General features: G+C 39.2%; 2 protein-coding genes and 1 non-coding gene across 3 annotated transcripts; 1 reads left to right on the top strand and 2 right to left on the bottom strand.

The window, feature by feature from the left end:
- Window positions 1-7,562: 7,562 nt before the first annotated feature.
- Window positions 7,563-22,044, bottom strand: LOC145570499 (E3 ubiquitin-protein ligase UPL4-like). Its single transcript, XM_081629613.1, has 19 exons — window positions 21,863-22,044; window positions 20,564-21,252; window positions 20,335-20,445; window positions 20,123-20,239; window positions 19,822-19,980; window positions 19,519-19,680; window positions 18,054-18,206; window positions 17,774-17,895; window positions 16,545-17,682; window positions 12,166-12,264; window positions 11,944-11,995; window positions 10,622-11,832; window positions 10,200-10,427; window positions 10,001-10,105; window positions 9,012-9,092; window positions 8,854-8,922; window positions 8,628-8,756; window positions 8,115-8,198; window positions 7,563-8,021 (listed from the first exon to the last, which is right to left on the bottom strand). Exons 2-19 carry the CDS (start codon window positions 21,245-21,247, stop codon window positions 7,956-7,958), a joined length of 4,770 nt encoding a protein of 1,589 aa, XP_081485739.1. The 5' UTR covers window positions 21,248-21,252; window positions 21,863-22,044; the 3' UTR covers window positions 7,563-7,955.
- An 8,497-nt stretch (window positions 22,045-30,541) lies between these two features.
- On the bottom strand, window positions 30,542-30,934 carry LOC145571128 (uncharacterized). The gene has a single exon (XM_081630209.1). The coding sequence runs from the start codon at window positions 30,932-30,934 to the stop codon at window positions 30,542-30,544; it is 393 nt and encodes a 130-aa protein (XP_081486335.1).
- A 4,591-nt stretch (window positions 30,935-35,525) lies between these two features.
- Window positions 35,526-35,631, top strand: LOC145573394 (small nucleolar RNA R71). The gene has a single exon (XR_014097436.1). It is a non-coding gene; the product is annotated as a small nucleolar RNA R71 (small nucleolar RNA).
- The last annotated feature ends 31,366 nt before the right edge of the window (window positions 35,632-66,997 follow it).

The following is a 66,997-nucleotide window of genomic DNA, read 5'->3' as shown; positions in this document are numbered from 1 at the left end:
CATGACATATTCATTATACATGTGCCATGTCAAACACTCTAACGATTTTTTTTTTCTTTTTGGTTCTAGTCTTTGATCATGGACAAGGTGGAATTCAATGAAGGTTCTCGATCCTATCTTTCTCTCGTCAACCAAAAGAGTGACAACCCCAAGACTGGCACGCGTCTACAAATTCGACAATCACTGCGACGGCCTAATGGCATGCAAAAAAGTATTTGCAAGCAAAATTTCCGCAGTGACATGTCTGTTGAGATCGCTAATGTCTCCGACACCACAAAGGTTTACAAGATCCAAGACACCCTTCAGAGTAGACCTGCAACAGATAACTTACTTCCCTTATTGGGTCGTTCCATTATTGAAGGATCCGTGAGATGGGGATCTGCTATTCTAAAGATGTATGGTGAATCATGCTTCATCCCAGGCTATCGAGAGTGGACTGAGGATGTTCTGTGTCGCTCGAGGGAATATCTAGAATCCGCATCAATCTACAACGCTGTCTATGCCTCACCTTACTCCTATGACAAAAATTCGCATATTTTACGAGCATTCTGTGAGAGTTGGTACCCTACCACAAACACACTCCATACAATGGCAGGAGAGTGGTACATTTCACTATGGGATTTGCATAGACTTGGTGGCTTACCCATTTATGGGGAAATTTATGATGAGACTGTCCCTCATTCTGCGACCCTAACAGCAACAAATGAGGACAACAAACGGTACATTTCGAAGGCTTGTGAGCATTTGTTTGTTGCTTATCATTGCCTTTACAAAGAATCGGGTTCAAGGAGGGGGGTTCCAGCCAAATAATGGATTAGATTTTGGTACCAGAAGAAAATTCGCTATGCTGCACCGCCAAAGAGGACAAGATATCTCTTGACTCCTCCACAATCTACACATGACCCTGACGGAACGTTAACAGACGTACCTACGGCGTGAACAAATGATGAGTTATCCATGTTTGAGCGTTTAGGCCTTCCCGGCAACAATAGAAGGGGAATAGCCTATACTGCTGCTTTCTTATCTTGTTGGTTATGCACATTTGTACTTCCACAGTGTGATAGTAGATTGATAAGACCCGCGACGTTTGATATCGCAACCTTGATGGCTTGTGGTAAACCGTTCAGCTTGGCAGTTCCTGTCCTGGGAAGCATTTATCATGGTCTGAACAACATTTCGAGGTCTCCTAAACCTTCTTATTCTGGTTCATTCTTCCCGGCCCATTACTTGTATAGTTGGCTCGCATACTATTTCTGAACTCATCACAATCTGGATCTAGCTCTACCAGGCCCTTTAATGATTGTATTCTTGGGTTCTCAAAGTTCAAAACATTTTAAGGATAAAGAAGCACGAGATTTGATACATGAAGGGACCACGGTGAGGGTTGGGTGTACCGTGCCGAACAAGAACAAGAACATCGCTTTATTTGATGATGGGAAGCATGAGATTCCACAGTTTGGCTATCTCATCTCCCTTCGCTCTAGCTACATTCCTGTACGCTCCGGTGATAAATTTTTCATAGAGCCTTACAATCCTCATCGATTTGGTAGACAATTTGGGTTTTGTCAAGATGTCCCCGGTATGCTTACGCGTGCCATAGATGATCGTCAATCTGTAGGTTATTATGAAGCTCTTCGGCATTGGGACTTGATTTTGTTTTGTGGCAGTCAATCCCGGGTGTTGACTCCTTGTCTTTCCCTGAATTAGCGTGACCTTGTAACTCGGGCTTTTCGGTCTTGGTGGTCTAAAGTGACAGTTAATGACCTTAGAGACAAGGTTGACGTCCTTTGCGCAAGTATTGAAGCTGATCCCAACAAGTCTAGGAAAAGCCAGGAACATGCTGGTGACACAAGTGCTCCTCGACCGAAGACCAATACTGGTGGTAAAAGGAGTCATGAGCCTCTGTCCAAGCAAGGCAACTCTAAATCAATGACAGCTAGAGATCAGCCAAGGAGGAAGCTCTAGTGACGGAGAATCTAACGTCAACTATAAGCATAAACGTAAGAGTAAGAGGCGATCAGACGTTGTTGATGAAGAGGACATCACTTTAAACGATGCAGACTCTTTTGGCGATCTTCAAGATTTTCCTATCGTTCCTACTGACATACCACTTGTAAGTATTCGACAGTTTTTTTTTTTTTTGGATGATCAAGACTTCGAGAGTGTCGCCGCTGACTTCTTAGAGGTTGAGGCTATTTTACCTGTATCGAGACCAACTGCTAGCAAGGGGAAGGGAATAAGGATCGCCACGAATAAAGTTCGTGACAATTCTCCCAGTTTACCAAGGAAGGAAATACAGTCTCCTACTCAAAGCCTAAAGTCAGTAGATGGTCCTCATTCTCTTGAGCTTGCCTCCAATGCTTTAGAGGTTCGACGGCAGTTGTTGATGACCATACAGCTTCATCTCAGCGTGTTTGCGCTCCCACTATGTTTGCAAACACGTTTCGACTAGGCCCCTTCTCTTGTACTATTTTCGCAGATGCAATAAAACAGATAGGCGCTCAATACTTGGCAATGTTGCAAGCGTCACCTTATTCGGAGGTACCCAAAAGGTTTGAAGAAGCTTCCATGGTGTATCGAGGTATAAAAAACCTCAAGGGTGACCCGGCTTCGCTGAAGCATAAAGTTGAGTCTTATGTTTGTTCAGTCAAATCCTACCTTGCTTTGGAGGAGGCTGCAGCGAAACGACAAAGATCTGAACAAGTAACAAGAGACATACTTGCTCAATCCGAGGTTCTCAAGCAAGCGGAGTCCAACCTTGCTAATGAGCAGAAAAGGCAAGAGCAATTGAAGGAACGAGATGCCTTAGTCACAAAAAGAGTAGAAGACCTTGAAGCTGAATTGACGAAAGCTTGTGAAGAGAAGAATCGTCTAACAGATGACTTAGTGGCTAGCAAAGGATCGATCACATCAATTGAAGAACAAATGAACGCTGCGAAGCAGATTTTGGATGACTTACATGCAACTCCTGTTCTGAGTGCTGATGAGATAGTCCAATTGGAGCAACAGAAAGTTCAACTTCAAGAGCTTCAGTTAATGCTCAAACCTTTTGTGTGGATGGATTGAGAATAGACAGCCCTTTTTTTCATGGTTTAATTTAGCAGTCGAACACTTCTTTTTTTTTGACATTCTTTTCATTTTGATCTTGACATTTTATTTTATTCATCTCTATTATATGAATTTATTTCATTATTATTTCGCCGTACACAGTTTATACTCTTGCGGGCCAGGAGTATGGTTTTTTTGTTTTGTTTAGCCGTACACAGTTTATACTCTTGTGGGCCAAGAGTAGTATAATGATGATGATTTTTTTTTTTTTTTTTTTTTTTGATGTGGCTGCACTTGATTTTTTTTTTTTTTTGTTTTTTTTTTTCAAGCTGCCTACGTACTAGCTAAATAAACAGGTTATCTTGCAAGATCAAGCCAACGTAGTTCAAACAATGCATTTTTTTGGTAAGCATTTTATCTTCTTACTTAGGAGTTTACAAGGCTTTCACTTCATGAATAGTAGCGCTTTAAAAACTTGCCATTAATTGGACCTACGCGCAATCCCTCAACATCAACAATTTTGTATGCTCCATTAGTGTAGACTTCTTGTACCACATAAGGACCATCCCATTTTGATGTGAACTTATTTCCTGTTTTGCGCGAAGTAATGGTAGGCCTTCTCACTGCCAGGACCATGTCTCCCACATGAAAAGAACGAGGTCGAATCTTTTTGTTGAATGCGCGTGTCATGCGAGCTTGATAGCATTGCAATATTTGTTGAGCTTGTAGTCTTTTTTCATCAAGAGCTTCAAGCTCAGCCAATCGAAGCTTGTCATTTTCATCACTAGTTAAACCCTCTTGAATGACAATTCTTAGTGATGGAATTTGAACTTCTAAGGGTAGGACAACCTCAACACCATACACCAACGAGTATGGGGTAGATTTTGTTGCATTCTTGTATGTCGTCCTATATGCCTAAAGTGCTTCCCCTATCTTTTCATGCTAGTCACGCTTAGACTTTGCAACGACCTTGCTTAGCAAACTACAAAGCGTTTTGTTAAATGCTTCAGCTAGACCATTTGCAGGAGCATTGTACATGGATGACTTATGTTGCGTGAACTTGAACTTTTGGCAAAGGCTATCCATCAAGTTGTTGACGAATGACTTTCCATTATCAGTGACGATTCTTTGAGGTATTCCATACCTGTAAATGATATGGGTGCGAATGAAATTGACAACATTTTCTTTTTTCACCTCACGAAGGGGAATAGCTTCAGCCCACTTGGAAAAGTAATCTGTGGCAGCTAGGATGTAAGCGTGACCACCAGATGTCTTTGGTGTTATTGGACCAACCACGTCAAGACCCCATCCTTCGAATGGCCATGATGTCACAGTTGGATGTAGTGGTTCTGGAGGTTGGTGAATGAAGTTTGCATGAAATTGACATGCATCACACTTTTTAACGAACTCCATGCAATCTTGAACCATTGAGGGCCAGTAATACCCCACCCTTTTGATACGATCATGAAGCTTAGGACCAGATTAATGAGCTCCACAAAATCCTGAATGAAATTCCTCTATTGTTTTGGCAGCCTCTTCATCTTCTAGACATCTCGACCATAGCTTGTCAAAAGATCGTCTATAAAGAGTCCCTTTGAAGAGAATAAAACGAGAGGCTCGCCGGCGGATTTCTGTTCGATGTCGTGGATCATTAGGCAGCTTTTGGTGGTCCAAATAGTCGATGATTGGTTGACGCCAGTCTTCTTTGTCAATTTGACAGACAGTGATCATGTCAACCTCCTCGACCTCGTCATCTTCAACTTCATATTCTTTAGGTGCAACTACCCAACGATTGCAAACAGGCACAGACATGGTTTCCTCTGTCCCAGTGCCAAAGTGGCTGCAAGACTGGCAAGCGCGTCAACCATCTTGTTGGCACTCCTTGGAACATGGCTTAGCTTGACAATGTCAAACTTGTCAAGCAATCTTGATGCATGTTTGTGATAAGGAATTAAATCCTCTTTCTTGACTTCATATTAGCCTAAAAGTTGACTTATAACGAGTTGCGAATCTCCATAAACATCAAGATCTTGAATTCCCATTTCAACCGCCATTTGAAGACCCATAATGAGAGCTTGATACTCAGCCATGTTGTTTGAGCACAACTGAGTTAACACAAATGAGTTTGATGTGCTTGTTGACTTACTTCAGAGAGAATTCCGTTAGAGTTTTATGAGCTCTTAGAATAATGATTTTTGGATCTCTTCAACTGATGGAGGAATGGTGTATTTATAGGAGATGAAAACCCCTTGAGTGGACTTAGTAGGTTTGGGCCTGGCCCATTTTATGACTTAGAAGTCTTTTAACCTGGTCCGTTTAATTTATTTTATAACCCGAATTGTATTTGATTAATTCAGATTATTTATTTGGGTGGGCCAAAAAAAAATTAAAATGGATCATTCATATCATTTTAACCCAAATTAATTTATTTAATTTAATGTATAACACTCATAAAATTTCCGTGTCTACAGCGACCTTCTCCTTTGGGTATGGAGTAGGCTGCTTATCCCTGACTGGTTTTCTCCTCTCAGCATGAGGAGACTTCTTGGCCGACTGACCCTTGCTAGAACCTGTCGTCCTCTTGTTGATGAGGTCTTTGATCTCCCCCTTGAAACTAGTCATGAATTTCATGAGTTCGTCTCTAGTGACGGGAGTTGCCCCTTTTGCCGCCTGAGTTTCCCCAGCCGCTTGTCCCGAGACTATGCTCGGACCTACCTGGCCATTGCCCCGTTCCAGGTTGTCCTTGGGACGGATGCTCCTAGTTTTGAGTGACCCATCAGAGGCCACATATGTTTCGACTTCAACGTCGTTAACAGTATCATGGTCGGAATAGACCTCTACCTCAACTCGAGGCTGATTCTCATGAGGAGGCAGTACAGACTCTTGAACCATCTTAGAGTTACTCTCCCCACAGACAGCACCAAATATTTCGGGGTTTTTTCGTGTCTTGCGGGAGAGTTACAACTCCAAGACTAGGACTAGCTGCCTGTACCTGCAAAATAACGGAGATTTCGGGTGATAGGAGCTCCGCCTCCGATGATCAAGTTAGAGCGTGTTCGGAGAAAATTAAAGAGTGCAGAAAAGGTAAAAGTGAGATCTTCTCGGATTCCAAGATCAGGTGATTTCTTAAAAATGGGGGAAATCCCCCTATTTATAGGGTCATTGGGATTGTGCCCCTGCCTAGGTTACACAAACCTAAGGCTGACGGACTGCGCTGTTTTACGGCTTTCTCGGGAGTTGGGCCATGAAGGCCGCCTTTTTTCCAAATAACTGGGAAGGACACGTGTCAAAGGGAGATTGGTCCAATTGAGGCCTCTCTTGGGGTGACACGCGTTGCACTCTGACAGGGCCACGTGGCATGGTTATTTTTACCCAAAACATTGGGTCTAGTGGTTTTGGAGGGTGGTGGATGATGTACGTGGTGGGTTTAGAATGATTTGGGTCGTTGGTGATGGCGGTTAGGTTGGTGGGTAGTGGCGTCGGCGGTTGGGTTGGCTAGGCGATGGCTTTGGTGTCGACGGCTAGGTTGGGTAGATTGTGCTTCGGTGGTTTTGAGGAGAGAGAAAGTAATTGGAGGAAAAAGGGGGGAAAAGAAAGGAAAGGTTTCGGCACGTGACCTTCATGTGTGGGTTAACATCGAAAAAACGAGTCAATCCCCCTAAAACCAGCCTAAGGTGTGTTCTCGCAAAAAAAAATCAAATTTAGGTGTGTTCTAACAAGAAAAAAAAATTATCAGTTGGTTTTTCACAACAAAAGGGTTTTTAAAGGTATTTTTTTGACAAATTTTCCTTAAAATTTTTTTTAAAAGTCAATTTTAAAAAGACGTTGAATTAAACATAAGGTACTCATTTCCTAACCAAGATGCATTCTTCATGAGGCCGATTGTATAATCTAACACATTTGAGTTATGTATTTTCATAAAACAAATTCACTCCAAAACTTTACCAACAATTGAATTATTTCATTATCATGTTCAATTCATTGTCATTTGAATCATGTCTAATTCGACTTAATAATTACATGACTTCATAATATATCAAAAATATTTTTCAATCTCCCTTCAATGATAAAAATTATTTTAACAAAACATTAAACGACTTCAACTTTAGTCATGTTTAATTTGACTCAAAAACAAAAATATATATAAAAAGAAATTGCTTCAATTTGAATTAATTTGAGTTTGGATCGAAAACTAAATTAAAAATATGATTTTATGCCTGTTTTAAATATAGGACTGCATATTCACAATAAATATGTTTTCAAAACCAATGCTCCTTGATAGTTAGAAATGCACAAGGGCGTCAATTAGTACAACTAATATTTGATTTAAATTAATATTTTCTTTTAGCTTCTTATTTACAGTCAACCTGTATTATATCATATTCCTATATATAGTATGAGACTGCATAATATTTAGGTATCGGAGTGCAGAAAATCAACAAATGTCATTATTTTTCCCCTGCACAAAAGTATGTGAAACCAAAAATGTAAATAGCTAGATATTTCCAAGTTCAAAAGCCAAAAACTATAAACACGGGGAAACCACTGAAACAGAGTTTACTAAATAAATATATACATACTTATATTCATATCCATGATTAGAAATTACTAGAATTGATGTTCAATTCACAACGATCGAAAAAAGGACGTAGAAAGAGATACCTATAACGCTTAAACTCCCACCTGTACAACTCCTAAAAGGCTAAAACAACTGACTGAATATATATGCACCTGCTATATACAAAGTTCAGTGTAAGTCAGAAATGGAGGTCATCTCTTTCTCTTGCCGGGCATTATCAGCTATTCTTCCACCATCATGTCATTTTGGTTCCTTGTATGTACAGCACTACCTCTAATCTAGCCTAGTAATTACAAATCCACGATGCAGGTACCTATCTTAGTTCAGGCTATGACAGATGGAATGAACCTTGCCCTTCTGTTATGGCATATAAAAGCTTCTCTTTCAAATTCTCCTGCACAAAGGTTTCAGGATGTAACATCTATTGGAAACGGTAAAGTAATAACCAAAAAAAAAAGAGAAATAATATATGGTCATGGCATATCACCTTGGAAGAATATGGTGGTAGCTTCAGATAATTAGCACATGTCATGACGCTAGGCAAGTCTGCATCAGGGAAGTTGCTTGAATGCTGCATAAGCAAAGAACAAGTCAGAAAAGCAGATGGAATAGAAATGCCAAACAATTTTGAAGCACATTGAGAATTAAGGATTGAAAAGCTCAGGTTTACTTCTAAGGGCAAGTCATGCTTTGGGTCTCAATATAACTATCAGTTTCGTAATATGGTATGTTTTTTACTTTCTCATAACAATATTAAAAATTTTGAAGTGCGAACATAATCAAAGAAAGGAGAAAATATTAATCCCTCCGTTAGAATTAGTAGTCATATTAGGATTTAATATTGATTTTAACAATATAACCTTCGTTTTAGTTGTCTCACATAATCTCATCATTTTCTAATGAAAGTACCGTGGGAATTCAATCCGCCAATTTTAGTATATGCAACAATTTTTCCAAACATAATAATTATTTAATAAGCTAATAATTCAAATTATAAGACCTTGCGCACGATTGTCAGCTTTGGATTAAGGGAAGCCAAACCACCAGGGGGTAGCCGGGGTGCACCAGTCACAAACTGAAGAAAAGCACGCCTTTGCTCATAGGTGAACTCACTGATAACCTCCAATAACTGAAATCCACCAAAAGTAGACAGTAAGTTGATTGTATACACAAAGAATTGCATAAAGTTCTAAAGTACATAATTAGATGGGAACTTGAAAGTTTACATTGATGATTGGAGTGCTGCCAGCCGTATATCCATGATCAAACTTGATATGATCAAACAGGTCAACCGACTGCAAACCACCATAAAATTTAGAGTAAGTAACAAAAATATTCACCAGCTTCAACAAAACAAATTAACATGTTATCCATGGACACATACAAGCCAAGAATCGTGTTCTCCACAAAGCAAACGCTCAAGCTCCTCCTCAGTAAAAAGTTGAAGATGCTTATCAGATATTGCCTGAAAAGAGTTCATATTATTAGAGACAAACCATATTCTGTTTCTACAGTAAAGTAAGCATAACATGATAAAAAAAATTAGTTCATCTTCATTATAAAAAAATAATAATAATATAATAAATAACAATTATAAAAAAAAAGAAACAAACAAAATAAATTATAAAAAAACAAAATTATCTATTGTATCACTTTGATCTAAATAAAAATTAATGATGATATAGATGAAGCATTAAATTACTTATATTTTTCCTTAGAAATTGTGGTACAATGACATAATTACCAGAACTCAAAAACTTCTCAATGTAAAAATTGGTGTTAATGTTTGGAAATCAAGTTAATTGAGTCCATAAACAAAAAGAAGTCAAACACTGCTTATAAGTGAGGGGGATAGGTACTCTCTTAGGTCCCTGCTTCAGTACGAAAGCGGAGCTTCAACCACTTAGGTCCCAATATATTTTAAAATAAAAAATCTGACAGCTTTCAATAAATATATACTTCCTCCATTTTTATTTACTTGAAACACAACCTTATGGCACGCACTTTGAGGTTGAGATTATATAATGTAAACAGACTAATTATTCAAAGTAATTTTTACACATGATACCGAACCCTAGTCTAATCCTCAGGTTAAAATTATTTTGATAAAATCGCTCGTTTATCTTCACTAATCATCTCCTAAAATTGCGTGCCTAAAAGGGTGTTGCAAGTTAAAAGAAACAGAGGAAGTAAATCACATTTTAAGACGTCCCAAGATTCATTCATGATTGAAACTACAGCAATGATCCAATCCATACTGAAGGTTGTAAGGTGCAACCAAATAGCAAACAACACTTCTTAATTTAAGACTTTACACCTAAAATAAACAAATAAGCCAGACTCAAAAATCTTACAAGCATTACAAATCCAAACCTGATTCAATCCTGATTTAAAAGCTTCCACTTGTCTAGATATTCCGGTATGTAATGTAGCATCCAAAACAAAAGAAATATACTCCTCCAGATTGTTGATGTTAACCTACACAAAATGGAAGCAGTTTGTAAGCCTGATATGCTGAAAACCTATTACGCTTAAAGAGTTGAAGCAGTATTGAAGAATAATTGATCCAAACCATCACGTCATCCATCCCAGATGAAAGGACATATTCAGGGTAACCAGGGAGAGTATAATCAAGACATAGATCTTCAATCTTTGTACACCGGAACCTCAAACCATCAACATGAGCAGTATTATCCCCACATGCAGATTCACATTTTTGTCTGTTAACAAGAGCCTTAAACTCCAGCAAAATTCTTCCAAGATCAGGATCAAACGATTGAATATCACAGAGAGAGAGTTCCTAACATAACATAAACAACATTACTGATGAAAAAAGCACCTAAGTCATTAAAGCCAAAAGCAAATCCAACCTCCTTAGTCCAGCTTTTTTTATTATTATTATTATATTTTTTTGTTTGGGGGGGGGGGGGGGTGGGGTGGAGGGGTGGGGGGAGGGGAGATTGGTTGAGTGGTGATAAAACTCAGTAGTATTACCTTCCCTAAAACAAGTTTATAAAATGCTACGGAGAAAGGAATATCCAATACTCTTCCATCTTGAAGAGCTTTTCCAACAATTTGTCCCAAGAGCTTAAACTTTTTAATAACATCAGAAAACTCTATCCCATTTATGTTGTTTGACGTCTGTGACCAAGGGCGAGGAAATAGTCCAGAAGTAGATACCATCAATCTGGAACTAGAATCCTGCTTCCTGCAACTGTTAGTAGATGATATATAATCACCTCTCCACATACCCAAGCCAGCCTTTTGAAACTCATGACTTACTAATGTGTAAAATTCCAGTGTTGGACCGAGACCTGTACCAACTTCTTCACTGTATTCCACCTCAATAACTACCTTCTTTTGTGCAGAAAGATCCATCATTTGAGCAGCTGACTCCAAAACACGTTCCCGACATACCAGGAACTTCTTACGAGGTGGACTACCAACAGAAGCTCTCCTGTCTCTAGACGAATTTGAATCACTAGGAGATGACGTATTAGGTGGGATTTGCACTTTACCAAATGCTGCCAACTGAAAAAACTTGCATCTTGCCTCAAAGCTGAATAAGAATGGGCATCTAGCAATCAACTGACTACACCACAATGGCATGGCTCCAACATGGATTGATGAGGGATCCCGCATCTGTTGTTCTAATTTGTCTGTCAATCTGCTGCTCACAAATTCATACTGTGACAGTCTAGGAAGTGCTACTTTTAACTCATCCAAATCGTCTATTTTATCTTCAGCAAAAGCATTCATTCTTTCATAAGACACCAAATGATATGAAAAGCGGTTCATCATTTCCAAACATCTGAGGAGCAACAATATATCACTTGAAGTACTTGATGAACCCAGCTTAGAACCAAGTCCATGAGAAAATATGTTGGAGAAAAGTGGCATAACTTGCCGGCATAACAAAACTTCATCTATTGTAGCATCGCCATACATGTTACTAGACTTCTTAAGACTGCTTGTCTCATTACCTGCTACTCTCCTATACGTTATTGTGTGTGTACTAGTCCACAATTTTGAACCATTCACTCGTCTTTCAAGAATTTCTTGGTATAGGGTAGATGAAGATTCTAACAACTCTCCATCGAGGTAAAGTGCTAACTTTGATGGAATATCCTCTTTAATGAAGGACGCTTGAGACAGGCCCTTCCTACTATTTTCATTATCACCACATAGGCAGGTAGAGCTAGTTTCTGCACACATCAAACGAGTAATTTTACAATGATTTTAAGATAATTCAAGATGGAAAGAAATTTGAACAAGAAAATTCACTATCCAAGACGTAACATGTCAAGCCCACTCACCTATTAGGTTTTCAGTTGCATTTGGTAACGGAATTTCCTCTTCTAGAGATCCCTAAAACAGCCAAAGCATTAGAAGTTAATCACAGTTCAATTACAACACTAATAGATTTATGAAGTAGCCAGTATTTAGGAGGCCAGGTAATATTGATATTTGGATAGCTTTCAGACAATAGTGCAAAACAACAGATTTGAGGACACTTAATTAGAAAGCAGACAACTCACAGATTGAACTTCACTTGACACTTCTGCTCCAATAACCTTTGTCTGCCCCACATCAGATATGTCCATAGCTGAGCTATGAGATTTATCATCACCATTTTCCTGCAAGTAGTAGTAGATTCTAATAAGATTTATAAACCAAGAGTGGTCAATAGGCTAAAGCAATAGGCCAGTGATTCTACCTACAGAAACCATACCGAATAGATCAACACGTTCTTTTTCATTTTGAAATTTATAGGTAGTAACTGGTGTTTCATATTATTCACAAGTATTGAAAATTAAAAAAAAAAATAATTCCTTTCTTTTGTTTTTGCTCCAGCTCATAATCTGAACAAGTCACACATAAAGGTAATAAACCTTAGTACATGTTATTTGATGCTGAGAAAATCCCCAAAGCATGGGGGATTTCGTTACATAATTCTTTTGTTTCTAATAAGTTGTTTAATATTTGACATGCTGAAATATATACATAATGGGCAGGTTTTAGATCAACCACCAAAAGTATTTCTAGTTAGAAAGTTATAAGATAGAATTATAAACCTAGTAACAAGATATAATTTTAAATATTGATCTTTTTTTATTAATTATATTGCTGACATAAAAACATCCTGTTACAGCTTCCGATATAACTGTTTCCCCATTCTTTGTCCCTAAGTCCCTGCGAAGGTTTCGTACAATTTCAAATTCTTACGATTCCAGCAAAAAATTTCCCATTTAGGCCTCATAAAAAGAGCTTATGGGTTTTACCATGAAACAAAGTTATTCAATTTCGCACAATGTAACAAATTGAAGAGCAAATATACAAAATAGCATGCAAATACCACCTATATTTTCTTAGTTTCGAAACGCTATAATTGTTCCGTTGCTTTACATTTATTTTGTTTGCAGTTCAATAGTCCCAAATTTTATTTTTGATTTAAAAAATAAGAATTTCATTTTTGCTCTCTTTCAAACATAAATAGAGTTTTAATTTCATAAGAAAAAGTTAGTGACGTTATAATTTTAATTTTATTTTTTTGAAAAAATCAACCTTTAATTTCATAAGAAAAAGTTAGTGACGTTATAATTTTAATTTTATTTTTTTGAAAAAATCAACCTCTAAAATCATTCAATACATAATCGAATGTTTTGCAAATGAAGAAAATAAGAAAGATCAGGTCAAATTCAAACTACCATGCTATTATTACTTAACATATTTCATATGGTGAAGGTAAAGTCTTTTTTCTCAAAAATAAAAAAAATTATTGCTGCCAAGAATGAATGAATGCTAAACATTTAATAATAATTAAAAAATATGCATTGAAGCTAGACCTGGCAAATGGATCATTCGGTTTGGGTCTGGGTCGGGTTACTTTCGGGTCGGGTCATTTCGGGTTAACTAACATTCGGGTCGGGTATGGGTCGGGTCGATTCGGGTTTCGGTTCAACTTTGGGTCAGAAATCGGGTCCATTTCGGGTCGGGTATGTTCGGGTTGGGTCAATTTCGAGTCAAATATGTTCGGGTCATTTTCGGATCAGGTCAAAATCTGGTTGGGTCATGTTCGGGTTGTTTTATTTGTGAATCAAGCTCAAATCAATAATTTTATGCATAGTATATATTTTGTTATTGTTATAACAAACACTACCAATTCAGTTTATGAGCTTATCTACGATTAAAGATGAACAATTTGAGTTATTTTTGGTACAAGACATTTTAAGTTCAATTATAAGGCAATTCTAATTCAGGATATTTCGGGTATCGGGTTTGTTCGGGTCAATTCAAGGTATCGGGTCTGTTCGGGTCAAACAATTCAGGTCAATTTCAGGTCGGGTCAACGTTGGGTCGGGTGAGTTCGGGTGTCGGGTCATGATCGGGTCAACTCCATTTTCGGGTCGGGTATGGGTCGGGTCGGGTCAATTTCAGGTAATGGGTCCGGTCATCGGGTCTGGTCAGGATTGCCAAGTCTAATTAAAGCAGCTAACCCCATGCATGATAATAGTGAAGAAAGAATATATCCATTTGTGACCTGGACTTGTGTGAATAACTAAATTCTGAGTTGGATGTCCGAAAATTGATTAAGATGTCCATGACAAATTACATGAACACTGGATAAACAATACGGTACTTGACTAGGATTTAATTCATGTTTGGACACGTGGTTTTCTCTAGAGACCTTTCTCTCAAAAAACCCATAATCCAGTCTACACAGAGTAAAAGAATTTTGATCGATTTCCCTTCAGTTATTTACGTTATTCTGTTTACCATTGTGCCATGGAGCTATGTCAAAAATCCCCATTAGTGATAAATCCACTATGATAATCCTATGCCATGTAGTTCACTATCACAAGTTGCCACACTGCTAAATGTTTAAAAAGCAACGATAATGTTGCATCTCAGTTCTGATCTCCCTCCAAAACATAAGGCTGGTGACTTTTGAGAAAGAAGAGTTCTTTCTTGAAGAATTTCCTGCCTGCTTCAATGCTCTCACACGGATTCCTTTACCATCAGAAATAGCAAAATCATTTCTCAACAACTTATACCTCTAGACACTCGCACACTACTACTATGGAGTTTAATACTAAGATCACGACTGGGACTTTGCAGGGTAACATTGGTTTTAAAAATTGACAATAAACTTTACATTTGTTTGGTTACTTTCAGCTTTGTTTGTTAATGATTTGACCAAATATGTATTAAGAGGTAAGATCTTCTAATTTCATTCCCTCTCCCTACATCTGCACCTAATGCTTTTGGGTTAATCAAGCTACTAGTTAGCAACAAACTCGGGCCACCTTTGTCTACCTCCAAACCTGAATAATGCTTCACTGAATAACACAAATCTACTAATTATTAAAAGATTTGTTTAAAGTATTTAAATCAATGAACAACAGGTAGCTCGTGATGAATGAACCTTGAAAACTAATTCCCTAACTAATGTAATTTCAAATCACAAACAAAATTCATATGTATTACCTTCAATTATTTAAAAAATAACGCTGTTTATTCTTCAATACAAAGGTTCTAAAAAGAGAATCATAAGATCTTTGTTCAACGCAGGGTAGAAAAATAGAAGGTATACTGATATCAAACACAAACTATAACTATCAGGACTCAGGAATAGACAAGGAATGAACCAGATGAATTTCTTTGACCCTGGCATGATATGAGACCATAGGTGAGAAGGGGAGCTCTAAGATAACATTTACCAAATTCCCATAGACATTAATACAAATCCTCAAGCATGAAAACCAATTATAATGATAGAGAGCATGATTGGCAGAGAATTGCAATCTGAGCTCATGAACAGATTAAGCAAGTGATAGAGGTGGCACAGCACAGCACAGCAATCAGACAATCTTAGATCAGACAAAAACCTCCAACTAAAGCTTGTTTTCTGATTATTGCTGCTTCTAACTTGAGTAATTTGCAAGTCAAATCCCTCATTTTAATTATATGCTCCACTGTTTCAGTTCTCTTCAATTAGCTCCCCCCATATTAATTGAAACTCTTCCAAAATAAAATTTACAATTAAAAAACATCGCAAACGACACATTGCCATTGCTTTTATAAATAAATAGTAGCAATCTATACTAATATTTTTTTTTTTTTTTAAAAAAAAGATAAATTTGCTTACATGATGCCACGTGGCCCTCCCACCTCAAGTATTTCCATTTAATTTTATATTTTGTAAAATAACCACCATGCATATTTTCTTCTTCCTGGTATTTTCATTTTTTTTAAACCATCATGCCTATTCAATAAGTTGTTAGTTTCACCCCCTGATTTAACAAAGTGAAACACACTCTCTTCCACTGACTTTGTTTCAATTTTTTTTACATTGATAAAATATGACTGACAATTTTAGTTTCACTGGCCATTCTAAATATCTTTTTTTTTTCATTTTTATTTATTTATTATTACTATTATTATTTGATTGTAAATGGTTGCATTAACCCCTTTTTACCTTCCATTTACTGCTTAGTTTGCCTTTAACTTCAATTCATTAGTATTTTTTAATAAAAAATATATAATTTCTAACTTTTTACATTTTGGAAAAAAAAAAAAAAAAAGTCTTAGATTTTGAATAAGTATTATAGAGATATATTTTAATAAAAAGTGTACATTAATATAACCCAATCAATCAATTAAAGCCTTAATCCCATAAGTGAGGTTAGCTACATTAATATAACTCAATAATAAAAATAATAATAAATAATAAAAATTAACGCAACCCATGCATGCACAGGATAAATACTACTTCGTAGTTTAGAAGAAAATAAGGACAGCTAGAAGAGATTACCAAGGTTACCGAGTAAAGAGTGAACAGGAGAATATTTTACATCTATTGTCATTATGGAAACCAAATGAAAAATTAAGACTCAGTTTAAAGCAAGAAGCTAACCTGCAAATCAGGCGTAACAGTGCAAGTGCTCCCTGATCCCAAATGTTTAACACCTTTGCATGAATGGGAGGCAGCATCAAGAGGAGCTTGATTAGAATCAGTTTTTGCTTCAAGGGACGCCTGGGTACCAGCTTCTGAAGATTCCTTTCTTGTTTGGCCTACTTTGGGCTGTAGATATTGTTCAATTTCCTCCACAAGGCAAAAAGGATCAACAGTCACAGCATCTTTCAAGTAGTCACCTAAGCACAATTCTTCTTCTCCCCTCACAAAGCGAACTTTGAGAGATGGATATGTGGTTGAGCGTCCATTAGGAACAGTTGCATAAGAGCCTCTTTGCTTGGTTGCATAACCTGTCATAACAGTCATAGTTTCTACAGTTGAAAGGGCACTGTGTAATTTTCTCACAAGCAAAGACAATGGTAAATCTTGTGAGGTTGGATCAGGTGATGACAAAGAAATTCTTGCAAAGGCCTCAAATCTTTTTTGTACACCATAAGCTTGCGTTAGGTCATCAGAGATATATGAGCTGCTTAAAAACTGACCATTTGATAGGTAGTTCAATAATGCCTTGATAATGCCACTTTCTATGAGCTCAAATGTTGAAACAGGTACATTCCCTCCAAGTTGAAGTATGACTTTATCCAAAATACTGCAGAGTCTCTCTTCCCTCTGAGCACCTGCTTCCCTGTCCAGGGATATGTTTAGAAAATCATTCATTGTATGAGAAGCATTTCTGAGGTCCTCAAGTAAATCAGTCACCATGCTCTGAGAACTATGTAGTTCTACAGAGAAGTAATTCGTCTTCAGATGCTCAGCCAGGCTGATAACAGATTCTTTGTTAGCCTTGCATTTTTCAGAATCGATAGTGGACTGTGACTTTCTGGTATGATAGAAATAGCATAAGCACCCCACAACCTCCTTCACAGCAATCTTTTTACTTTGGCTACTGCCAGTCATGGGAAAAGTTTGCTGTGAACAACTATCTGGCATGAGAAGGTTATCAATTGCAAATAGAACACCTTCTTTGATAAAATATTGCATTAAGACATTAGAAAGCTTTTCCAGGACAGTGTCTGCAATCTGTAGAGCTAATAGCAGAACATGATGATCATTTCGAGTGAAAATTCCTGCCAAAAAGCTGTCATGCAGTTCAAAGAGATGTTATATATATTATGAAAAAAAATGGTAATGGTAAATGTTTTCCCAGAGATAGATCATGGATTTTTTACCTTGCAATGTTAATACTCTCAAATAATTTGAGAAGAGTCTCGGGTTTGCTATAGTAAAATAATCTACTGATAACTGAAAGGCATCCATAGCAGACATACAGATTAGCACCAGAGCTAACTACCTGCAAATGGAATACAGTAATAAATATTAAATTTATATTAAACTTGAAACTTATTAATAAAAATAATAAAATAAAAAAAAATATACAAAACTCTTAAGAAAGCACAGAGGCTAGGAAACAAAGAGGGTAGCCATGTGTCTAAATACTAGTGGCTTAACCTGGACCAAAGTAGGAAGAATATCTGTCCCAAACTCCTGCATTATATCAGGCTGATCCAACAATATTCTGTCCGTGCTTGACAAGAGTTCTTCCTTCGTATTTCTGATTACTTCAGGAAGCAGCCCATGCAGCAACTTCAGAACTTCATGCACCTAAAACATAAAAGGCTGATAATTTATACTTTCATCCACCAAAATATTGATGCCAGCTCATTTGAGAAGTAAGATAGATGAGTATTACATCAAGGTAGAAAACAAAGCTTTCTAGAATCTAGATGATACGTTAAAAATTAACCTTCACAATTTTAGGTCAGAAAAATAATGAGCCTGTTAGCTGGTTCATAAATATTTTATTATTATTATTTCCATTCAAAGCATAGTCTCGTTTTTCAGCACCCAAGATATCATTCGAATCGAAACCTCAAAGTAATTTCAATTCAGACACATAAGTAATCCGGTATAAATTCACAGGCTCACATCCTAAGACACATAAGTAATCCGGTATAAATTCACAGACACATAAGTAGTCCAATAGGCTTCGCATGTAAGTACTCCAAGAGGCAAGGGACATCATCATATATCTCACCAACTTGATAATTTGGGTTCACTAAACAACTTTGATTCTAAACTTGAAAAGCATTAATCACAGTGCACTTTGTTTTTCCCCTCATATCCTTCCTGAATCTCACAATGTGCTTGTAATATTTTCAAAATTTTGAGATTACGATGACATTGATGAAGACAAGACGTGATAGGGAGCAACAGAACAAAGAAAGTGTGAATATGGTGCTTAGTTTGTAGTGTTGCCTATGGGGATTTCTTGCACTCCTTATGGACAGCACTTCTTAAGAAAGAGGCTTCTTTGGCAAAGACATATATCCCACTAAAACGTAATAATGGGTTCTGATGGACCAAAGAGAATAGGGAAGTTTCTAGGCTTATTTGAAACCTTAAATGTTAGTATTTTAAACAGAACATTTATAGATTATATATCTTATCTTTAATGTTTAGATGAAAATTTTAGATAGCATCTTCAATGACATTGTTCTTGCCATATTTTATAAGGTCACAATGCCCATCCTCATCACTTTTACAATTTCAAGGATAACTCTTGATCATTAATTAATCTAATAATACATTAATAACATTTACAACAGCTATTATGATATTGTGAATATTCTATTCAAAAATCTGGGGTAAAAGCCAATTTCTCCCACCAAATAGAACATGCAGTATAAAAAATCTGCTTTAATAACTCTCTTTAACCACAATGCCCCTCCATGCCAAAGATTTTTCCCACCTTATAAACCCACCACTTCTGTACTGCTTGTTATCAATTCATCAAATATTGTTGACACATTATAACCTTAGCAACACAATAAATATCAGATGAAAGCATCAAATTACAGATTGGCACAAAATCCAACAATTTAAAAAGAAAAGAAAGGGAAGTAATAACACAAACCAGAGAGCAATTGCTGTCTTTTGTACGAGGGGAAGGAGTTACGTGAGAAACGTCAGAATTTGACAAAACATCCTTTACAATTCTTCCAATGTTAAGCTCAAAAAGAGTTCTTACAGCATCAGCTGATCTAGATGCAATTTTGGCAACTAGTCCAACAAGACCCTGTATCACAACATAGCAAAACAGACATGACTACAGTGCTTTCCTCTCCAAGACAGGAAACGAAAGTTCAGTTATAAGGCTGGAATAATTTGCAAATGCTTGCTGAGGAGCTGATCTGAATATGAAAGAATCACAACTTACAGTGTATGTAGGTTGGCTTAAAGTGATTCGACTATTCAATTCTATGAGATGAATGACTTGATTAATGAGCCCATGACCATAAAGCTCACTCAACATCCCCGGAGAGTCCTTCACACAATCTCCTACTTTGATCAAGCAAATAGCTACAAGCTCTACCAGCTGAAGAGTACACATTAAAGTTGATTAAGAGAAGAGAAGAGCAAACGAAAGTCACAAGTGACATGTGTGATATCCATGGCAGGAGCAAAGGCTAAAACATAGATATACAAATAAATAAAATATCAAATGACACTTTACAAACCTGCTGATCTTCATACTGCAAAAGCATACACAATCTAGGAACTGCCTCCATGACAGGTGAAGGACATTCAGATGGGAGCTTCTTACATATATTGACAACAGTGCGTAGTGCGGTTCTCTAATACAAACAAAAATGAATAAAATACAATTTAAAGTTACGAAAAAATAAGACAAAAAATATAAATATTGGCCAATAAACTCACGGTGACTTACCTGGACGGTAGTAGAAAAGAAATCTATATAACCTAAAACAGCTGTTATTGCCCCAGATTGCAGGCATGGAAGTGGCTGATCACGGGAAATTTTCTCCAATGCTTGTAAGCACTACACGAAACAAGTGGCTAACATGAATCAAACAATACATATTCGAATAAACATATAACATACAGCTAAAACGTTTTTAACATTATGGGGTTGCTTGTTAAACAGAGAGGGGACATACTTGTTCAGCTACATCAAGATAATCAATGATCAACAGTCTCTCACACAAAGTAGGAAGTGCTTCATGCCTGACAAGTAAACTAGAGGAACGTGGGTAAATATCACATAAATAAGTTAAAGCCCTGATAGACAAAAGCATAATATCTGGGCTGTTCTCATGCTTTGCCAACTTTACAAGGACAGAAGTAAATCGATCAGCTATCAAGCTTGATATTGAATCTTCAGTACAAAACGAAAGAAGTTCGCAAAGTTCAGTTAAAGCAGCTAATTGTCCTGAAGGCTCAGCATCATTACTCAAACAAGAAACAATCCCATCAAATTTGGCACTATCACTCTGTGATCGACTACGTTGAAGCTCACGAAGACTGCTATATCGATCATCATCATCATCATCCTCCATATCATCAGAATCACATGACCCATATGGAGAATCCCTCTCACCATCACCCTCAGAATGTCCAGAGGCTGAAGCTGCAGATGAAGATGAAGTTTCCATATCACCAACACGCATCTCAAATGCTGTACTCGTCGCATTAACAACTGTTTCAGGGGTTACAGTCAACGAACTTGGTCTAAACTCCAGCGAACTACATGCCCGCTTATCTGCAGGAAAATCTTCCGCCATTTCTACTCGTTTCTGACCCCTACTTTCCGTTATACTATCCCCCATTAACTTGTCTACCATCCACCCTGTATAAACCATACATACATTAAACCATCATAAACAACACTATTTTCGAGTTTAAACTAAAAAATTCAATTAAGTGTCACAATTGCGAGCATATAAACTACTAGTACAAATTTAAATCATCACCAAAAACATATCCAATTATCCAAAAAAAACTAGTATCAATTAAACCATCACAACAACACTATATTTAAGTCTAAAGCTAAATTATTGTGTCACAATTAGAGCATTAAACTAATATCAATTAAACCATCACAAACAAACTATTTACAATCATCCAAAAAAAAAAAAAAAAAAAAAAAAAAAAAAAAACCATAAAACAAAATCACTGAATATGATATAAATAAACCAAAAATAATTATATTTCAATTTTGAATTGATCAACAATATTGATCACCAAAAGAAAAACACTGACAAAATTTTAACAAAATCAGAATTTTTTTAAACAAGTATCAGACTTACTAATCCAATTCAACACAACAAACAAGAGTCAGAATTGCACCAAATAATGAAAATTTTACAATATAATCGATCAAAATCAAACATTAAATTTAATTAAAAATAAATACAAAAATTAATGAAGATACAATTGTAAGAGAAAAATTGACTTACAATATTAAAATTATTTGATGGGTATTTCCACAAATATAATGATCTTCGATTGTATCCAAATTGCAAGCAAAAATGAGAATTTTAGAGTGTAAATTGCACTTGGGGTTTTATAATATGACCGCCTCTATGTTGTTTTTTTGTTTTTTTTTTTTTTATTTTTTTTATTTTTTTTATTTTATAGGTGTATATTTATTTATGAAAATTAATAATAATAAATTAATAAATAAACAAAGTTTTGATAATGATCAAAGTATCCGAAAGATTATACAGTTCCCTCCGTAACTAATAAAGATTTAATCCCGGTTTATACGATAAAGATGATGGGAAATTTCATAATCAAATTAATTACTGCTACTTAGGTTATTATAAGATGGGAAGTGTTCCATAGGAACTATTGTGTACGCTCACATATTTGGTGACTTTTGTTACAGAGGTGATCAAAATTCGGGCAGGTCGGGTCTTAACAATCCTCATGTCCAAACCTGCAAAAAGAGTAACGAGTTTGTCGCATAAAGTGGTCTTTTCAAACTTGTTACGGGTCGAATTCGGATATTTAACTAAAAATGTTGTTTTATGCTTACTCAAACCCTCACTTTTTCGGGCCGGACTGGGCCAGACCATAGTTGATCACCTCTGTTTTGTTAGAATTGAGGATGTCCATTACCCTCCTTTTAATTTGAAAGTTTTTTTTTTTTTCCAATCAACTCCTTGTACTTTGTATGCACAACATTGTTAATTTTTATAACAAACTGTAAAATTATTCGTTATTTACCCTATATCCAAGGGGAACCGAACCACTTAAACCCAATTATTTGGAATCGAAATCCGGCATCTACTGTTTTAACCCAAAATCAAACTGAACAGAATGATATTGATGACAAGTATAATAAATTAATAATCGTGCAAGATGTTGAACCGAACCGCGTGAGCCAGACCAAAAGCAAATCGAACCGATTATGATTTAAATTGTTATATATCGGCCCAAACCGTTTTCATTGAACCAATTAAATTGACCTTCTTTAACTTATGAATCGTGTAAACCAAACCGTTTACAAATTGTGACTTGTTTAACATGAACAGTTTTCAACTTGTAATCCGTTTAAACCAAACTTTTTGATGAGTGACCCATGACCCTTCATTAAACCAAAATATTTACGATAAGAATTACACTAATTAAACTACTAGAAGAGTATACAAGTTTTATAACTAATTAAGTAAATAATAACTGCTATAACAAGATAACAATAATCTCTACTATGTAAGCAAAGGGCGGAGGGGGAGGTGTATAGCTTTTGAACTACCTAAATTGCCCCTAAAAGTTAAATAAAGAAGAAAAGAAATCTTGCATAAATATGTGAATTCCCAAAACTTTTTAATAATTATTATATTAATAAGCAAGCAAAAATATCAGTTACATAAATATGCCAATCAATCAACATTCAACTTTTCACATTATTATATTCAATATTTTAGTCACAATTTTTTTTTTTATTTATGAGGAGGACTAGGTTTATTATTGATGGGCGTTAGAACGGTCGCACATTCTACACTCAATCAAACACACTTATAAACAAACATCCTACAAACCAAGCATAATGATAAGTAAGAGTTCGGTCCACAAGGAACTGGATATGGTTGCTAATGATCTTAACACTTAATCTAATTCGAAGTCTATGGTGGATTGGGGTTCGTCAAGAAGACAAACAAACTATGGTTCTAAATCAATGGATTAAAGACACTAGGAAATGGGATCCACTCATCCAAGGCAATTAGGCAAACGGGGAGTAAAATAGACAAGGTATAGCAAGGACTATATGTAAAATCAACCTCATGCAATTAGAAAACAACTCACATTACCAAAATTAGATTCCTCATTAGTTTAGCAATAGAAGATACATAATCAAATTGCAATAAGTAATGACATGCTCAATTCACATTTCCATGTCAAACTAAGCATATCATGCTATCAAGCTCCTAAGTCAAGATTAGCTAATCCTATCATGAAGAACTAACAAGCAATCTCATACAATCAATTTAATTGTACTACAAACATCAATACTTCTCCCACATTTGCATAACTAATCCAAAAGGTTGAGCTTCACCCAACCCCTAGCAAGAAGACTACTCACAACTCATATTAATCAACATGCAAAGAAGTATTAGGGTCCTAGCTATTTCAATAATTGGGGAAAAGTGGTTAACAATTGAATAAACTATCATCAAACAACTAACTATCAAGTATAAAAGGATTCAAGTAACATGCAAATACCAAATGAAATCAAAAATTAAGTAGAAGAAGGTTGAAGAAATTACTAATTGAAGCTTCAAATGTTAATTACAAAGTGCCAAACCTTGAGAATGATTCTTGAATTTCACTACTACAATGATTGAATTGATGAAAATTAAGCTAAATTATCAAAGAGGAATGTTTCAAACTAAGAGGAACTACTAAAAACTAGGCTATTGCTGTCCAAGTTACAAATGAGCTAAAAGGGAAGTATTTATACTCCCCGAAACACATAGGTAAATCCGTCAAAATAAAACGGATTCCCAGCGAGTAGCGCCCGCTCCATAATGAGGAGCGCTCGCTCCTGAGTGATACGCGCCCTCTCCTGGTGGTTTCAAAAGAAGGCAGATTCGAAGCTACCTAGGAGGAGCGCCCGCTCCTCACAGGGTGCACGCTCGCTCCCCTGCTCCACAGCATATGGCAGAGTTGGTCTTCAATGGGAGGAGCGCCCGCTCCAATGAGGGTGCACGCGCGCTCCTCTTTGCTTCAGCTTAAGTCAGATTGTATCGGAGCAGCTAAGAGCGCCCGCTCCAGCTTGGATGCATGCCCGCTCCTCACAGGTTAGGATTTTGGGCAGAATGTCTTGATTACGGAGGAGCGCTTGCTCCAGGAGAGGTGCACGCCCGCTCCAAGCAGGAGCGGGCTCTCCTTTCTTTGACTTTGAGCCTTGAACATCATTCTATGCCTTGAGTGCTTGTCAAATTGGGATATAATACTTGCAAAACATGGACAAACACATACAAAGAGGGAGTGAGGCCGAGACACAACTTTTTCATTCAAAAACGGGTTAGAAAGAGGGGGAAAAGATTGCAAAACCGGGTTTAAATTAACACAATAAGTGGTCAAATAAACCACTTATCAAATCCCCCCAAGCTAGTCAAATGCTTGTCCTCAAGCAATTCACATTGCTCAAAAACAAAACAAAAGATCAATTTGCTCAAAGAAAAGCACATGCAAAGATACAAGAATTCCTTAAGCAATAAAACTCGAGCATGAGGTATAAGCCTAAGATCAATCACGGTCATGACTAGCCAAGGCCTAGCTAACCTTCCCGAAAATACTCATTGCCACTTATACAAAATGTAGTAGGCTTGAAAAATATAACACATTTTACTGCGTCCCCATCACAAAGTTCAAATCCCCCCTAAAGGTAGTGTCTCGTGACTCCTCGAAGGAGCCGGAAAAACATAGATAAAGCGGGTTATAAGACACTCGACATCTCAATGAAAAAGTACCCTCTCCATATGCTTGCGAATCAACTCCCTCCACCAACAATGGTTTCCAATACTCTCCTAACATTACAAGTCTCAAGGATTCGACACAAATTTAAGGCATAGAAAGAAGTAGAAGTGTTTTGCAATTTAAGCCAAATTAAAATGTATATCATTATGAACAAATCTAAAGAGGTTTCTAACTTTGACCCATATTACAAACCATGAATGAATCAAAACAAAAACACACCCCCAAGCTTGTTTAATCGCTAGGGTGGTGGCTATTCATCACTTCTTTTCTCTTTTTTTTTTCATTTTTTTTTTAACATTTCACAACACACTACTAATTACAAAAGATTAAAGATTGAACTAAGGAAACAAAAATGATATGCCTTAACTTTTGTGGATAACAAATACATAACAACCTTCATCAACACTAAGAGTAGTTTAGGCCGTAGTGTTGGGAGTTGAGACTCAAGTTCTCGATCTAGGTACTAAATCAAAGAGGATCCTTGCCACTTATACAAAATGTAGTAGGCTTGAAAAATATTAAAACCTCACTTTTGGGACAATATGGGATCAAATACTACCTTTCGGGGTTCAAATTCCTTTGAGATAGGCGACACCATCTTACCACAAACCTATACTTTAAGTCTCGTACATTTGGTAAGGTTATTCTCACACTAGCCTAAACTAGCCAATTATATATTCAATCAAGGGCATCTAAACCATGCTCGAAATTTTATTACAAAAAGAAAACAAGTATCCACCACATATAATCCAATATCATCATTGCAAATCGATCAAAGGCAAAACAACCCTTTTTTTTCATTTTTCAAAGCCTTTTTTTTTTTAGGAAGAAGGAGAGGGATAAGAAAACTAAATAAAGAATTTGGATATTAGGGATTTAAGAAGAAGGTGGGGGATAAGAAAACTAATTAAAGAATTTGGATATTAGGGGTTTGGATGTCAGGGAATTTGGATGTTAGAGGGGTAAGAAGATAAGAAGAAGAAGAAATTTGGATATTAGGGAAAACCAACATCATCTATCATCATCAAAGCATCAAAAATCATCATCAAAGAGACCAAGAGCAAACCAACAATACCATGCAATCAACCATCACACAAGCCAACCAAAATATGTATATACTAAAGCTAATCATAAGAATAAGATGCTCCAAAGCACACATATAAGGAGAAGTGAGACAAAAACATTAATATGCAATCGTTCTAGCCTAGGCATGCCGTATCATCATGAAAAGAGCAACAACCTACCTAAAATAGGCATGCAATCTAGAACATAATACCACATGAATCCTACCACAAGTCCCAAAGGCTAAGCTAAGCCTTTCATGCCAAACATTCCACATACAAACTCAAACTTCTCCATAAATAGCACAGAAGCATCACATGAAAGCACATATCCTATCAAAACCGAAACTACCCTAGACACAAAGACCCCAAGACCTCCCCCAAGCTAGACATTTGATTACCGTTCCCGTGATAAATGGACGCAATGAGAAACATCTCCCCCCAAGCTAGAACTCGACACCGGCCTTGGTGTTACAAATGACGGGAAGGAAAAGAAGGGAACGGTAAAAACAAATGTCTAAAGGCTACTCCCGATCATCCCCCCTAGGCGGCGATGGCATGTAGTTATAGTTTGGGTCTACATCGCCGGAGTAGGAAGGTTGATCCACGTATGGAGGAAGATCATAGTTGGGGCTACTTCAATAGTGACTGTAGTCCGGTGCACTACTAGTACCCCAACCACCATCATACTCGGGTGGAAACCCAAATTATCCCCTTAAGGGGTGGTTATCAATCTCCTCGGGAGCCATATTACCACATGTCTCGGGGACGTGGTAATAAGAAGGGTCCCCCATAAAATCACAACCCCTAGGTTGTGTATAATCATAGGGAGGGAAGGATCGTAGCTCCAAAATGGAGCTATGGGGTCCTTGCCAATAGGAGTAGGTGGGTTGGTTGTTGTTCCAACCCACAACCGACCCCTCTTGTACGGGGCGGTGAGGATAGTTGACATAGGGAAGGAAGTCTCCCCTCTCAACTTGGTTTTGGTAGGACATTTGGGAGACATAGCTTTAGTATTCATTTTCTTGCAAGATTCTTTGGTTGGTAAGGTTGAGATGGTGAAAGGCCGATTCAAGGTTGAAGGAAAAGGAAGAGGAGGAGGAAGAGCCGCCCATAAAGCTAGGAACGGTTAATATGCTATGGCGGCGGGGTTGAGATGGTTGGTCAAGGTTGGGAACATTCCCGGAGAGTGGCTCATTTGGCACTTGCCAAGTGGTTCCCACGGTGTTCATTACCGCCGCATTCAGGAGAATGCAACGGTGTTTACCCTTGACCAACCAAGAATAGGTGGTTACATTACCCCGGAGTTCCACAAGCATTTGCATTGAGGCAAGTCCGGAAATGTCAAGGACATTGGACTCGTTCACCGGAGTCAATTGGTTAACCCGATTGGTGAAACCCAAAGCCTTGGCAATGATAGTGATTATCCCACCACATTTTATTTCCCCTTTTAGCTCCGTACTCCTCTTAATTTCAAAGAACCATTTTATGAACATGTACTCCATGTTCACGTTCCCCTCAAGATCCCCCTCAAATCGGGAAGCCATGAAGAGGCATTTGATTTCCTCTTTGGTTAGCTTCCTGAGGTCTTGCTTTGAGAAGCAAGCGTACCCCATAATTCTCATGAATATACGGAGTACTGGGTGGATAATGTGGCTAGTATGGATAGACCGGGTCGTGAAGTTGGGGTACCCCGCGATAGTGCTCCACCAATTATACTCCTCGTATCTAGAGAGGTAGATACTATCGGGGTCGTCGACTTGAGTAAACACGGGCCATTCGAAAATTTCATTAAGGCGAGTTAAGCTTAAAGTTTTATCTTGATTGAACATTTTAAACTTAATCTCGCACTCTATTGGCTCTCCCTCACCATTGATTCGGTGCATGGTAAGGGTGGAAAGAAATTCGAGAGTGAGCGATTCGTAGGTTAGCTCCCTCTTGTTGAGGAAGTTTAACCATCCAAAATTTTCGGCCACTCGCCGAATTCCATTATCTATCCCTAAAAGTTGACAAGCTTCTTGGTTGTAAAATCTAGTTGGAAGGATTTTTCTTTTGGAAAGCTCTTTGTGATACCCTTTGAATTTCTCGGGAATTTTTATTGAAGGAGGAGGATTGTTTTGATTTGGTGTTTGGCTTAAGGTTTTGTTTTGGTTTTCGGATAAACCGTTTTTGTTTATTTGGATGCCAGAAGTAGTCTTTCTCTTCTTTCCTCCCGCACCTCTAAATAATCGAAGAACCATTTTGACAATGAGAATTGGTTTACTAAGGTAACTCAAAACACCTCACACACATACCACAACACACCACAAACAAACCTCCGAAACTTCAAACCCCCGATAAAATCCAAGTACCTATTTCAAAAATTTCCAAATAATTCCAACATAACCAACAAATAATTCCAACACACAAATTCACAATTCCAATCAAATTTGCACAAATTTTGTGCACAAGTTTGCTAAACTCATGCAAATAATCAATCACAATTATCTTAGTCCAAAAATTAATCACAAATTTCTACCAATCAACACTCAAAAGCAAACAAATTTGTTTAAATTCACCTAATCATGCAACTAATCACATTATATTCTCGAAATAAACAGATTTAAGAAGCTTGATGAAAAACCCTAAGGTTTAAGAGGGAAAGTGAAGTAGGGAAAAAGAGTATACCACTAGAGTATGAAAATACTCTAAATTCCTCCAAGATTACCCAAATTAGTTTCTTCTCAACCAAGCTTCACCCTTTTGCCTCTTTGTTCTTCGATTTCAAATTCGTGGGTCTTCAATATTATGCTCTAATTTGTGAAAAAAATGTGATTTTTGGAGAGAGAATTTGATGGAGATTGAGAATTTATGAATTTTGATCGAAGAAAATTGGGATTTGATGATGATATTGAAGAGAGAAGTTGGAGAAAATGAGGGTTTTTAGAGTGAGAAGTAGATGGGGAATGAGGAGAGAGAATATGAGGGTTTGAATGATTGGTGAAAAATGGGTAAAGGAGGATAAAGGGAAAGGAAAAGGTTCCTTTTTCTTTTTTTACCCGGATAGGCTGGAGCCTGAAGAAAGGATTCTGTTTTCGGAATTCCAGTTTGGAGTGGGCGTGCAGTTATTTGGAGCGCCCGCTCCAAACCTTAAATCTGACTATTGCTTCGTAGTCCTAGCTAGGAGCGGGCGTGTAGTTGTGATGGAGCGCCCGCTCCTAAATGAAATTTGGCTATGGATTTTTGATGGAGCGGGCGTGGATAGCTGTTGGAGCGCCCCCTCTAAACTTTGAATTTGACTTCTGTTTTCCTTCACCAGAGAGGAGCGGGCGTGCAGATACTTAGGAGCGCCCGCTCCTTAATTAAATTTAGATACGGCATTTGGTAGGAGCGGGCGTGCTGATATCTTGGAGCGCCCGCTCCTAGCCTCGAAATTTAGTTCTGGCTAGCTTTCGCAGAATGGAGCGGGCGTGCTGTGATGTTGGAGTGCCCGCTCTATCTATCATGTTTGCCTTTTGCTTTTTTCTTTCCAGATTGGAGCGGGCGTGCATACCTTCTGGAGCGCCTGCTCCTATTTCTTATTTTGGTTACAACATTTGTTGGAGCGGGCGTGCTCAAGTTCTGGAGCACCCGCTCCTCACAAGGTTCTTGGCTTCTAGTTCCGGAGTCAAGGAGGAGCACCCACTCCTCGTGATACCTAAAGCTTCTGTTTTTTAAGGGAGCAAAGGAGCGGGCATGCAAGCTCTTTGGAGCGCCCGCTCCTAACTGTGCTGAAACTTACTGTTTTCTTCTTTGAGCTAGGAGCGGGCATGCAGCTCTTGAGGAGCGCCCGCTCCTAGCTGTTGACAACTTTTCTATTTTTGTTTTCTTTGCTCCTTTTTGCCCCAAGTACCTATATCAAGCCACAATGATTCAATGAACATGATTCAATCAAAATGTAGCCAAAATCAGATATCACCAACTCTCCTCCCCATTTGCTCACTCACTCAATTTTTTTATTTCTCACTCTCTTATTTTTTCTTTTTTTTTTTCCTTTTTTTTCCCCTTTTTTTACTCGGGTTGCCTCCTGAAAGCGCTTCTTTAACGTCAATATCTTGATGACCTCCACACTCAGGAGGTAAGGTTACATTGCAATGATTCAACTAAACCAACGTGAGCACCCTTGTAGTAAAGCTTGAGGCGATGCCCATTGACTTTGAAAGATCTCATTCCATCCAAATCTGTGATTTCTATGGCTCCATGAGAAAACACTTCCTTAACAACAAAAGGACCACTCCACCTTGATAGAAGTTTTCCAGGGAACAACTTCATCCTGGAATTGTAGAGAAGTACCTTATCACCTACAAGAAATGCTTTCTTTTCAATATTCCGATCATGCCATTCTTTTGTGCGAGTCTTGTAGTTGTTAGCACACTCATAGACCTCCAATCGAAGCTCTTCAAGGTCATGCAAATCAAGCCATCTTTGCTCTCCTGCACTAGCCAAGTTGAAGTTAATCTTCATAATGGCCCATTGAGTTCGGTGTTCGAGTTCCACCGAAAGATGACAAGATTTTCCATACACTAGACGATATGGAGTTGTGCCTATTGGGGTTTTGTATGCCGTTCTATATGCCCATAGAGCATCATCAAGCTTTTCCGACCAATCTTTCCTATTCCTTGCAACCGTCTTCTCAAGGATTAACTTGATTTGACGGTTGGACACTTCCGCTTGTCCACTAGTTTGTGGATGATAGGTAAGACCGAAACTTTAGTGAACCCCATGCTTTCTTAGCATCTTTTGAAAAGCACTATGAACAAAATGTGAATTGTTATCACTTACCACAACTCTAGGAATTCCAAACCTTGGAAATATGACTTTCTTAAACAATTTCATGACTATTTTGTGGTCATTAGTTGGGGAGGCAATGGCCTCAACCCATTTCGAAACGTAATCAACCGCCACAAGGATGTATTGATTTCCATAAGAAATAGGGAATGGCCTCATGAAATCAATACCCCATACATCAAATACCTCTAGCTCAAGTATCGATTGTTGAGGCATCTCATTTCGCTTGGATATGTTGCCGGTTCGTTGACACCGGTCACATGTCTTCACAAACCCCCAAGCATCCTTAAAGATGTGAGGCCACCACAAACCGCTATGCAAGACTTTCAATGCTGTTTTTGTTTGCTCCCATATGCCCTCCACAAGGATCGGAATGGCACATCTTAAGCACATTTTACACTTCCTCATCCGGAACACACCTTTGGAGTAAACCATCTACTCCTCTTTTGTAGAGAATGGAGTCATCCCACACATAATGCCTTGCTTCCCACTTTAGCTTCTTCTCATTCAAGATGTAAAGCACATCATCTCTCAATTCATCACAAATGGGAATATCATCATCACTAGCATGCACATTCTCTAAATGGGAAAGGTGATCCGCAACTACATTCTCGGCCCCTTTCTTATCACGAATTTCCACATCAAATTGTTGAAGAGAAAGGACCCAACGAAGAAGACGGGGTTTGGACTCTTTTTTTGCCACAAGGTACCTAATAGCCGCATGATCGGTGTAAACAATAGTTTTGGAACCAATGAGGTAGTTCCAAAACTTCTCAAAAGCATGTACCACGGCAAGAAACACTTTCTCCGTTGTGGTGTAGTTCCGTTGAGTTTCATTTAAAGTCTTAGACATGTAATAGATGACATGAAGCTTCTTCTCTATTCTTTGCCCCAACACCCCTCCAATTACAACATCATTAGCATCGCACATAAGTTCAAATGGCAAATCCCATCTTGGTCCTTGTACGATTGGAGTAGAGATCAAAGCCTCCTTTAATTTATTGAAAGCTTGAAGACACTTTTCATAAAAAATAAAGACGACATTCTTTTGAAGAAGAGCATTTAGGGGTCTAGAAATTTGTGAGAAATCCTTGATGAATCTCGTATAGAACCCGGCATGCCCCAAAAAGGATCTTGCTCCTATCACATTGATTGGAGGTGGCAATTTTTCAATAACTTCAATTTTGGCCTTATCAACCTCAATCCCCTTGCTTGAAATCTTGTGACCAAGGATGATTCCCTCTTCAACCATGAAGTAGCATTTCACCCAATTTAGGAGCAAGTTGACCTTCTCACATCTTGCTAAGCATTTGCCCAAATTGGACAAACAATCTTCAAATGAGAGGCCTCCTACCGAGAAATCGTCCATGAACACTTCCATTTCGGCTTCAAGCATGTCTCCAAAGATACTCATCATGCACCTTTGAAAGGTTTCCAGCGCATTACAAAGTCCAAACAACATCCTCCTATATGCAAAAGTACCACATGGACAAGTAAAAGTTGTCTTCTCTTGGTCATCCGGGTTTATGAGGATTTGAAAGAAACCCGAATAACCATCAAGAAAGAAATAATACTTGTGCTTGGTTAGTCTCTCAAGCATTTGATCGATAAAAGAGAGGGGAAAATGATCCTTGTTAGTGGATGCATTTAGACGTCTATAGTCTATGCACATCCTCCAACCGGTCACCGTATTAGTTGAAATGAGATCACCATTCTCATTTTCAAGTACGGTCATTCCTCCCTTTTTAGGGACCACATGAACGGGGGAAACCCATCTAGAACTCGAAATGGGGACGATGATGCCGGCATCAAGGAGTTCGGTGATTTCTTTCTTCATCACCTCCCCTATTTGAGGATTAAGTTTCCTTTGCCTTTCAATGGAAGACTTAGCACCCTCCTCAAGTGTTATATGGTGCATACATAAAGCGGGACTAATACCATTGAGATTATCAATGGTATAGCCTAAAGCACCTTGGTGGTTTCTCAAAGTACCACATAACATTTGAGTTTAACACTCGTTCAAAGAGGAATTCGCAATTACCGGAAAAATTGAATTAGGACCCAACAACACATACCTTAGGTGTGATGGTAGAGGTTTTAACTCTACCATTGGAACACCCTTACCTTCCCTTGCGGTATCTATTTCCAATGCATCATCACTTGTGATTCCCATGCATACTTGCTCAATGCTCTCTTCTGTACTTCCTTTAAGCATTTCTTCATACAATGCCATCTTCTTGCTTTGCTCACCTATCTTTTCCTTGTTTAAAAGGACATTCTCAAGGGCATCGTTAGTAGTGAGAAAGTGCTCATCCATAGAAGTCACAATAGAATCAATAGTATCAATCATCATACAATTATCAAGATTAGAGCTTGGATATTTCATGCTCTCATTCAAATCAAGATCTATCACCTCATCTTCTACTTTTAGTGAAATTTTAGCACTTTTAACATCTATTAAAGCAGCCGAAGTAGCAAGAAAAGGTCTTCCTAGAATTATTGGAATGTTAACATCTTCATCCATCTCTAACACAACAAAATCCACCGGGATTACAAACTTTCCCACCCTTAGAGGAACATCCTCTACCTTACCATATGACATAAGGCTAACACTAGCCCCAAGATCACATAAAGCATTATCAATTTGCATTTTATATATTGCGCAAGGGATAGAAAAGTTATCGGGATCTTTCAATTTCGGTGGCATTTTGTTCATGATAATTGCACTAAAATTCTCGGTGAGATTCACCATTTCCACCAATTCACACTTTCTCCTTCCACTCAAAATGTCTTTTAAAAACCTAGCATAGTTAGACAATTGCTTGATAGCATCGGTAAAAGGAATTGAAAGGTGAAATTGTTTTAATGTTTCAAGAAACTTTTCAAATTGCACATCTAATTTGTTTCTAACAAATTTGTGGGGATATGGTAGTTTTTGCAATTATTTTGTTTCTCTCTCTTTTTCTCTTTTCTCTTGACTCTCTTTTTCTCTTTTCTCTTGACTCTCTTTTTCAAAATCATTTTCTTTCTCACATTCTTTTTCTTTTTCTTTCTCATGATTTTTCTCTTCTTCTTGTTCTAAATCACTCTCAAGGGGAGGCTCACTCGTTCACTTTCTCATTGCTTCTCTTAGGGACACTCTCTGCCAACACCTTCCTACTCCTATTTGATATGGCATTAACGGGCCTCTTGGGATCTAGTCCTTGGGGTGGAAGTTTGGAAGTGCTAGTCCCTTCCTTTAAAGCACTGGCCAATTGAGAAATTTGTGTTTCAAGCATTTTGTTATGGGTCATGATTTCACTAAATTTCTTATCACTAGAGGCCATGAAAGTATTGAACATTTTGGTTTGACTTTCAATCATTTCCTCTAAATTAGACCTACTAGGTGGTGCTTGTGCATAGTAGTTGTCTTGGGGAGCTCTATTACCTCTCACATTTGAATTGGAAGCATTTTGATTAGAAGAACCTCTATTTTTATTGTTGTTCCAATTATTCCTATTATTAGAGTTCCCCCCCTTAGTGATATTGGCCTTGATTCCCATAGTTCCCTTAGTTATTATGGTTATGGTTACCATAACCACCTTGTTGGTTGTAGTTATGTTAGGGATTTTAGTCCCTTTGGTTCCTATTTCCCCATTGGTTTTGGTTATGGTAATCATAATCATTTCCTCTTTGATTATAGGAATTTCCCTCTTGTTCTCTTCGATTAGGTGGTAAGTATCTTTGATTGTCATTCCTAGGTTTATTATCATAAGACAAGGCACTGACTTTTTCATTTTCATTATCATTACCATCTTCATATTGGGGTTGGGGTTGGGAATCATAATTACAAGAAGAGGTATCATGGTCATATGACCCACAATTTTCACAAAATAAGCACTCATGTGGCATGTTATTAGATGTAGAAGGAGAAGAGTTAGAATTCATACCTCTCCCCTTAGATTGGGAGGGATGCTCTTGTTGTGAAGTGGAGGTTTCAAGTTTTTCCTTGATAAATGTCATCTCTTTGCCAAGGTTGGCGATTTGAGACGTTAAATTATTGATGTCGTTGGGGTGATCGACGGAGTAAACCGCACTTCCTCCTTTTCTTAGAGACTCCCTCTCTCCTTCTTGCTAATCCATGTGGTGCCTCACCACATCCTCAATTATTTCAATGACTTGCTCCTCCGTCTTGTTCATGATCGGACCACCCGCTCCCGCATCTAAGCTAGTCTTTCCTTGTAGGCTCAAGCCCCCAAAGAAAATTTGAAGCACTTGGTATGTCAGAATGCCATGATGAGGACACTCCCTTTGATATTCTTTATATCATTCCCATGCCTCATATATGGTTTCACTAGCCTTTTTACAGAAACTTTGGATCAATGCCCTTGCCTCGACCGTTTTAATTTGAGAGTAGAATCTCCCTAATAAGGCCGTGGTGACCTCGTCCCAAGTTCTCAAGGAGTTAGGCCTTACCTCCTTATCAAGCCATTCAAGAGCCCTTCCTATCAAGGAGAAAGGAAATAGCTTTAGTCTCACAAATTCTTGAGTTACCCCATTTACCTTGATCGTGTTGAAATATTTTTCAAACTCGTTCAAGTGTGCAAGAGGGCTTTCATGTTTTGCTCCACTAAATTGCCTCCTTTCAATCAAATTTATCATTACGGGCCGAATTTTGAAATCATTGGCTTGAGTAACGGGCGGAGCAATGCCACTTGAAGCTCTATAAGCTCCCGGAGTTCCCAACTCCTTTAAAGGTCTTTGAGGTGGTGGATCCGCGTCACCCATTTGATCTTGTTGCTCCTCGAAATCGAACTCCCTAGTTGGGGAAGTAGTTAACGGCCTAGAACCGGCTCTCCTTCTCCTCCTATAAGTTTGCTCAATCTCGAGATCGTAAGGCACCAAAATCCTGTTATGAGTTCTGCGCATACACTCTCAACAATTGCTATTAGTAACAAGGCCACAAGTGTAGCAAAAAAGAAACACACTTTATTTTTTTGAATTTTTGTTGTTTTATGGTGAACTAGACTCAAGTGATCAATTAGCAATCAACAACGCCGCTCCCCGGCAACAGCGTCATTTTGATGGGCATTAGAACGGTCGCACATTTACACTCAATCAAACACACTTATAAACAAACATCCTACAAACCAAGCATAATGATAAGTAAGAGTTCGGTCCACAAGGAACGGGATATGGTTGCTAATGATCTTAACACTTAATTTAATTCGAAGTCTATGGTGGATTGGGGTTCGTCAAGAAGACAAACAAACTATGGTTCTAAATCAATGGATTAAAGACACTAGGGAATGGGATCCACTCATCCAAGGCAATTAGGCAAACGGGGAGTAAAATAGACAAGGTATAGCAAGGACTATATGTAAAATCAACCTCATGCAATTAGAAAACAACTCACATTACCAAACTTAGATTCCTCATTAGTTTTGCAATAGAAGATACATAATCAAATTGCAATAAGTAATGACATGCTCAATTCACATTTCCATGTCAAACTAAGCATATCATGCTATCAAGCTCCTAATTCAAGGGTAGCTAATCCTATCATGAAGAACTAACAAGCAATGTCATACAATCAATTTAATTGCAATACAAACATTAATACTTCTCCCACATTTGCATAACTAAACCAAAAGGTTAAGCTTCACCCAACCCCTAGAAAGAAGACTACTCATAACTCATATTAATCAACATGCAAAGAAGTATTAGGGTCCTAGCTATTTCAATAATTGGGGAAAAGTGGTTAACAATTGAATAAACTATCATCAAACAACTAACTATCAAGTACTAAAAGGATTCAAGTAACATGCAAATACCAAATGAAATCAGAAATTAAGTAGAAGAAGGTTGAAGAAATTACTAATTGAAGCTTCAAATGTTGATTACAAAGTGCCAAACCTTGAGAATAATTCTTGAATTTCACTACTATAATGGTTGAATTGATGAAAACTAACCTAAATTATCAAAGAGGAATATTTCAAACTAAGAGGAACTACTAAAAACTAGGCTACTGCTGTCCAAGTTATAAATGAGCTAAAAGGGAAGTATTTATACTCCTCGAAACACATAGGTAAATCCGTCAAAATAAAACGGATTCCCAACGAGGAGCGCTCGCTCCATAATGAGGAGCGCCCGCTCCTGAGTGATGCGCGCCCTCTCCTGCTGGCTTCAGAAGAAGGAAGATTCGAAGCTGCCTAGGAGGAGCGCCCGCTCCTCACAGGGTGCACGTCCGCTCCCCTTCTCCACAGCATATGGCAGAGTTGGTCTTCAATGGGAGGAGCGCTGTCTTCAATGGGAGGAGCGCTCGCTCCAATGAGGGTGCACGCTCGCTCCTCTTTTCTTTAGCGTAAGTAAGATTGTATCGGAGCAGCTAGGAGCGCCCGCTCCAGCTTAGATTCGCGCCGGCTCCTCATAGGTTCAGATTTTGGGCAGAATGTCTTGATTATGGAGGAGTGCCCGCTCCAGGAGAGGTGCACGCCCGCTCCAAGCAGGAGCGGGCTCTCCTTTCTTTGACTTCGAGCCTTGAACATCATTCTATGCCTTGAGTGCTTGTCAAATTGGGATATAATACCTGCAAAACATGGACAAACACATACAAAGAGGGAGCGAGGCCGAGACACAACTTTTTCATTCAAAAACGGGTTAGAAAGAGGGGAAAAGATTGCAAAACCGGGTTTAAATTAACACAATAAGTGGTCAAATAAACCACTTATCAATCACCTTGATACATGAGGAGGACCAGGTTTATATCTAATTGTTTATCAATGGTTAAATTGGTCATTTCCAGTACAAAGTGAAGGCTATTTTTGTAAAATATCTTGCAATTAGCGTTACTGTCGTTAGAAGGGCCATGAACTTCTTCTTCTCCCTCCTCTTTGTTCCATCCCCACCTTCATCTTCTCCATCTTCTTCCTCCCCACCGAAACCACCATTTCTGACATAGACACCAACACCTTCATCTTCCTCGTATCCACCGACACCGATACCACTATTTTTGGCGGCTTAATTGCGAATTTAACGAAAACCTTGATTAAAATAGAGAAATAAAGGGTAAGGTTAATCTATATATGGGTAAGGGATTAGACATGGGAGGAAGAGAAAGCTTCAACAATGGAGGAGGATTATAGAAATCAACAATGGAGGAAGATGTAGAACCAAGCTATTGGCTAACGACGTCAAATTAGTTTTTTGCCAGTTGTGTGTACAATGAAACACGTACTTTTTAAATTGTTAAAGAACAAAAAAACAAGGCAATTTATTTACCATATTGCCATTTGATAAACATATGATGTTATTAAGGTGATAAATATGAATTTTCTCTCTTTTTTTTTTTTTTTTTTTTTTTTTTTTTTTGTTTATCATATGTTATTGTTAAATTGATCACTAATGCCTATAATTATTCTATTATATTCATCCTTATATCACAATACATAAATGATTCACAACACATTTTAAGTTATGTAGTAACAATTCACAATATTTAAAATATTCAATTATCTATGACTTATTATATCATAAGAAGTATTGAAAAAAAATTATTAACAATCTATCTAGCATGTATAAAAAATAATACAAAGTGTATGACTAAAAGAAAGGATCAAATTTTTCATACCCTCTATTTTTACTTCTTTACTAATTTTAACCATAATGATGATAAATTAATACCATTAAGCATTAAAAATTAGTTAAACTTTTTATATGACGACAATTTTTAATTTGTGTATTTCTACCTCGCCACCTAGCACAATGTGAGCTCGCCACGTGTCACTTGAGAAGGCCTCCAAATGGACCTCTCAGGGGCCGACACGTGTCAAGCAGATATACCCTCAGGAATTGGCGGCCTTCAAGGCCAATTTCCGAAGTTGCCGCAAAACGGCGCAGCCCGAATCCCTAGGTCATCAAACCCTAGGGTAGGGCACACTTTTCTAGGACCCTATAAATAGGAAGATTCTCCCATTTATTGGGGCATGTCCTAATCATTACATCATTTATTACTCTCGAAAATAGAGAACACCTGATCTCGGAATCCGAGAAGATATTTACTTTCCTCACGTTTTTACCCCGAACCCGTACTAACTTAACCTTCGGAGACGGACCTCCGAACATCCGGAGCTCCATGGTTTTGCAGGTATAGGCGGCTTCGTTAGATCCAGTCTTCGAGTTGTAACTCTCCCAAGGGACACAAAAACACCCGAAACATTTGGCGCCGTCTATGGGGAGAGTACCTCAAAGATGGTTTCACAAGAACCTATACCGCCTCCTGAGACCAACCGACCTTTGGTTGATGGAGAGGTCTATTTGGACCGTGACTCAAACGACAACTATGAAGTCGAAATTGATGTGGCCCCTGATGGGTCACTCATCTCTAAACGTATCTGTCCCAAAGACAGACAGGAGCCGAACAATGACCAGGCGGGTACAAGTAAACCCCCTGGACAACCATCTGATCAGACGCAGGCAGCAGAATCAGCCCTAGTTACCGGAGACAAGTTTCAAGGGTGAAATCAAGGACTTGATCACCAAAAAGACGGTTGCTCCTAGAATAGAGCAGCCGACCAAAAAACCAGCTTTAGTTGAGAGAGCTAAGTCAGCCAAGGACCGACAGCCTACCCCTCACCCTGCTACGAAGGAGAAGGCTTGGCCCTTGATTGATCTTTCTAATATCCGGACGACAGCAAGAAGAAGAATCAACAGCTGTCTGAGTCGGCATCCACGTCGACTTACCCAGATAGCTTCAAGAATACCTCAGTCTTCTAAGCCGGCTGAGCAGTCCGACTCTTCAGCCTGCTGGTAGTTCGGACACCGATGAGAAGCCGATCTACACTATAGCAGGAAGATTCGCTGGAGGTGGCCCGACCATGCGGGGCTCCAAGGACCATCTGAGGAAGATGGACAATTTTGTTGATGAGGGGCAAGCGTCTGCCACCAGCGCCTTCCCAGAAGTTGTCATCACCAAGAAGGACCGGGGCAAAGTCCGCCGACTGCATGATGACCCTGTGGTCATCGAATGCAAAGTGGCTAACCAACTAGTTGGCCGCATTTTAATTGACATAGGTAGCTCCTCTGACATCATTAGCTACAATTGCCTGTCCAAGTTCAAGTACAAGCTGGACAACATGCATTATGTCTCTCATCCTCTTGTTGGTTTTGGGGGAGGAGTGGTGCACCCAGTCGGACGGATAGATCTCCCTGTTCGACTGGGAGAAAAGGGGAAAGAGCAGCACATGACCATCTGGTGTTTGGTGGTCGAAGAGCTGACCGTCTATAACCTCATTCTTGGCCGACCCACTCTGAACGAGTGTAAGGCCGTCATCATCCCATCTCTCATGCTGCTCAATTATGAAAGGGATAATGGCTCTGTTGGCTCCCTGAATGGAGATCAGAAGAGGACTAGAGAATGTTATCTCTCATACGTCAAACCCGCAGCCGCAGCATCTGGATAGGGGAAGGATCCAATAGACCTTGATGATATCAAGGATAATGATCCGCCCCATCAACTGCAAAGAAAAGAAAAACTGATCAGCTGGTGGTGGTTAAAAAAAGAAAAGCAATAACAATCACTGACCGGGGAACGGTCAGACGACCTCCGTCCCTAGCCGGCTGGTGATCACATTGATATTCCTCTGACGACAGCCGTCTAGAGCGAACTGTTAAGGTAGGGGCGGTTACTTTTGCGAAGTTGGGTGCAGACTTGCCCCATTTACTGAAAAAATTCAAGGACATTTTTGCCTTTAAAGTGGAAGAGATGTTAGGCATCAGCCCGAATCTTACTGTCCACAAACTCACCGTGGATCTAAAAAAGAAGCCCATCCTATGAAAGAAAAGAAATCACGGCGAGGAAAGAAGTCAGGCGACATCTGTCGAAGTTAAAAAGCTGTTAGACGCTGGGTTCATTCGGCCATGTAACTTCCCTGATTAGGTTGCGAATGTTGTGCTTGTGAAAAAGCCGAATGGTACCTGGCGCATGTGTGTTGATTACACTGACTTGAACAGAGCATGTTCGAAGGGTAGTTACCCACTTCCAAAGATTAACAGTCTGGTCGACTCTACAGCCGGACATGCCCTGATGTGTTTTATGGATGCCACTCAGGCTTTTATCAGATTCCCCCATGGAAAAAGGATCAAGAAAAGACGGCATTCGTCACTGATCAAGGGTTATTCTGCTACACCGTGATGCCGTTTAACTTGAAGAATGCGCCTGCTACTTTCCAACAAATGATTAATACAGTCTTCATTAATCAGACTAGGAGGAATGTAGAGGCGTACATTGATGACATAATAGTCAAATCCAAGCAGCAGGCAGAACACCTTGCTGACCTTCAAGAAACATTTACCACACTCAGGTGGCACAAGGTCATGCTCAATCCTAAGAAGTGTGTCTTTGGTGTTAAGTCTGGGAAGTTTCTCAGATTCCTGATTGACTAGAGGGGGATAGAGGCCAACCCTGAAAAAATACAACCGGTCATCGACATGAAGTCACCTCGCACTGTCAAAGAAGTTCAGAAATTAACAGGTTGCCTAGCGGCCCTGGGGAGATTCCTCAGCCAGTCGGGTGACAAGTGCCTTTACTTCTTCCAAGCAATCAGGAAGAAGGCTATGTTTGAATGGGGGGATGATGCTAAGGCGGCCTTCTAAAAATTAAAGCAACATTTGCACTCTTTGCCAAGGCTGGTCAGCCCTCTGCCCAAAGAGACGCTCTACATGTACTTAGCTGTCTCAGATCATGCTCTCAGTGCTGTTCTCCTTGCTGAAAGAGACGGCACCCAGCTCCCGGTCTATTTAATTATCCATGTTCTCAGAAACGTAGAGCTTCGGTACCCCATGGTTGAAAAATTTGGCCTTGCCCTGTATATGGCTGTCAAGATGTTGAAACCCTATTTCCTAGCACATCCGGTAGTGATCTACACTGATCAACCGATTAAGCGGCCAATGACAACCCTAGAGTAATTGGGCCGAATGCTCAAATGGGCTACTGAATTGCAAAGTCTGGAAATCACTTACGAACCAAGGAAGGCAATGAAGGGGCAGGCATTCGCCGACTTTATTGTCGTAATAACAAGGCCGGCTGCGCCAGATAACACCGATCAGGTTTGGAAAGTGTATGTGGACGGGAGCTCCACTATGAACGGTTGTGGTGCAGGGGTTATATATCAGTCTCCTAGGGGAGATAAGTACGAGCATGCACTATGGTTCAAGTTCCAGGCCTCGAATAATGAGGTAGAATACGAAGCCCTGCTAGCCGGCATCCGCATGTGTAAAGCGGCAGGGGCAACTAAAATTGACGCCTGCTCTGACTCTCAGTTGGTTGTTAGCCGATACCATGGTGACTATGAGGCCACCCATCCGGCTATGATCAAATATTTGCAGGCAATCAAAGCTGAGGCCGAGACACTTGAAGAATTCAATCTAAGTTAAGTGCCTCGGTCCGAAAACAATCAGGCGGATGCTCTGTCTAAGCTGGTATCATCCGCCTCAGGTGATATACCTCGATCAGTCTTCTGGGAAGTAATGGAAAAATGAAGCATTGAAGAAGATCCCATTGGAGTACTTGACCGGACCTCTACCTGAATGGATAACATCCGGGCATATTTGCTAGACGGCACGCTGCCAGATTCAGCTCCATAAGCAGCCTCACTGAAAAGGCGTGCGGCCAACTTCAAAATCCGCAAAGGAGAACATTTTAAGAGCGGATTCCTACAACCCCTCTTGAAATGCATCAGCCCCGAAAAGGGGCAGGAGATTCTGGAAGATTTGTATGCGGGCTATTGCGCCTCGCATATAGGCGGCAAGTCTCTAGCAGAAAGGGCCAGATAGCAGGGCTACTTCTGGCCCACCCTTGAGAAGGACGCCATGACATTGGTGAAAAGATGTGATAAATGCCAAAAATTCGGCAAACTTATACATCGTCTGGCCACGGATCTGACGACTATACATAGCCTAATACCATTCGCCAAATGGGGCATGGACATCCTGGGGTCATATACTCCTGCATCAGGCGGACGGCGGTATATCTTTGTTTCCGTGGATTACTTCACCAAATGGGTGGAGGCAGAGGTGGTCAAAAACATTAAGACAAAGGACATCATCTCCTTCATCTGGAAGAACATCATCACCCGGTTTAGGGTGCCTATGTCTATGGTTTTTGATAATGGTCCTTAGTTTGAGACGCCTCATCTCAAGACTTGGTTGGGAGATCAAGGGATCTCACATTGTTTTACATCAGTCGCCCGAACCCAAGCAAACGGCCAGGTTGAAGCCTTCAACAAGTTAATCTCAGACGGCATAAAAAAGAAGATTGAAAGAGCTGGTGGCCTATGGGCGGATGAACTACCACACGTCCTATGGGCCATCAGAACAACAGCAAAAGGGGCAACTGGAGAAACCCCATTTCTCATGGTGTACGGCGTAGAGGACGTCTTGCCCATTGAACACTATGATCCTACCCTTCGAATCAGGCTATATGTTGAAGAGGCAAATTGGGAGGCCATGCGGTTACCATTAGACTCACTTCTAGAGCGCAGAAGCCACGTCGCCTTACACTATGAGATCTACCGTCTGAGAATGACTAAAGCTTACAACAAGAGAGTGCACAAGCAGCACCTAAAGGTTGGGCACTTTGTGATATGGAAAATGGAGGCAGTCGGTAGGGCGAATGAGCAAGGAAAGCTAACCCTTCATTGGGAAGGCCCCTACTGAATCTATGAAGAAGTAAGAGGCGACACCTACCATTTGGAAACACCAGACGTCAGGCAGCTACCCAGATTCTGGAATGTAGACGGCCTAAACTCATGTAACATTTTAAAATTACATCATTGAGAGCCGCCTGCACCATGTACAGATGACCTGAACATTTACATTTGAGGGAGCCGCCTACACAATGTGCAGATGGCCTAATCCTACGTACCGCTTATAAGCTAAGTGTGGAAGACTTAGCGGCTAACCTTCCATTTTTAGCGAGGCCAATGGATGGATATGTTCTAAAAATTACCAGCCCTCTGCTCCAACATGAGTATGACCGTCTACTTCAACATGAGTATGACATTCGGCGACGTCCATCTAGGCGAATTCGTCGAAGAGAGCATCTCCCATTTGGATGGTACATTGCTCTATAAACTAAAAAACAAACGGCCCTATTGACTATCAAGATCAAGATAACGCTCGCAGCTGTTTGACTTAATCTAAATTGAAACCTAAAAAGTCTAAGTTTCCCAATTGTTTTAATACAGGCAGGAAGCGGCTACTATTTCATTTTAAAAAATTTAATATTCATGCGGTACCGCCTGTTACCGCCCTAAGGCTAGGCAGGCGGCCAGATTCATTTACGAATTATAAGATAAGTCTTCGTCCGAAGACTTAACAATTCCTTAAGGCCTATGGCCGGATATTTCAAGCATATACCCGTCTGCTCAAAATGGTCGACTGTCCGCTTGGTTTAGGCCAATCACCATAGTGATTGATTGACTTAGAAACCAATCATACTCTTCTAAGTATCAAAAATTTCTAAGTCAATCAACCCACCTTTTGAAACCAAGCGAACATCCGGCCAGGGGAAAAGACATCCTATATCGCAAGCATAAATTGCATAGTATACAATAAAGCTAAACACTTAGCCTAAATATCTATGCATGGCAAAAAAATTCTAAGGCTTTGAAAATTTTAAAGCAAAAGACATTAATATGATAAAAACCGGTCAGATTGCCGGATGATTCAATAAATAACAAGCTGTCCATACGGACGACTGAAATTGTTAACCGGTACAATTGTCCATTCGACCGCAGAAAAGATATATACCTAAGAGCTTAAGCATCAGGAGGGAAGTTGTTAGTATGGGCAGCGACATTCTCTTTGTGGCCTTTAGCCGGCTGCTCATCAGTCTCTTTATCTTCTTCCTCCTCTTGATCTTAGTCGTCCCAGAGGTCGAGTCCTCTGTGGAGGCGGACACCTCAGCATTGGCTGCCGCTTCATCCTCAGCCTGCTTTTGGAGCTGGGCGTTGAACTCGTCATTTGCCGTGTCAAACTTGGTTTTCCAAGTCTTGAAGTTAGCATCAGGATGGACCGCCTCCCAGGTCATCCGCATGATGGCGTCATAATCCTCCATCATTTGTTTGACCAGAGCTTCCTTCTCTTCCTCATCCCAAGACTTGTATTTCGTCTTGAGTTGGGTCTCCTGGCTTTGTAGAAGGCCCTTCAGTTTGTCCACTTGCCCCTGCAACCGGTCTGCCTTCTTGTCCGCCTCCTTCAGAGGCTCATGCTTGTCCTTGAGGCCCTTGACCTCCGCCTCGAGCTCCGTAATATGCCTCCTCGCTCCGTCCAAATCCTGCTTGACCTGCAGGGTGGCCGACGCTTGGGAATACATCATATCAAGTGTCAGAAGCTCGTTTTGAGCAATCTTAAAATTTGCAGTATCAAGTGAGGAGGCGACCTGAGCTTTCGCAGCCTTTACCTCTTTGGACTTCTCGTTGAACGGCTTTTTAAGACCATTCATGCGCAGCATAGCCTGCATTCGACCAAAAATGGGAAACAATTAGAACCAAGCTGCCAAATGCATTATTCAAAGTCAGCAACATTCTGCAAGTTGTATACCTCGCAAAGAAGCGCCAGAATGACGTCTAGATTGAGGGAGCCGACACCTCTGACGGCCGACTTCTCTTCAGGCTCAAGCGCACTCTACACAATCAATGTTTTGTAAGTATATGTTGTATATCCGGCCGAATGATCGGGTATCTTCGGAGGTCCTAGACGACTGTTTATTAAACTTTACCCTACAAGGATAGGGTAAAGGGTCAAATACTGTTATACCTTCCGTCTTATGCTCGAGGGGAGCCTTGCCCCCACCCCTGCTAGGTCGAAAGCAGTGTGGAGTGGCTTGCCACCCTTCGATCCCCCTTGGGGATCCGGCCTTACGTGGGTCCTACCAAGTGTAGGGTGGGGGTCGTCTCCTATTTCCTTGCCAGGCTTGAAAGCGATGTGCTTTCTAGCCTTGCCAAAAACGTCACCTCCAGCTTTATTCTAAAGCTTGGGGTCCGGCTATATAGAAGGAGAGGCTTTGGACGAGCCGCCTTGCACCGAATAAACAAACTTAGAAAAGCAGGCAGCGCTAAAGCACTTCTATTCAATTATAAGTGGAAAATTCCCTTACCTTGGGAGTCCTGCCCTCTTCAGGCTCCTCATTTCGCCGTTTGCCCAAGAAGGACGAACGGTACTGTGCGGCTGAAAAAGCAGCCGGCTTTTTGGTGGCCGAGAGATTTTCCATGGCTATATCTGCACCAAGAAAATAAGAATTAGAAACAAAACAAGTAAAATCAACTTCAGCAAAGTGATAAAGACCAAACGACCTACTAACTCTTGGCCTCTCTGTACTTAGACCGCAAGCGGCCAAGTATGTTCCGTTAGATAGCCATTCATAACGAGGAATGTAGCCTTAAGGGGTGACCTCTTTCTCCCCCGTTCTTTCATTGGTTCGAACGGCCACAGTGAACAGGCCTCGATCCAATATTTGCTCTTGCGCCTGCCTAGGGACAGACGGCAGAGCCTTCTTTCTAGCAAGGAGAGGAGGGTTCTGGTTCCACCGGTTGTACTTTATGTTGCGTAGGCGGTTGTGGGAGGAGACTATGTAAAACTTCCTCCTCCATTCCTTCCATTTGGACTCCTTCCCAACCGCCATCATATACCCCTTATGGCTGGTAAGGGTGAACCAGCCGCTTCCGCTTGATTAGGGGGCCCTGCTAAGGTAGTGCATGTAAGCGAATGCCTCAAAGCTGGGATCCACCTCCTACATTTCACAGGCGGCAACATAGCCCATGATGTTGACCCAAGAGTTGGGGGCTAGTTGCCTGATACCCAGTTGCTATCCATCTAGGATTCTTTCCACGGCCGAGGGAAGAGGGAAGCGAAGACCAGCTTGAATGGCCGCCTCATAGCAGCCAAAGCATTGGTCATCATAGCTGGCCTTCTCTAGCTAGACGGCTGTGTCCACATCATCCGGCATAGAGAGAAGATAGACATGTCCCATGACATGCTGGGAGATGAATTTCCCAAACTCATCAGTCATTTCGCCCGCCTGCCTTTGGGAACATGCAGATAATAAAGAGCATATTCCAGACGGCGCGAAGCAAACGGCTTTGCCCATCCTTCACCCTTGTTAACTGACAGGGATTCTCTTGCAGAATATAACTTAGAACGCGCATCCTCCGAGTCAATGGAGGCGCTGTCACAAGATGACGATTCAGATTCATCGTCAGAGCTCTCGTCCGAGTTGGGGGTCTGCTGGTTAGTGCCAGAAATGTCCTCCCCTATTTCCTTATCCAACACCGGATCAGTCGACCCGGGAACTCGTTGCTCATCATCAGACTCCTCCAAAATCGAGGAGCCCGGGGTGTTAGTAGCACTAGGCGGGTGTTTATAAACTTCAGTAACAGGCACCCTAATGGAGCCCTCTAAATATACGGTTGAACTTTCCGAATGGTATTAGGTACCATCCGTCCTATACGTCCTACTTGTTTGCTTTGTTCTGGCCATGGTGACCTGCACAGGCATAGACACGGTCGGATTCAGAGAAGTTCGCAAAGGGGAGTCCACGAATGAGCATTCGGCACTCCTAGTTCTAGATTCAGCCGTCCTCGGTGACCGGCTGATTGCTAACCTAGGCCGTGCCAGGTGCGTTTGGGTAACCATTTTCGAAAAAGAAAAGGAAACAAAATAAATAAGAGAAGATCAGACGGTTACCTTACTAAGTGAAGGTACGGGAGACGCTTGGGAAGATCCGGGACGTCTGCTAAACAGGCGGACTGGGTGCCGAGTGCCGGATGCTATCACAGATGAGGACAAAGGTTCTCAAAGTCAAAGATTCTCTCTTAAAGATTTGCGCAAGCGTGTGAATGGAAAGGAGATGTCAACCCCTATTTATAGAAGGGGTGAAAAGTCTAGGGTAAAAACCCTAAATTCTACCCATGGTAAACAAAAAATATGCCAGACTAATGGCTCGCTGACACCTGTCACAGGCGCCACGTGGCATGACACATGACCCCTATGAAGGGCAAATGATTTTGGTATTTCTACCCCGCCACCTGGCACAATGTGAGCTCGCCACGTGTCACCTGATAAGGCCTCTAAATGGACCTCTCAAGGGTCGACACGTGTCAAGCAGATATACCCTTAGGAATTGGCGGCCTTCAAGGCCCAATTCCCAAGGTAGTCGCAAAACGGCGCAGCCCAAATCCCTAGGTCATCAAACCCTAGGGTAGGGCACACTTTTCTAGGACCCTATTAATAGAGAGATTCCCCCATTTATTAGGGCACGTCCTAATCATTACATCATTTATTACTCTTGAAAACATGGAACACATGATCTCGGAATCCGAGAAGATATTTACTTTTCGCACGTTTTTATCCAGAACCCGTACTAACTTAACCTTCGAAGGCGGACCTCCGAACATCCGGAGCTCCGTGGTTTTGCAGGTACAGCCGACTTCGTTGGATCCAGTATTCGAGTTGTAACTCTCCCAAGGGACACAAAAACACCCGAAATAATTTTCATACTATTGAATTAATATATAGATCATTTTAACATTTTTAATTAAAAGTTTTCAACTAATCATTTGTTATAGAAATCTATAAGAGGTATTTACCCAACTCAATATTCGTTCTACAATACTATAATGGAAATTTTGTAAATAACCACCTCCAAAAAACTCTCCTTTGTAAATAACCACCTTATTATATATATATATATATATATATATATATATATATATATTTTTTATTTAACCACCTAACTAAAATATAAACTATGCATATGACTAGCATTTAACAGTTTTGTTAGGAAAACTGTTAAGGGGGGCCCACAAGTTTAAAAGATACCCTAATTCCTTCTTCTAATTTTTGATTCTCTATACTCCCTTCAACTACCCACCATTTTTTTTGAGGGAAAAACTACCCATCATTAATTTCTTTCAATCTACCCACACTAATTCCCAAAATTCAACTCCAAATCTAAACAACAATTCTACAAATTGAACAAGCAATTCTACAAACTAAACAACGATTCCCAAAATTCAACTCCAAAACTAAACTCCAAGGAAAGCGATTTCGAGCAGCAAGGTACATTGTACGAGGAGATTAATTCGGTCAACAAGGTGTAATTAGGTATGTAATTGTTGTTTAATTATGCTGAAATTGAAAATTCAAATTCATTAGTTATAGTGTAATTGCGTTAAGTAGTCGCTAATTTCTGAAATTGAAAGTTAGGGTTCATGTTGAATTGAAATACGGGAAATTGGTAATTACAAACAAGTTGTTTTTTTTGCATTGTAATTATATTGAAAATTGATAGTATTACTATTTGGCTTGAAATTACAAGTTCACTATTGGCTTTCAACACATCTTCCCCTTCAAGAAGTTAAACTTTTAACAGAAGCATACAAAGAGCAGAATTAATTAGAATTCAATTACATTATAGTAGATTGAGCATCCTAATGTATGTTTAGTTGAATTTTGGGAATTAATGTGGGTAGATTGAAGAAATTAATGTTAGGTGGTTGAAGAGAGTACAGAGAATCAAAAATTAGACGAAGGAATTGGGGGTAGCTTTTAAACTTGTGGCCCCCCCCAACAGTTTTCCTAACAAAACTGTTAAATGGTGGTCATATGCACAGTTTATTTTTGGTTAGGTGGTTAAATTAAAAAAAAAAATTATAATAAGGTGGTTATTTACAAAAGAGATTTTTTTTGGAGGTGGTTATTTTCAAAATTTCCTACTATAAATATGAATTTTCTTTCTTTTTTTTTCTTTTTCTTTTTTTTTCTTTTTTTTTTTAAAAAGAAGAGGTATTTACCCAACTTAGTATTCGTTCTACAATACTATATATATGAATTTTTTGTCGAAATTAAATATGAATTTCTAAATGGCCTGGTGATTACATGCATCATAATATCAACCAAGTTCCGCGTGCATAAAGTACCGCTAATCTTTATTACATAAGCCAATGAGGTGAGAGAGCAAGGAGTAATAGTTGGTGTCCAAAATATGAACTACCAACAACACCCCCTTCATTTTTTTAAAAAAATCCTATTTATATACCTTAACAAAATTATAGAAATATTACTATATATTAATCAACCGTTATTGATTAATTTAGGTAATTAATAAAAACATGCAATATTGTCAAACCTTGAGATCAGAAAAGATGATCTTAATTATATTAAGAGAGATGATTAAAAAGATGTACTAATTTGAGTTTCCAACTTATTTTCTATGTAATAGGGGCGAAAGGGGAGAGAGGAGAGAGAGGCCGTGAGATGGGGATTTATTGGGCTTAGGGTTTGTGATCCCGCCTTTTTTTTTTAATGGCAAGCGGTTTGGGGTTGAACCGCTTGCCAACATATCTAATGGCAAGCGGTTCAACCCCAAACCGCGTGTCATTATATATATTGGCAAGCGGTTCGCGCCAAAATCGCTTGCCATTTAATATTGCAGGTTTATTTAAAAAAATGGGTAAATGGCAAGTGGATTTTTAAAACCGCTTGTCATTTGGGGCTTCCCATCACTTATTTTCTACTAGTGTTAAAAGTTAATTTGATGTTGTCAAACATATATGGTTTTGGACTGCAGTTTTAAAAAAGAGAAAATCAGGCTAAGTTATATGGAATTTGGGCTAGGAAAAGTGTTTGGGCTATTGACCTGATTAAAATAACTTATGAAATGACAGAAAGTGGAAATGACAAATATTTCTCAACAAGACTTACGTGTTCCTTCTATCCAATATGCAACTTGGACCAAATGGTGTTGAAATATTTTAGTCATCATTGAGTTTCGGTCAGGGAGACATTTATAGGTGTCTACTCTCTTCCAATAGGCGATGTAGATAAATTTGCAAATCCCGAACTTGTGGAGCCGCCCGTTGGCATACACCCTCAAGGGAGGCTGCCTTGCTAATGTGTCCAAACTCTTAACCATATTACCCTTTTGACACCAAATAAACTTGACCATAGTGGAACATAGAAATTGACCTTAGATTGCGAACTCTTCTTTGCATTATTGTGCCTACATGCCCTATGTGTGTTTATTTCATTAACGATCTTTTTTTATCTATGGTGGTTTATTTTATGACTAACGAATGCCAGTGGACCGTACTCACTTAGTGATTAGCGCAAACTCTAAAACTGACAAAAACTAGAAAAATGCACAAAATAGAACCTAGAGCTGATTACCGTGCCACGGCAGTAACGCCGCGTCACGACATTCAGCACCGTATCACAGTAGTCAGCACCGTGTCATGGCAGTCTGCACCGTGTCACGGCAGTCTGCACCGTGTCACGGCAGTCTGCACCGTGTCACGGCAGTCAGGGTTTAATCTAGTCAGCTCATTTTTTAGTCTTCCGTGCTAATTGAGTCCTTGCGTTAGTGATTTTGGTTACTGTTTACATGGCTAGCCATGCGATCATACCACGAGTCTTATAAAATCACTTATTCACTCACGAGTCAAGTATAATCTACAAACTTTCTTTATTTTTCGACTCAAGTCGTGCACCATGTCGTTTATGATCGTATAGTAGGTTCATGCACTTCCTTGTTTCTGTCATAAAAAATGAGTGGAGTTTGTCTTACCTGTTTTCAAATGTCTATCCTTCCTTCTTCATTTCCCGATTTCAATCAGTGCGTCAAGCCATTAAGTGAATTTATTTTATTTCACAGTAGTTGGTCAAGGAGCAAGGGTAGATTGGTACGGTTCGAGTCATTACCGCAAAAACCTCTTAGACCTAAGAGGCATTCAAAGAAAAATTTTCCATCTCCATACCACTTATCACTTTCAAACTACTTTCAGTTCGTTCCAATGGCCACTAAGGAAGATATTGAGAGCATCAACAAATCCATCGAGACACTGTCTGCCATGATGCAAATCCTTACCACTAGGGTCACTACCATGGAACAAAACAACGTCACTGTTGCTACCCTTGACAAATTGAAAGAACAGATGATCAAGATTTATGAGGATTTCACCTATGTGGAACAACCTCCCACTCCTTTAGATATGAAGGACAGGCTCCCTGAAAAGTTCTCCACTGCTGATATTCCAAAGTTCAAGCCTATTGACAATCCAATATTCCATTTGAAGGCGTTCTCTATAACCATGGCTCTCAAGGGATTGGACGTAACACTCTTCCCTATGGTGTTCCCTTTCTCCTTAAAGCATGCTTGCCAACAATGGTTTTATTCCCTAGATGCCAAGCATATTGCAACTTGGCAAGATGTCATCGACAGTTTCATGAATCGTTACAAGTGTAACTTTCAAACCAAAACTTCTGAACGTGAACTGTCCATTCTCAAACAGAAAGAGAATGAAGGCTTCACTGCTTATCTGAACAGGTGGAGGGAAACAGCTGCACTCTTGGTAGATTCTCCCAAAGAAAGAGAGATGGTTTGCCTCTTCATCTAAAATCTGACTCACAAGTATGGGAACATCTCAAATTTCTTCCACTAAACATTTTCGAAGCTGTATACGACATTGACATCAATATTGAGGACAAGCTAATAAAGACGGCTGGTAATAACAATAATAACACTTGGAAAAACAATAAGAACGACCTTCCTTCTTCTTCGTCTTCTAAGCACAAAAATACTACCAACAATATAAGCCAAGTCTATCTCAATGAAGTGTTAGCTCTTGATGCTCCATTGCCCAAGAAAAGGAGAACTTACACTCCTTTAGGAATGACTTATGATGCGGCCTTTGATCACCTTTAAGGTCAAGGCTTGATCACACCTATTGGGCCATTTCCAGAGCCAAATCCTGAAGAAAGGAGCGCCAAGTGGAATCCCAATTCCCACTGCAAGTTCCATTAAGAAAGAGGCCACACTACCGAGCAATGTTAGAATTTAAAGGACGTTATTCAAGATCTTGTTGATGCAAACAAACTTCCTGTCCCTCTAGGAGGCAAGAAGTAATGAAGACAAGGCACACGACGGGTCAATCAGGCAAGATTTCATGATTCTTTATTTCCATTCCCTTCTTATGTCTAGCATAGGTTTTTCTTCGTAGACTCTATAGTGTTTATGTGTTTGTTTATTCACCATTCCCATCAATAAAATGAGCATATTTCCTTTACATCTCGATCATAGCATTTTTCATTCACTCATTCAAAAAAAAAAAAAAACAATTGCCGAACCAAACACAAGGTACATCAATGACTTGAGGTACCTTTGCAACTCATTCATTCCCTATTAACCATTCAATCACATGTCCATTCATTCGTCAACCACTTTGAGCCTCGTCTAATGATTGACCTTATTTATTCAACTCACATTCACCTAACCCTAGGATGGGAAGGTGTGCAATTTGTGTAACATTCAGAAAGCAAGTTCAAATGAAAAAAAAGAATAAGAAAATAAAAAACAATGTCTAAAGGCAAGTGTTCCAATGTCTTGGATATGAACATGTCTCGAATTGCGTCTCTCATCGAGTGCTTGGTACCGTGCCTGAGAAACATGAATTCTAAGTGAGTAATGGACCGCATGATTTGAGATTACCTACATTGATTTAAAAGAATGAAAAAAAAGAAAAGAAATTCAAAATAGAAAAAAATATATGAAAAATAAAACTTACAAGTCCAAATTTTCAAATACACAATTGCATATTCTTGGGGCTTCTCTCGAACCTTGAGCTTTTAACCCCTTTCTTCCTTAAACCATTAGCTTAACCACATTAAAACCCTTGAAAGACCTCTTTGAGGTGTACATACACATGTGTAAAGTTTGGTTAGAGCTACGTTGGGCCTGATTCCTAACGGATACGTAGGCAGTCTCGCATCGAGGTGTGGCCATATTCATATTCATATCCACACATGATCGAGTCATTTCCAATGCTTATCCTTACCCATATAGAGCTAGACTTGGGGGCTTGAACCCACATCAGTTAGCTTACCCAACCTAAAGAGTCACCATCTCGACTCTTCTCACACCTCTTTCCATCACCATAACCTTTGTAGCCCTACCTTAGTACCACTTTCACACACTTCTTTCACACATACATGGCCATATATCATCATCCTTCTCTTAGGAACCCTTTATCATGAAATCTTGTTTCAACACTATGCATGTTTCATCATCGTTCAAGACAATATCCAAAGAGACATTGTATACTTATTTAGCTTTCAAACCTAAGCAATATTCATTGTTTCATGCATCGCATATCGTGCTTATCTCCTTGACCTAAGTAACATTCATTATGCAACACTCATCAATCACTTCATCTATATACGTGCTTAGCTTCCAGACCTAAGTGACGTTCAAGATTTTCTTTACACGACGCATATGATGCCTAGCTCCATGACCTATGTTCATTCATCTATCATGTAACATGATGTAATTGTCCTTAGCCTCCCGGTCTAAGGACATGCATCATGCATACATTATCTTCAACAAAAGTAATTCAATTCGACAAATATTCTTCAGATTTACCTGCTTTTCTCTATTTTCTCAACAAGGAAGTTTAAAACTTCTTCCCTACTTCATGTCTTTTCTTTTAGGGAAGTTCAAGAACTTTTTCAAAATTTTCATCGAGGGAAGTTTAAATAGAAAACTTCATTTTTCACGTTTTTCTTTTTCGAGAGAAAGTCGGTACCCTCCACTCATGACAAAAATGAAATTTTTTTTTTGCTTTTTGCATTTTCGGTTGCTTGTGTCTGTGCACACACTCACTCAATACACATACAACCATAAGTCATACACATGTCATGTCGTGTCAAGTCAAGCTTGGTCAAGTCAGTTGGTCAAGTCAATCACAGTATATGCGAGTCTCTTGACAGATTTCATTTTGCAGGTCTCATCTACATCCCACGTTCGGGGACAAGAGAACCATCTACAACCCACGTTCGGGGACAAGCGAACCATCTACAACCCACGTTCGGGGACAAGCGAACCATCTACAACCCATGTTGGTGACAAGTGAACCATCTACATCCCACATTCTGGGACAAGCGAACCATCTACAGCCCACGTTCATGGATAAGCAAACCATTTACAGTCCACGTTCGGGGATAAGCGAACCATCTACACCCCACGTTCGGGGATAAGCGAACCATCTACACCCCATGTTTGGGGACAAGCGAACCATCTTTGGCCCACATTTGGGGACAATCGAACAATTATCATTTTTCAAACATTAGTGATCATCTCCCAAAGTGAAGAAGATTCACGGTGCAAGGTTCTCGATACACAAAGACTTGCAATCTCATCACTGATACACTGGTGTCAAATACGCATTCTATCCCTTTACTCTTTTATCTGTGGAACTAACATTTTTCTGCAGGTATCAGCGTATAAAGAGTGGTTTAGGATCGCAGAACGTCTTAAATCATTCTCCGTCCTTATCGACTACTTTGACTATTGTTTTGAAATTGACGTTTCTACAAACTCAGTCAAAGTTGGGGCTTCTATAGACACCTAAAAATGTCTCCCCAAAACTAAACTCAATGATGAACAACCTTTCACCGCCGTTATTGGTTGGGTTGACTATTTAATATTTGGAGTTCTTAAATCCATTTTCAATCCAATACATTTAATAAACCAACCCAATTCTTAGCGCATTTCCCCAAGCCATGACTTACTTTCCACTTTTCATGTCCATACCACAAAACCTAGAGAAACTGATTTTGTGGCCCTATAATTTTGATCCAATTATTATTTGGTTATATAGGCCTTTCAATAATATTTCCAACGATATGTCATCATCCCAATTCCGATTTAAAACGAAGAAGATATGAGCAAAATACTAAACTCGGTCCAAACCGACACCCTTTCACTAAAACGATCATATCTTAAAATCGACAAATGGTTTTGACCTGATTTTAATTGAGTTAAAAAGTAGACTTGATAATATTTCCAACGATATATTATATGCCTTATTCCAAGTTACGGATCAAAAGTTATCATAGTTTTAAAAACGCGTGAAAAACTGAAATTACCGCGCAACTGCTTAAACACCGCGTCACGGTACAAGCTGACATGTCACGGTGCTTTCCCGTGTCTATTCAGCGTTTTTTCTCACGTGCTAAAATGAATTTGGACGCATTTTTGGCAGAATTTTACACCGCGACACGGTGTGCTATATCGTGCCATGGTGGACAGCATCGTGTCACGGTGCCCAATTAGGGTTTTTTCGCGGCTGTTATTATCTCTTCTAGGGTTTTGTGGAATCCTCTATTCATTTCCTCTATAAATACCCCCTTCATTTCTACAGTTCGAGAAACCCAAAATCATTATTCTTTCTCCCTCTACACCAACAATCATTCTCTTCTTTCTCTCTCTCTTGCTTTATCCTAAACCCTAGCCACCCTATTCTCTCACCATACACCCCTTAGGCACTCCAAGGAGTCCATACTTGACCCGAGGTTCCGTCCTTAAACTAAGGCGTGAAAGGTATAATTAAATGAGGGTTTGGACCAAATCAACTCTACATTTTATTTAATTTCAATTTAATTTATTATTTATTGAAGTTACTGACAGTTTATTCATGATGTAGCAATTCAAGGAAACGTGGAAAGTGAGTGATGAATTCACTTAATTACTCTTATTTTTATTCTTGTTGCTAGTATCATGATTAGGTTTATTTATATTTGATTTGACTAACAATTTATTGTTGAATTGCTTCCAATGTTAATGTTTATTCTATTGTTGTTATGATCACCATATTGTATGTTTAAAGGGAATATGTAATTGGAAATCACGACTAATAAGATAATTTGGACAACTGGTTAGGTTTCTTTTTAATCTTGTTGTTAATTGAAGTGAACACAAGATTTTATAATTATATGTTGCATTAATATTCAACCGATTTAGGATAATAATAGTTTGGAGCAAATTGAATCTTTGTTTGTATGCCTTTGAGATCGCATGAATCACTTTTCACAATAAGAATCAAGTAGAGGCCAATACGGGCGAATGTGACTCCATGGCTCACTTTGTACCATCATTCCCGATCCTCCTTTCGTGGTTCCGAACCATATGGAGTTAGTAATCTCATGGATTATGAATAGGGTGTAACATTCACGGGTCAATCTTTGTTGCCTATCGTTGTCCCTTTATTCGTGGTTGCCTTTTATGATCCGTGAACGGTTTACAAGTTCCTTAAAAACCTGTTGCCAGCCCCCTACTTTCCTTGTCCCTAATCGTTGTCTCTAATCGTATATGTCAATTCCCACTTCCTAAGAGTGCTAAGCATATTCACACATGCTTAATGTAGGCGTGCTTCGAATGACGCCTACACCCATAAATATTACAACATTTCAATTATACTTAGATAATTATTGACATAGTTTGGTCCGAATTGATATTTATTGGATCTAGTATTAATTACGGGATAACAAGAAAGGTATTATTATTTTAGTCTGCAGACGGTAGCGGCAAAAAAGTATACAACTAAGGAGGACCTTTTAGCACTATGACATGTAGTACTTTTTAGGGTGAAAATCTTTATTGCAGGAAATATACAGTTTGTCATTTCCCTACTTGCTTTTTGTTAGGTGTTAGTCTTCGAAATAGTTGACTTTATAGGGAAACTGACCAAATTTGAGTATTGTGTACATATCGAAAAAAAGTCCTCTGATACTCTAAATTTTTAACTCTAATATACTTATCATACTTTGGAGGGTCAAAGAGTGCTTGTTTATAGCTCCATATAAAAATAACACATTCCCTTAGAGACAAAATGTCGTACTTTTATACTATACGATTGTCATACGTATATGTATAACAATACGGTATAATGTATACATTATACTATAAAAAATTGATTACCCTTATCCAAATCTTCACTCACTACTTATTTCTTATCTCCTTCTACCTTCCTTCTTACCCAAAAAAAAAAGGAAAATCCACTATTAATTCGGTCAAGATGTTCCAAAATAACCAAGAAGATCAACCTATCTTCACCTTCAAAGAAGACATAAGGATAAGAAGCGTGTACTTCATGTACATTATGGGATTAGTGGTCCTCCTAATGGCCGTATTTATTTACTTACTAATATACAAGATGATGTCCGAAATTAATTTGCTGGAGCAAGGAAATGCATGTGGTGTTAGCTGTACTTCGATTTTTTTGTAATTTTGTAGTTTAGAAGTACAAATTATAACATGCATTTCGGAAATAATGAATAAAAATTATTATTATTACTCGTGCCTTTTTCCTTAAATAGCTTAAATAACTGTCATTAAGATTGTAAAAACGCTTTATCATATAATTGTATTATTATCACACGTATTAAAATAATTTTTTTTAATAGTATAAATAATTAAAATTATAGCAATAATAACAATTATAATAATAAAAATAAAAAAATATCAATAATAATAATATGAATAATGATAAAAAATCATAACAATAGTAGAATCAAAATTTAGTAGAATCATAACACGAACACGACCTTTTATGCTAAAAGCTTTAGAACCGCACTTGCGTGTTCCTCCCACTTCGCAAACCTTTGCGCCCGAACAAGATTGAGTTTTGTAGATAGACGAAATCACAAAACAAATATGAGTTTTACGAACTCCAAAGGTTTTCTCCGGGTTTATATTATGGATTCCTTTTTTGAGTTCAACTCAAGCGTCTTCCCCCAAACTTACTCCCTCATAATTCTTCCAATGTGGGACTTGTAATTGTAGACACCCATGGAGTTTCACATGATATGATAAGTGACAATGGAACTCACTTTCAAGCGGAATGTGAAGAATTGCTTCAAAAGTATGGCATTCAACATCATCACTCTTCTCCACACAGACCTCAAGCAAACGGCGCAATAGAAGCAGCCAATAAAAATTTAAAGACTATCATCGAGAAGATGACAGAAAACTACAAGGATTGGCCTGACAAACTCCACTTCATCTTTTGGGGTTATTGCACGTCAATCCATTCATCCAAAGGAGAAATACGCCATTCTCCCTAGTCTACGAAATGGATGCCGTACAACCCGTGGAATTAGAGATACCTTCCTTACACATTGCGTTGGAAAGTAAACTCGACGAGGTTGAGTGGACAAGAGCAAGATATGAGGAGCTAATTCTACTCGATGAAAAGCGACTAGAAGCTCTACATCATACTCAATGCTATCAAACTCGCATGGCTAGACACTTTAATAAGAAGATCAAGACAAGAAATATCAAAGTAGGAGACTTGGTGTTAAAAAAATTAAGGAAAAATGTTCTAGACCCAAGAGGCAAATTTTGGCTTAATTGGTCTAGACCATACATCGTCAAAACCATTCTATGAGGAGGTGCCGCAAAACTAACTGATATGGATGGTAACGAGTTCTCAAATATGACGAATCTTGACCAACTTAAGAAATTCTACCCATGATCACTTGAGAATTATACTAAAAAAGAGCTACGTTTGGCCTGATTCCTTAAGAAAGGATACGTAGGCAACCCTTTATGGGGTGCGGCCACTTTAAATTTTACAAATATCGCATTTTTACATCCAGACGTCGAATCAGAATCAGCATCGCACAAAATTCACGTCAACGCACCGCGAAAAAGACTGTCGAGCCGCGACAGGATTATCGCGCCGCGATAGATTTGAATTTCCAGCGTCAAAAAAATCTTCATCGATCTGGGCAAGTTTCGGTGAATTTCGGAAAATTTTGACTTCCGTACTCGAATTATTTCGAGTTGTTTTCCATTGCTTAAATAAAAAAAATCCAATATAAAAGTTGATTTAATTTTTAAAGCTTAAAATTGCATTAATAAATAAAGTACAAATTACATTATTGATGGAATTAAAGAAAGGTTAAAAAAAATAAAATTGACTTGAAATCAAAAGTTATCTAATAAATTTGAAGTGAAGCAATGCTCTAATCGGTCTTCTCTTTTCTAGCCCTCTTCCAATTTTTGTCTGTTTCCTCTTCATCATCCATCTCTTTCACCAATAAGGATCCATTAGATGATTTACATACAACTTTAGTAGAGATAGTTTCTCCCTTGGCCATTACACCAATCTTTTTCTCAACCCACACTTTCTTTTTTGTAGAGTAAGCTTTTTCTTTTCTCTTTGCCTTTCGTAACACTTTTCTTTTTAGGCATCATAGATGTCTTGAATTCAACTCTTGAACCCAGGCGATCCTTAAGAGGAGTTTTCTTATCGCCTAGGTGGTCTTTAACACTTGTTTGGTCGTTATTCGTGTTCCGGAATTTGTTCTTGTCCTTTTAAGATCTATCAAGTAACCACTGCTTTACATCTCTAGACAAAGGAGGAGGAATTCTATAGGAAACGAATTCACATAAAGGTCTAGAAAACCAGTAGTCATCAAACCTTTCAACATCATGTGAAACCGGAAATTCATAAGGGCGACAAAGATCTCCTGAAGGAATGGTTTGAGTGACAGGCTAAAGTTGTAATCACCTAATCATAAATAATTCCTAAGTCCACTAACTATGCAGATAGGGAAGAAGGGTCGTACCACAGGGAAACAATTCAATTTATTCCTAATTAATCAAAAGTAATCTAAATTATCAAGTAACCAATTTGTTGTTATTTAAGAGAACTAAACTACTAGGAATAAAAGTAGGGATAAATAAAAGTAGGGGAAAATCAATGAATAAAAGACCTAGGGTATAGGTTCACCAATAAATAATATTCCAGGGTAAAACATAACAATCAATCATCAATGCATCAATTAATCAGATCATAAAGGGCTTTCGCTACGTATTACAATCACAGAGTTAATTTACCGGTATTAAATCTCATCTCGACTTAACCATTTATAAATTAGTCCGCCTATTGAAACTAAGCCTAAACATCAATTCTCATCTCTTAAATCTCGAATCAATATTGCTAAACTCATACATAAAAGACCTGCGCAAGTCTAGTTGCATAGCATTAAATCAATCAATAGGAAATTAATTAAGCATTGACAATCAACAACAATAAATTACCCCTTCATATTATTTATGGATCCCCATAAACCCTAGAAAGAAAACTACTCACACATAATTTAATCTAAACTAATCAAAGCAATTAAACAAGACATGATCAAAGAAAGAGATTAAATTACTGAAATTAAAGGAGAAGGAATCGTTACCAAAATTAACGGAAATAATGAGTTGAATCAAGAATAAAGTGTAAAGTTGTAGAGAGAGAAAATAAGAGAGGAAATAAAACTAAGTAGAGAGAGAAAATCTAAGAGAAAAGGTAAAAAGAGATAAAAGAGATGCTAAACTTGCTTAACGAAATCGTATTTATATTAGGCAAGTTAATCCTAAACTAAAACAAACTAAAGGATGCTCTAAATCTCCATCAGGGACACGCGCCCGGTCGAGCGCCACACCGCCTGATCGGGCCCGCCTTTTTGTTATCATGAGACTTCTCTCGCGCCCGGCCGGGCGCGAACTCGGGCGAAGCAATGCTTCGTTCTTCTTCCGCCCCGCCCGGCCGGGCGTGCCTTCGGGCGGGACCATACTTGGCTGGGCAAGGCCACTTGGGCTATCTTGGACTTCGATTGGGCTCCGATTCTTCGGCCCAATCCGGATTTCCTCTTCGGGTCTTGAATACTCGGTTCAAATGCCTCGGTATCTCATATGTCGAGCCCTTAATCACCGGTTTGATGACTCTAACTGGCCCTGGGCTACGAAAACTGGTCGTGCTCCTCCAATGCTCGTAGTCGCTCCATAAAATCCCGGGAAAATGCTCTAAAATTGCAAATCCCTACAAAACTCAACCAAAACTACGAAAACACTAGAAAACACAAATTATTAATGAAAGTGGCTCTAAAGAGCCAAAAACACTACTAATTATGACCAAGGGACGGAGGTAAAATACTATATAAAATAGACATATCATTGAGCAAGACCATATTGTCTCTTTACCCTAGAAGGGCAGTAAAAAGTAAACTTTAATAAGCTTGGAATACGGCAAAAGGGTTGAGCATTGACACCAACCATCTTCTCAATCCTCCACCAAGGAACGGTCCACTTAATGGAAAAGTCACGAGTTTTAAAGATTCTTCTCCACTCTTGACGCGCCATTTTTATAGAGAAGCGCTTCTTTCTTCTTACAAGACAATTAGGAGTGTATTTTTCAATATTTTCAGGAGAGCTAATTAGCTCTAGCCTTTCCATTAGCCAAATCTGCAAAAATTCAATGCAATAAATTATTATTACCATACAAAGTTATATATTTTTGATTTTTGTAATTAAAAGTATTGATTTTCTACCTGTAATAAAATTGGAGAACTTGGAAGAGGTGATTTTGGATCCTTTTTTAGGTCATATAAGCTAATCATTGTTTCTCCAACGATTAGTGGCATGGGATTCCTCCCGGCATCCACTTGTTCCATGACACAAGCTAAAATAGCTTGACCCTTATGCATACTAGCATTGGTGAGCAGCAAATATTGGCTAAACATACAAAAAAGGAAGGTTCTCCTCTTGTAAACATGAAAAGACTCCGACTTTGGCCTATTAAAATAAAAAGATGCAAACTTTTTAAGATCAACTTCGGTGCCATCAACTATGACCTTCAAATCATTACCCTTGAGGTTGAGAAACCGTTCAAAATCTTTGTAGTAATATTCATTTAACCTAGGAATTACCGCAAGATCTAGAGAAGGAAAACCAAGAATGGCACCAAATTCTTTCGGCATAGGGGAAATATCATCATCTCCTAGTCTAAAGCAATGGGTATCTGGATCCTAATATTCTAAGGCGGTATGAATAAATCTATGTCAAGATCTACCCCCTTAATACCATATAAACCTCCCAAATGGAAAGTCAAGTTCTTTTCTCTCTTTAGCAATCAGAGAACGACACCACTCACGGGTTGTATCACAAAAATTCCTAGCCATGACTACTTGATTGGGAATTAAAAAGCTAATATTATTATTGGTTCGAATTATGCTGGAATCGACAAATTTGGGGGCTATTTATAAACAGAAATCAACACAAACTAAATTCCAGTCGAATTTGGTAAATTCAGAATTATCGCGTCGCGACAACCTATATCCTCTGCGATAGAGCTAGAAACAGGATGAAATGAAACAATAAGCCAAGTCAAATAAAAGAAACGAAAAGACAAACACAATACAAGACAAGAGACATACCTCTGTCACACCACTATCACGACGACATGTTGCCTGGTGACTCAACATTTCCAGCTGATAACGAAAGGTGCTTATAGCTCTCGCCATCCTCGTCATCACCTCGCGAGAAAACTGCAAAAGAAAAGGATTAGAAACAATCAAAATATACATACTGATAGAACACAAGAGATAAACCAAGCCAGGACGTCGGGATCGATCTCTCCACTAGACGCCACTCCTCAGGAGTCGGGGTATCATCTCCTGGACTAGCACGTAAGACCCCTGATAGGTGATGGACATGGTCGGAGGTACAAACTTCGCAACCGCTGTTGTAGCCTATAAAAATAAACTCCAACAATTAAAAATCGTTAAGGGTTACCAAAAGACAAATCAAAAGATGCAAAAAAAACCTCCGCCTCCACTAATATGCAAGGTGGTGGAGCCAATCGCGACAAAAGTCTCTTAGCGTAATACTGGTTCGGGTGGCTAAACCTCTGCCATTCCATGCCGGCTGGCGATGAATCTATATGATTCCTAAGACTCTCCTGGTTCATCATATACGATGGAGGACGACTCGAAACAATGAAAAACTCGGAGAAGTGCTAGATCGCAACTTTCTCACCCAAATACTCCACAGCGTCGTACGTCCCCTGGAAATAGCGTCGCTGAGCTGTATACTGGACCGCCCGCATAGGAACGTCCAATCCGACCCATGGACGGAAAAGAGGCTCAGGCTCCCGTAAAAGAGACATCCATAAGTCAGAGTCCTACAAGAAGAATAGACAGAAATCACGATAATGATTCGTACCGTAAGAAGCGACTCTTGCACGATTCCGGTAGCAACAATGACAGGATAACGACCTCCCCAACTAGCAGCAATGGGGAGCCCTCAAGGCAAAGACCTGGCTGGAGCCAAGGCCAGAAAGTACTCGTAGAACAAAACTTGTAATAACAAGGAAGGATCAGCAAAGGCTAGCACACACAAAATAGCCAACTCTATCGAGCAAAATAAGAGTATACCTCTACGATCCTCCAAAAACTAAAAAGTGTGACCTCCTCATCATAACTCCGATGACGACAAGCGAGTCACAATCCAAGTAGGAAGTTAGCATAGGCCAAGCTGGCCCAATCAAAAGTCCCGACCAGGCTAAGGTTGCGAAGAGCAGGGAGGTAGTAGAGTAATGCTCGGCTACCTTTGTCAGAGGAGAAAGTCCGTGACAAAAGAATCAGAACAAAGATACGCACCCACTGCTCTAGGGTGGTCGCGTCGTCTCAGAAGGCCTCCACTAGCAGAGACCAAAGAATGGATCGGTCGCTCATCTGTACTAACCTAGACTCAGCACGAGATCGGAAAACGATAGGACCCAGCAGCTCGTACACCTGTGGCAAAGAAAAAGTGAGGTCCTTGCCGAGAGGGACTGTAGTCGACCAGAACTCCAAACCGGTGACAGCAGAGAAGTCGAGGGGAGTGATAGTCATCTTACCCCAAGGAAAGTGGAACATGTTGGTGGTGTCCCAAAAGAACTCCACTAGAGCTCGAATTAAGAAACGGCTCGACAGCAAGGAGAAAAGCGCATGTGTAGTCTGGAACAGAAGAGTCAAGCCGCATGACTCCCAAAGCGTGAACAGCTCCACGTTGTTGCGAAAATAGGTATCGTACAGGTGCCCAATGTCACTGTTGCCTGAGCCATGGCAACAAACTCGATCGTCGACGATGCAACCCCGTACGCGCTCTAAAATATGGAAAATGGGCGCGAAGTGCAGAGTACGCCCGTCCTACTCAGGGAACTCCCTGAGACTGGTAGACATAACCGGCCTACGTCGATAGGTTCGTCCTCTCGGTGAGCCCCACGAGAACGTGAGCCGAAACCACGACATTGAGCCATATTAATTATTTTCCAAGCATAAAAATAGTAAATTAAAGGGTTCTATAATATCTAAGGTTCGCTTAGCAGCATGATACCATGTTCGTCAAAAACAGAGTACGTAGTACTAAAACAGAGCATGTTTTTGGTTCAAGAAATAACAACATTTCTGAGCAATCAAACAATTTCTTATGATACTATAGCAAGTATTATGACAAATTAAGCACAAAGAGAAAGCAAAAACATGAAGAACAAGCCACATTTTGTTCACGAACTCAAGGTGCTCAACAATGGCAAATTATTCGTTTCTTCACCAAATAGAGTCAAACAAGTCTCAAAACACTCTCAAGATGATATACAAGCATATACAAACAATTTCATGGCAAGAAATTCAACAAATAAGGCAAATTAAGCAAAAATAAATTTCGAGTATTTCGGAAATTTGTGAATAAAAACGCATGAATTTCATCAAAAATAAGATGATTCTGAACAAAAATTACGTAGATCGGCAAACTAGAGATCGAGAGCTTCGATTTGAAACAAATTTGAGCAAATTTGGTTGAGAAACGAGCGAGAACGAGCAAAATGAAGTTTCAAGCGAAACCGAATGCGAAATGAGGCAAACAGTGAAAAGGGAAGAAGAAGGGTATAAATCCGGAAAAAACGCGACTCTATCACGACGCGATACGCCTGATGCGTCGCGATTGCACGTGGCAGCATGCGTTGGCTCTCCTTTCTTCAGCAATGCAATTCCTAGGCCCCATAAGGAGCTTATGTGGACTTTAATGAGCACTTTGGGTTCCTTAGTACGCCAATTTTCCCCTTAAAAGCAATTGAAATAACTAGTAGTTGGCTCGATTACAATCGCAATAAGTGTTCGGCCTGACGATATGATGATCATCTCACTTGACTTAAGTGCCTAAGAATTGGCTCATCACAAGCACCGATGTATTGGTTCAAAAGCAAGCACAAGCGCCAAGGTATGGCTCATCATATCTACAAATGCGCCAAGGTACTGGCAGATCCAAATCACAACAAACATTCAAGCAAAGTATCAGCTAACTGAGGATCACAAGGCAGCAAAATCTTCAATGACTTTCACTAAGGTGTAAAAGTTGTTAACAGAAATGATCAAGTCAAGGTATAGACGAGATTTTGGAGACATCTATAAGCAGCGGTCTTCGACAATGTCCCAAAGCAAGGAGGAGATTGTCTACAGCAGTGAGGCACTGCCGTGACGAGGTACTGCCACTAAAACAGAAGATAGCTACCAGCAGCAATCTTCGATGATGTTCCCTAGCTTGTGGAAGATTGTCACAACAAAGCTGAAGATAGCTACAAGAAGTAATCTTCAATGATATTCCCTAGCTTGTGGAAGGTTGTGACAAAAAAAAAAAAAAAAAAAAAAACTGAAGATGGCTACAAGCAGCGGTCTTTGGCTATGTTCCCTAGCTTGTGGAAGATCGTTACAAACTAAACTGCAACAACAAAATTGGTTACTTTAGAGACGTGTACTTGACGGTGTAAGATACGCATTTGTAACTCTCTTATTTGTTTAACTAACGCTAGTTTGCAGGTACTGGTGTTACAAGAATGATTTAGGATCGCAGAACGTTCTGAATCATTCTCCGTCCCTATCGCTACTTTGACTTTTGTTTTCGAAACTTACATTTCTCCAAACTCAATCAAAGTGGGGGCTTCTAAAGATACCTGATTGTGTCTCCCCAAAAACCAAACCTAGTGATGAATATCTTTCATGTCATTGATTATCAAATGAAGTGAAATATGGAAGAGTCTCGTGATTTCTCTATTTTTA

The sequence above is a fragment of the Chenopodium album genome, chromosome 12 (genome assembly GCF_948465745.1).
Source record: "Chenopodium album chromosome 12, dcCheAlbu1.1, whole genome shotgun sequence".
In the NCBI taxonomy this organism is placed as follows: Eukaryota; Viridiplantae; Streptophyta; class Magnoliopsida; order Caryophyllales; family Amaranthaceae; genus Chenopodium; species Chenopodium album.
The sequence above is the reverse complement of the archived record's forward strand: the minus strand, read 5'-3'. Positions and strand labels throughout refer to the sequence as shown.

What these genes read in the sequence shown, in the direction of transcription:
- LOC145570499 (XM_081629613.1), bottom strand. Translation starts at nt 21,247, where the DNA reads ATGGTAGACAAGTTAATGGGGGATAGTATAACGGAAAGTAGGGGTCAG. An exon ending in TAAGCCAACCTACATACACT is followed by an intron (nt 19,681 to 19,821) that starts GTAAGTTGTGAT and finishes GTTGTGATACAG; the next exon opens with GGTCTTGTTGGACTAGTTGC. An exon ending in GCAGCACTCCAATCATCAAT is followed by an intron (nt 8,757 to 8,853) that starts GTAAACTTTCAA and finishes GGTGGATTTCAG; the next exon opens with TTATTGGAGGTTATCAGTGA.
- LOC145571128 (XM_081630209.1), bottom strand. Translation starts at nt 30,934, where the DNA reads ATGAAGATTAACTTCAACTTGGCTAGTGCAGGAGAGCAAAGATGGCTT.